The sequence below is a fragment of the Phalacrocorax aristotelis genome, chromosome 2, assembly GCF_949628215.1.
Source record: "Phalacrocorax aristotelis chromosome 2, bGulAri2.1, whole genome shotgun sequence".
NCBI lineage: Eukaryota > Metazoa > Chordata > Aves > Suliformes > Phalacrocoracidae > Phalacrocorax > Phalacrocorax aristotelis.
The window spans coordinates 75720720-75792808 of record NC_134277.1 but is presented as its reverse complement, the minus strand read 5'-3'; the positions used below and the strand labels follow the sequence as shown (position 1 = coordinate 75792808).

The 72089-nt window shown below is 41.4% G+C and overlaps 1 long non-coding RNA gene and 1 other non-coding gene across 2 annotated transcripts; both read left to right on the top strand.

Annotated features, from left to right (window-relative positions):
* The first annotated feature begins 9385 nt into the window (after positions 1 to 9385).
* Positions 9386 to 21195, top strand: LOC142053066 (uncharacterized). Its single transcript, XR_012659080.1, has 3 exons — positions 9386 to 9448; positions 10091 to 10185; positions 21066 to 21195. It is a non-coding gene; the product is annotated as an uncharacterized LOC142053066 (long non-coding RNA).
* A 36522-nt stretch (positions 21196 to 57717) lies between these two features.
* Positions 57718 to 57901, top strand: LOC142054085 (U2 spliceosomal RNA). Its single transcript, XR_012659431.1, has one exon. It is a non-coding gene; the product is annotated as a U2 spliceosomal RNA (small nuclear RNA).
* Positions 57902 to 72089: the final 14188 nt, after the last annotated feature.

Below are 72089 nucleotides of genomic sequence, written 5' to 3'. Positions count from 1 at the left end.
GAGAAGTCTTGAACAAGTGCTAAAAATTTACACTGAGTTGCATGTACACGATGCAGTTGCAGGAAGACGTAAATGTGATGAAATGACTGAGACAAAAAAATTGCTGCAGGACTTGCCCTTTAAATAAACAATTGGGCAATGCCAGATATTGAAACACTCTTAATTTCTTTAGAGATTATCATAGCTTTTAAAAAAAAGTGATTTAATACTGTTTGTTTTTCTTTTTTTTTTTTTTAAATCAGTGAAACAGTTCATCTTGTTATTCCCATCATGTAAAAGGATAAAGGAGCTTAGTTTTAACCTCAGTTTCTCTAGCAACACTGCTGGCTTTTCAAATTGCTGGAGATCTGAACATGACTAGAGACAGCTATCCAGAAGGAAGCAAAAGCATTCCAGGAAAGGTAGTGTGTATATGTTCCACTCCTATGGCAGAAGTCAGTTGCACTCAGCCTTAATCAGCAATGTCCTAATGTTATTCCCTATGATTAAGTGGTTTACTGTTTTGTTACTGTTTTGACCCCTCTGAGCTGACGTGACTACTGGGCTGAGATTAGCCAATTTATCATACTGTGCCAAAAATCAGCAGAAAAAGACACCTCTTCCCTAAAAGGCAGGTTTAGATAAAACATCAGAGCATTTCAAATGCTATTTTCTTTCAAATCTTCTCCTAACCTTTCCATGAAGGTACAGCATATGTTTTAGCTCTTGTCTAGAGTTTTTGAAAATCAAATACAGAATAAGGACATCTTTCAGTAAAATCTGAGACCTACATATAGAAGGGAAAAAAAGGTTGGTTGATGCTTAAGGAGCCAGTGTGGGATGTCAGAGCTTCAGGTTTGGTTCTCTGCTCTGCCACAGACCTCACCTGTGAGCTTCGTATGGGAATTTAATTATCCTGTGCCTCTGTGCTCCATCTGTAGATGGGATAACAGCTTTTCCTTGCCTTACAATCATCATTACCTGAATGTTTCAGGGGGTACTGACTAGCAAATCCCACTTGGCCCCCTGAAACTGCCACATTGCATGTAGATATCAAAACAGTGGAAAGATTTGAAGTCTGTGCTCACCTGTGTGACAAAACGGGATCCTTCTTTTAACGCAATTTCAGTTTGATAATTGGCCTCCTTTTTATTGCATGATTTACAATTTGCAGCAATAACAATGGGTATTCTCAGACCATTATTTCTGATGAGATTATAAATGGGGATATAATTTTAATCTTATAATGAAATGATGACAGATATACATAAACATATAGTAACACATTAAAAATTCCCACAGAATTGTAAGTCAGTCAAGTGTCATCTAGAAAAGGCCGGGAGACTGAGCTACCATGTTATTACAGGCAGACCTGGTAATGACACAGGCAATTAAGACTGACTAACTTTTTTCATTATATGACTTTTGTTGCAGTTGCTGATAACATTGCTAAAGTTTAAACCGCTTGGGCTCAGAATTTCCGTGCCAGCTATTTGGCTAAGGTAGATTGTTGATATTTTTGACGAACATTTCTGAAATGAAGTAAGGAGGAAAATGCGCTGCTTTTTCACTAAGTCCTGTGCTTTTGAGCAACGGCTTGAATCTTAACTTAGGAAGCTGGCCTGATCTGAGATGTGTGCCTTTTACTGACCTTGTGAAAATTAGCTCAGAATCACCCAACCTCCAAGCCCCTTAAAACTCTCACACCTCAGATTGTGCTTTCTTCATTGAGTGAGCTGTTGAAATTTGGCAGCTATGTTTCTTGGATTTCTTTTCCACCAGGCATTCTCCTTTCCATGATTTTGTAAGTTGTAATTTCTCTTTGTTGCCTTACAAACGGGAACCGGGAGGTTGAAGTTATGAAAGACAAGTGATGCACCAGGAGGAGGGAAGGATAGCGTTTTGCATACTTGGCACTGGTCCGTGGCACAGGTGATAGCTCTGAGGGCAGACACAGAAGAGCTGGTAGGAGAATAGGGGCAAAGACAACCTGCAGTTGGTCACTAAGGTTACAGAGGCTGAATATAAATGGAAAGAAAAGTTCTTAAAACTTGGACTCCACAGCTTCTGAACTCAGCATAGTCCTCTGTTATCCTTCAGTAGCTGTATAATGTGTCTGCAGAATGATGCCTTGACAAGACCATACTGAGGGCAGCATCCATCTATCAATTATCTATAATTCTTGCTTAAAGATATAAAAGTTTGTGCTGCAGATTGTAGAAACAGGACGTGTCCGTGTGGTACAAGTTCATAAATTCATATTTTTATATATAGAGGCACAGCCTGTATACATAGAATGTACTAAAAAGAACAAACCCACAACCCAACCAAACCCCCCAGAACCCCCAAACAAACCCTGCATTAAAAGGATGGAGAGTTGCAAACTTAAGAGTTGAGAAGTTTGGCATGTTTGAAGAAGGGCTATCATAGCAATGCTACAGCAGCACCATGATGTATGTGTGTTCAGAAGTCATCGCTAACCACAGGATTGCAGGCTGTCCTCTTCTAGTGGGTATCCATTACGTTAAGAACAGAGATGGACCATGAGATGAGATGTTTAGAGGTCCATGCAATTGAGTGCTGCCCTGGAGTAGTCCATGTGTCAGTAGGAGCTAGGCTTTAAACTTAGAAAATGGCAGAAAATCTGGAAGAAAAAAAATAGATCGTGAGCAGGGAATGCATAATCAGGAGGCAATTTTAAGATACACCAATGTCTGCTCTGGTCTGTATGATGGGGGTAGGACAGCTCTTCCTGTCTCAATGCTGTTTTGTGATAATAAATTCACCAGCATTTTTTCTTCCCTGCCCCAAGCACTTAGATGCCCTAATGATAAATATTACGGGGAAGCCTATGCATCCATTCATGAATGCTGGTTTTAGTATCGTTTTAAGAGGTTGTGCTGGCAATCCTGGGCATTGACTAAGGCCGAGGTCCTGGGGAAAATCACCTGTCATGCAGTCATTGAAGAATGCATACATACAAGGAAGGCTTATGTGATTTTGCACAAGAAACCGTAAGCCCGATGTTCATGATCTTGTTCATTTTTGCACACTCAGCTTTTCTTTAATGCATTTTATCATTCATAGTAGGAGAATTATCTGCAGTTTTCATCATAAAGCTGTGCAATTGAAAATAAGACCCTAAAAAGTCCCCTTCAAGTTTAGAATTAATAGAATATTATTAATGTAGCCTCAAATGTAGCTGTTCAGCCTGGCAAGTGATCCAGCTATGGCTGAACTCCAGTTACAATTGCACTTGATGGGCAGGACACACGACTTCTGGAGTGTCTTTGCTGATTCCAGATATTTCGTACAATGGCTTTGCGTTACATTATGCAATGTATTAGATGTATATTTTGTTATAAGGCACCTGCTGGTAGATTCCTATCAGTGTAAGAGGGATCAGAATACGGCCTTACAGAAGGTTTATGGAAGTTATTCAAAAGCCTATCTTTTTACTTGTTACTGTTAAGACCACAGTTTGCTCTGATGGCTTGTGCTATGTACTGTAGAAAACCAGTAGAAGGCAGTCCTTCACTCAAAGATTTTACAATACAAGCCACAGACAAGTGACAATAGGTGGACACAGATGTGATGAAAGGGAGAAATATAATCAGAAAGTAAGGCCATATGGGCTGTATGGTAGGTAGTGTGATGGCAGTTCGGTAGCATCACCGTTGCCAAGTGGGCAGAGGACAGCTATGGAGAAAGGTAATGACGTAGCTGTTGCCAACATTAGAGAGAGCCTCCTAGACAAGCACAGCAGTGTGAGAAAGCCCAAAATCACTGGTTTGAAAACTTACCAAGTAAATGGTGGAGTCTGGTCTCCTGGGCTAATGGCAGGCAGAGTCGCTCTGCATGATGATGGTGAGAAATTTGTGGTGAAGCCTTCATAGCCTACTAGTAGCTTGCTCCATGAAAAAGAAAGGGTCTGTGGGAGAAACGGCTTCTTTTGTTTCCTTTTGGAGTTAGCTGAGCTTGACTGCTGCAGGCTAAATCCTTCTGCTGGTGTGAAATACGTAATAGTGGTACTGCTTTTCAGGAGCGATGATATGACCGACCTTGAATACTGTTGGTTTTGAGGCCGTTTGCCAATGAATTGTACCCCAAGAGAAATAGGGAAGTGCTTGCAAAAAAGTGGCAAGTAGAAAAAAAAAAAAAGTGAAAAATGGAACAAATATTAGTCACAGGGAGGAATAAACATAGGAAGATAATAAGGGGAAAAGCAGAATGACAAAAAGTGTGCCAGACAGATATTCAGAGAGTACCGTGCATTGTGGAAGATTAGCTTCTGAAGGTAACAGAAGTAGACCACCTAATTTTATTTACTTTGTCTTTCTTTCATGTAGAAAAATGTTGATTTTTCTCTTCCCCTTTTAACTGAACCACCTCTGCAAAAAAATACAGGGTTGAGTTACAAAAATATGGTCTACTGTAGTCAAACAAGTTTTGCAGGCACAAACATTACTCAGAAGCTTGCAAAACCTGGAACTGTGAAGGATTCCTAGGTTCAAAATTAATACTTTTGCAGTATCTCTTTTGCCGTCTAAATACAGCTTCACGTCCTCTGCATAGTTTTACCATGATTATCCTGGAGACAGAAAAGTCTCTTTGGTCACTGTCTCAAGTGGTGACAAACTTATTTTTTTGAGCAATCACCTGCACTGTCTGCTCTGAAATAGTTGCAAGAAGTATAAATAGTTTTAAGGAGCATTGGCTTTAGCAGTCACCCCTGAGCGGCATGGGTTGCTTGGAATCTCAGACCTTTTTCAGTAGCCCCAACTATTCTTCTACTGTTCCTCTGTTTTGGGTGGTCTGAGTGAATCAGGCCCATGTCTAGGTTATTAGGCACCCAGCACTCATTGATATCAAGGGGATTTAATTTCCCATATACTTCTGAGGTCAGCAGCTTTTTTCTGCACTCAAGGACTGACAGGTAGCCCATGATTTGTAAATATATTAAACTGAGTTGTCCCTGCTCCTGTTCCTACAGAAATCATTGGCTAATCTCCATTGGTCCTTCAAGCACTCAGATGCTCACATAAAAAGGTTGTGTTTCATTTACTTTTGTGTCCTATGTACTGGGTAGAGCAAAGAATGCATGAGAGCCGCTGCAGGTGACTTCTTGTAACACCCACCTGCTTATGCAGTTACTTGTCAGAACTACCAGAGATGGCAAAACCCTGGAGTTTCAGTCCAGTGTGTGTGGGCTTGGGGGTCCGAAAGATGAAACTGAGGACATGTATGAGTTGTTCCAGTTTTTCAGAATTCGCCTCAAAAATTTCTCCTAAAATATGGCCAGACTTCCCTTCCTCCTTTCTTGGTGCTGGCTATCACTGACCTGTATTCAGTTGTGCAAGTATTCATTTGTCCCTTTAGTACATTCTTTCATCAACTCAACATACAATCTGACTTCTGGAGCACTGTAAAAATTACCTGTTAAAGTGGCTGTAGGAGGAGAGCTGAGGCAAATAGGTTTGTGCTCCTGTTTGAGGCTGAAATAGATGAAGGTAGAGGAGGGAGGGAGGTATAATTAAAATTAGGCCTGATTTTTATTGAAGTTTTAAATCTAATTTAATTAAGTGTAATGAGAGAGAATGGGAAGTGGGAAAGCATGTTTTTTTTAACTTATTGTGCTTTTAAATCGGTACAGGGAATTCTATATGTACAATCTTTAGTATAATTTAAAAAAATTATCAAATCAGATATGTCATGTTGTCATAACAGGTGTAACCAGGACATTATACTGAATAAGAATTCACTGGACTAGTCATAGGTAAGAAGAATGTCTACGAGCTGGGAGCACAGCTAAATAGAAAGATGGAAGGAGGCACCTCATGTGATGATGCAAGAGAGAAGGGGCAGGGGAATTACAAATTTGTCCATCCACAGTAATCTCTAATCGTACATGTAATGTGTCCTTGTTTTATTCCTGAGATATGTCATCAGTAAAAACAGGGTGAACGTGGTATCAGTCAACAGGGTTGAGAGAGTTCTTTCACTCGCCATACCCTGCGCCAACGCATCTTTGCACATGGCTTTTTTGGTTGGAATGTGGGGAACGAGACATTCTGGATCTAATTCACCCCAGCTATAAATCTGGTTGACATTAAGTGATTTACAGCATGGGTGTACTTGATTCTGTATAGCCACTGGAAGGAAATTATTATTTATTTTAGACTGTTATTTTTTAATTGCTACAGAATGCAACAACCTGATCCTGGCGAGGGGAGGGAAAGCAGGATTCTCTACCCACATAAGTCAAATGCCTGGTTTGGTTTTAGTGGGTACTAGCTTGCATTTAATTTTGTAGAGGAAGAAATTCCGTAGTAACCTAAGTTTGTTCATTGGTTTGCTCAGAGGAAAGGTTTCTTTCAAAAAGAAATGCTGTCTGCTTTCCTTCTCTATCATGGTCTGCTACAACTCCAAGCGGTTCTTTGATTTCAACTGTGTGTTCTTCTACCACTACATCAACAAAGGGAGGATGACTTCAGACTTTCAGCTACATATGTATTTTTTGATTAGTATGTCTGTGCAAGCAGCTATTAAAAGCAAGAAAGAATGTGTAAACGTAGAAAGATACTAATCCATTTTAACTAGGTCAACAAAAGAGCTGAGTCTCTCCTTAGCCACAGAACTACCTAGAAGTCCTATTTCATTTTAGAGGGAAAGAAGTGTAAGTTCCTCATGTTTGACTTCATGAGACATTAATATCCTGTATCTGAAGAATGGGTTTAACGATGTTAATTTCTACCCACTAAGGTGCTAGGAACTTGCACAATAGAAACTTCAAATGATTTTAGAATATTTCATACACACTATTTAGTGTTTAAGAGATTATTTGATTATTATTACCACAGTGTGCATTCTCCCTTTATTATTTGCATGTGCACGTAAAATACACATGTAGAATCTCATGCTGCCCAGAAGGGGAAAATAAATGGAATCGAACGGATGCGTGAGCTCTAAAAACAGGATGCGCAGTGGTGCCTTTTGCTTCCTTTGGCTCTAAGCTCTCCTAGTACTTGGTCAGTGCATAGCTCAAGTAATCAAGACTTTTGTCTCACTCCTTCAGAAATATCTGAAGTCGCTATCTTTTAATTTGTACCTAACCTGAAAATCCATTAATCCATCTAGTTAGTTCACTGGAGTAACACATTGATTGGCTATTCTCTTTACTGTGCAGCAGTGGTGACTGTTTGCAAAATCAGTGTTAAGCAGAGTAAGACCACTTTAGCTCAGTCAGGCTTCTACCTGGAAATGCAGTAACCCTTCTTAGTGCTGCATGCCTACTCTCCCCATTGACTCTAATGTAGGTTACAGGTAGGTAATGTGGGAGACTAGTATTAGGAAGCAAGGTTAGCAGTTTGGAGTGATGTGTAAAAACTAAATTTTATTTGGGTTTGAGAAAGTCAACAGGCTTTCTTACCTAGTCCATAGACCAACCTACTGTTTGTCATCTATTTCTTCTGAGGAAAATGCAAGTTGAACAATTTCAACTGGGATTATTGTTAGTGATCCCTATTAGACTTTGAATTCACTGGTTTTGTTTATAGGTCTGGGAAGGGGAGACAGAAGACTATTTCAAGGTACCTCGCAAAATCTTTGGAGTTCACTAAACCATATTCTCTCACTAAATCTTTGGAGGTGAGGTAAGGCGAACCTCAGAGACCAATGACTTGCATACACAATTATGGTAAAGTGTTTGCATCCAAAAATAAAGGGTGTCATCTGTGGTGACTAGCACAATATACCAATACACATGCAGAGTCAGTTTTGGAGATGAGCAACCAGAGCAGCTGCTGAAGGGCCCCAAAGCCTGGGGACATCCCATCAGGCTGAGTTAAGAAATTACAAGTCATCTAATGTGGGAATGAAAAGAAGGGTGGCTTAGCCTCTGCCTAGAGCCCCAACAGGTAAATGGCTCTGCATAAATGTCTGGATCAATTAAATTGCTTAACAATAACTGTTGTGGCATTTGTTAGACTAGAGTCAGTTGTTACAGTAATGAGCATCACATACAGTTTTAAGTCCTGACATTGTAAATTCCCTCTGGTAGCACCTTCAGGCTTGATGTTATATTGCTGAGCTTTTATGTGGCTGGCCCAAGGTAAGCAGACACCTCTGTTAAGTGCCTTGGCCCCATACAGGTATGTGGGAAGAGCAAGGTACATCAGGATCAAGTAGTCAGCTTTCTATTAGGAAATGCTGAGGATACTGTGGGATCTTTACCAGCACGTAGCCACCTGTTACACCCTTTATTCCAAAAAAAGAGCTTGTCTCTCTCCTCCTGAAACATGGCAGAACAGTAGGAGTGGGTAGCCATTTGAACAGGAGCCTAGTGATTAAAGCACTCCCCCGGGTTGTGGGAAATCTCGCTCAGTTACTGCTTTTGCCTGAGGGAACTCAAACTCACCTCCCAGAGAGTTTCCTAAGTAACGTGTCAATCTGCTCTCTGTAGCACAGATACTGATCCTGCTGTGGAGTTAAAGAATTGAAGAGAACTGAAGGTCAACTAGGCTGGAAACCAAGAATAAGACAGTGCTTCCAAGGAGCATAATGACTTCTGTCTCCAAGGGCCATTTCATTCAAAACGTCTTTTGCCATGCATAGAGTAGGAACCTGTCCGCAAGATTTCCTTCTCCATGTAAGAAGAGAGCGAGGCCTTTCACTTCTGGCCAGTGAAAACAAGTCCAGTGAGAGAAAAGGAGGACAGTGTGTACTGCAGAGGCTGAGGAGTTTGCATGGCAGAGGAATAATGTGCCTCTGAACTGTCTGGGGCTGGCTGTGATGTGGTGGTGGCAGGCGTGATCCCAACTTTCTTCCACGCTAGCATAGTGGTCTGGCAACTGAACTAAGAATGATATGGTGGCTGTACCTAGAAAGAAAACAGTAGCTTCTACTGCATGTTACATGGTGCCTGGTGTGTAGGGGTGCTCTACAGATTCTTAATGGATGAAGGCAATGGGGAGAGGAGCAGAAGATAGACCAACTTTTCGATTTTGCTTGATTTAGGTAGGAGATATTCAGCCCTGTTGAGGCTGAGGTGCTTCCTGGCACATGGAGAAGCAGAGCTTTAGGTGTCCTGACAACTGGAAATTCATATATGGAGGCACCTGTAGAATATAGGCATTAAGTAGCAGCTGAATCAATGGTTGTGGATCCACAGTCTTGGATTTTGGTGGAATTTAGTATTTTGGTCCTTTTCGGATCTATGTTCTTGTCCTGTATCTGATCATTATAGTTAACTCTAGGACTGTGTAAACAAAATGTTTATGCCATGAGTGACTTTGTACCATAATTTAGGCTGCATAAAGTTGTGTAAGCTAACATTTGCTCATGGCGCATTTCTACACACAGTTTGGAATCCTCAGAGCAGCAAGTGTTGACGGAAGTAAATGTGAACACATCATGAGTTACTAGATGGATGTGTCCTTGGACAGTCTTAGCAGGATGATGCTTCTTGTCTGTAAGTTACCAATTCATTTGGTTCAGTAACTTTCTGCTCAAAGTCCCCTGAAAATTGTACCGTGCTGGTGCTATGAATTTAGTATTCTGTTCTGGTCACCTGGCTCTGTTAAGGCATTACCACTTCTTTCAAATCACTGTCTGAAAGCATTCAAGGTGAAGGCAATGATATCTTAAAGGAGAATTGGCTAGCCACAGTATATAATATCGAAGAGTGTTACAGACAGAACCAAACAGCAAGGTCTAACTCCACACCTTTGGCACTGTCTGTATGTCATTATATGATAGTGTCATCAGGTATTATACTTCCTAGTAGAGTGGGATCTTAGGAAGCAGAGAGATTTAGATAATGTTCAAATATTGGTGCTATCTGGGAGAAATATTTTTTCATTTGCAGCAGCTAGAACTTAGTACTGATTTTATAAAGTGAAGCTCTTAAAGGACCTTTAAAGCACATCTGACTGAACAATCCTTTACAAGTAGGGCTGAGCAAAAATAAGAACTTTTTCTCCTTATGAAAATTTACATTTGTCTGAGCTGGGGCAAAATAACTAATGTTCACAAATTCTCAAGGAACAAAAAAATCCAGGAAATGACAGTTGAAAAATTTATTGTTGGTATAAAATTTTTTTTTTTTCTCCAGGTTCTGAAATGGCACAAGGAAGTTGCAGCACATTCACCTGTCTGGGATCCAGCTGACCAAATATCAGATCTTATGATGTAGATGCCCCCACCTGAGTATGTCCCTCTGGGCTCCATTTTAGTCAATGTACAGAAAGAAGCATTTCTAGAATGACATTCATGCTGAAGCAAACTTTTAAATGGGTCTGATAAATCACACTCTAGAATTCTAGTTGTCCAAAGTTATGAGATGAATCCTACTTCTGGTATTCACTCTTGTCCCATAGCCAGGGAGAAGTACCTCTCCTGTGGGGTAGGTGCTGTTACGGCTCCAATAGCTCAGTCAGAGGCAGGGACTATGGTCCCTGTTGGAAGTGCCATCTGACCAGAAGTCCAGATCAGTTGCAATTATACATGAGATAGGAGTGTTTTGCTAAGAGAAGATGACCAAATTCACCCTGTTCCTGCCCCCCTCCATCAACTCACCATAATGGTTATCGGACTATAGGCATTAATGAAGATCCTGTTCAAATTACTGCTCTTTGCATTACCTGCTGGGTGACACAATTTTTCTTGAAGTCTTGATGCCTGAACCTATTTTTTTTTTTAACAGGCTAATAATGCATAGCAAATGAAACCATTCTGGGAGAATTTTTCTGAGAAACTGTCATTTGTGCTAAAATTCATGAAACCTTTTTACAAATCCTTGGCAGTTGTCCAACTCTTAGTAAGGAAAGAAAGTAATGTGATCTCATAAATCATTGATGAGCTGAAGTCAGCATTCTGGACTTGATTTTATTCCCCACCTCAAACTATTTGACCCATATTACCTTGCATCCGCTTGTGGTAAAAGCTCAAACTCACTTCTTCCTAGTGGTTCTTACATTTCCAAACTAGCAAACAGCTGCCAGGAACATATGTGTGTATTTACATGAGTCTTTGATAACTGTAATCAACAAATATATTTGAAATACAGCATAACTTCATCAACAAATAGCCTGCTAGTACTGTTAGCAGCTTTTAACCCAAGAGTTGCTTTTGAAGGTTGGATTTTTTTTAATATAATGATATTGTGTGTGAACTTATAAGTAGCTAATGTGAATGGACAGTAACAAGCTTATGATTATGCCTTACATGCTTGGCATGGTAGCTTCCCATTCACTTGAATTAAGACCTTGGATTAGAAGTAAGTCTTTGAATGACCTGCACACTGATAATATACAGGGAATTACAGTGGTCCTTCTCGTCCAGGCTACATAGTCAGCAATATTCAGCCACAAAGCTCAAATTTAACACCCCCTGGCATTGTAGACAAATCGACAAAAATCATCCAACCTGGGTGGCTCAAGATTGCCGGGGCCATATGTAGAGCCTAGACCGCTCTTGATCCAGTGGCATTATTATTATTAATAATAAGGGACAAATGCATTTTTATAGGATGCTTGTATGTGAAAGCCTTTGGGCGTTTCACAACATGCAATCAAACACAACAGTTATTTTCCATTAAAAACTGCAACATACCCCAGTGAAATTGGAAACTGGCAAAACAGCAAAAAATACCTACTAAACGCCTAACAAAGCACAAAAGATAGAGCAACCACCCACAATTCATTAGATCTCTACACATGCCAACCCCTCCTGGCCATACCAACATCAGAGGGAGATTTTTCACAACATCAATGGGAGAAAGATCAAGCTCAAACTGAACTCCAGGAGAGGTTTCAGTGAGGGAATACGGACAGCAGTGTGCTCAACTGTGCTTCCACAGATTGAACTGAAAGATGTATTTCTCAGAGCCAGCTGTAAGTGGATTAATGATATTGCTGCCTTTTAGTGCTAGAGGAAGACGATGAGATGGAAGCCCTCCGTGTTGATGTTTAGACACAGGCTGAAGACTGAGTTTTGCATGTGAAATATCTTGTGGTGTAAAGGAATTCTGTACCACCTCTTTATGGTTTTCCTTCATGTTTTGCTCTTTGTATGTATTCTTGCAAACTCTTGTTATTTCAGCCAAAAGGTGATCAAAATAATCTTTGATTTTTAAAGGAGATTTTTTCAAGTCTACAGAGCTGATAAAAATGCTGGTTTTCCAAAAGGGTTGGCACGCTGGAGATATAACTACTTTTTTTGGCTGGATTGAAAAGGAGCTAAACCGCTTAAAAGCGGCACAACATTTTTTTTTTTTGAAATGTCTGCAATTCTTCCTCAGGCTTGTAAATCCTCATTTATGTAAACCACAGTCTTTTGTGGTGAAACTGCTCTAACAGTTTTTTCAGCATTCTAATACGCTGTTTCTCTCCCAGTTGTTTTGGGTAAGGATATGGTCTGAATTACCATGTTATCAAAAAACACCCCCACAAATAGCTTTCACTTCCAGCAATCTTTAACTGCATAGTTACTCCTATGTTAGCAGACAGTACCTTCACAGCATTGTGTACTGGATCAGATCAAAGCAAAAAAACGATCACTGCCACGAAATGAAAAGGAACAGATATCACAAAGCTTGCATTTGTTCAGTTTGGGAAGGGAGAATAAAGATTCCAAAGCAATTGGAAAATAAAAGCACAATCATTAAGAAGGTGGCCTTTGGTGTGGTCACCTCTGAGATTCAGTCTAACAGAACGTTGTTGTTGTCTCTACTTGTTCTGTAATGGCCCCACCCTATTCATTTGTATAGAAGAATGGATCAAAGAGAGCTTGAAGATAGACAAAGTTTATAAAAACAGAAAACTCATTTTCTCATACATTCTTCGGTGCCTGAGGCAGAGGTATTGATTGTAAGGTAACCGAAACAAGCTAAGCTATTCTTGCCGTCTATATGTTTGAACACTTGTAATTGTGCAATAGGCAGTGAAACAACCCAGAATGACGCACAAAGTGCAGTACAAATGGGAGACAAAAGGAGCTGAATTGTTTAAATAAGGCAAGGCTGAGATTCAGATGGGATTTAATGTTGTAGATGCTTCACAGAAAGGAAAAAAAAAATCATTAACTTGCTGAGTGTTTTTGTCTTAACTGTCAGTTCATATGGCAACTGTGTACTGTATAAATAAAAGTGTGTGGGTTTTTTTTTAATGTGAAGAGTTAGTGCACTTTGCACAGGCGTATTAACTTGTCTATTACAAAACTGGCTTGTGCTAGATCCAGGAGTAGGATGTTGAGGAGAAAATGAAAAGGATCTTTTGTAATAGAGTGCGTCTTTCTTGCCCTGCTTAGGGCCAGTGTGAGTCTCTTAAACATGACTCTGAGGGTTCAAAGGAGGACTTTGGTGATTTCAGGGACCCTGAAGAGATAGGTTCTCTGCAGTGGATAATTGTATTTGCCTTAAGAAGGTTCTTTGCAGAATCAGTTGCCCTTAAAATTTATAGGGCTGATCCATGATGTATGTATTGCCTAACCTTAACTGATTTTTACAGTTTTGCCTCTGTTTGCCTGTACACTGTCTTAACTGTAGTAGCACATATCTACTGCACATCTTGTGTCCACAGGACTGGTTTGTGGACAGCCTGTCAGACATGTTTGACGGTCCGCTAACCTCCTTTATGTGTCCAGGCATGCTCAGGTCTACATGTTTCAGCTGTGTCAGCACCTCTCTGTACTCATTTGCTGCTTGTATGGTCATGAAGCTGGTTTTGAAGAGGGCTTTGAGGTTGCCCTCTGCGGGGTGCAGTATATACAGGGTGGACAGATCTGCCCAGAGATGAAAGTGCTTCTCCAAGGATATCTTAGTCTATTTGAGGGAGTGGAATAAGTTTTGTTGGTGTGAGATGCCCTGATACTGGTGTAACTGTATCCTTGCTAGGACTGATCCTCATCCCTGGCTGGTGTACTTCTACTACTGCTGTTTTACTGGTACGGACCAACAGTAAAGCAAGTTGCATTGCTGTGGCAGTGTAGAGGAATCTCAGTGAGGGAATAAATGGTATTTACACCCAGCTGAAGGCTTCTGTTTAATCCCAATGCAGCAGGGAGCAGTCAGAACGTAAGCAGGAACTAGGCTCCCAACATGTACAAAGAAGGGTTCATTACCAAGCCTCTCCAGCCCCTCCCTTGGATTCATCTGGACATGTGCTTCTTCAGTAAGATAAATTGTGTTCACTTTCCAATTTGCTGACTTTGGGGTAAGGGGGAAAAACAGTCAAATCAGATATGTTCTTTTTTATTTTAATTAAGTCATCTGTATTTGAAGGTGGTGACAACTCAGCTTCAGGCTCCTCTTGTTCATCCCATACTCTGGGAAAAGTTCCAGTCTGATTTTAGCTTTGCTCATAACAGAAGGCTTGTATTGGTTTCCTAGCCCTATAATAAATTGTGAATTCTGTCATCAGCTCTAATGGTATAACGAAATTTCAACAGTTACACAATGTGCAATGTTCTCGTCTTCTAAGGTCCACAGCTGAATGGCCAGCTACTGCTGGGGAAGGTGAGAGCTCCATACAACGTGGAAACTTTCCTTTGGATGAGTGGATTTGCTGTTATTGAGGATTCCCATTGTGCCCCAAGGGGCTCTTCCCTGTTCTTTGTTTTCTCTAGCAATGTGAGATTTGCCACATCAATGCAGATCATTAAGATTTCAAGCCTGGTATCCTGCCTGTAGCTAAATTTAAGGCACTATGGTTCACAGATGGGTGAAGCCCCACTGGTTCAATCCTTCACACTTCTACCTCTGCTGTAGTTAACTTTGCCAATGCTCTGTCCTGTGCTTTCCCTTCTTCCCTGGTCACTGAATGGGCAGGGAATGCTGGTTCACATGTTGCTGGGTCTGAGGGGAAGAATATGCAATATAATTGTTCATGGCTCTGGACATGATGAACAGCCCTTCCGAAGTGCTTTCTCTGGGGTTGCTTTACACCCATAATAAGCTTAAATTCTCTCTGCAGGTCCCATCCATAGAATGATTCCTCCCTTTCTTAAATCCATCAATAACATAGATCTTCACATCCATGATTGTAGTGAGTATCCTGACAGGCTCTGGGGTAAATTCCCTATTGTATTTTACTGTCTTGTGTGTCCTAGCCATGTCACCGAATTAATCTCATCCTTAAGCTATTTAATGTAACAGGCTGATCAGATTTTCTTCTTGGTGCTTTTACTAGGGATTAACAGCATTAGGCGCTGTTTTCTCTTACAGTTTTGTCACCTTATGGCACTGTGAAAGGCAATGTAAACCTGACTAATGAAAATTGTTCCTGCCTAGATGGATGCAGATATATATTCCATTTGTGCGGAGCATCTCAGGAGATACAGAGAAGATAGTCACAGCCTTTACGCTCCAATGGTACTCAGATGCTGGAGTAGCAGTAACTTTACCAGCTGTTCAAGGGACATAATCCTTTGCTGGGAGTCAAGCCACAAAATTAGATAGCCATAATGAAAATATAAAGGCCTGTCTCTCCTCTTACCCATATTCTGCAGCTAAGAAAGTCAACACAAAGATAGTTTTGATTTCTTAAATTTGTTTCTGCATTTCATTGCTGGCATTTAATAAATCCCTTTGGATTTGTGGAAATCTTCTAGCCAACACTGCATTACAGCTTATTAGGACAACCAGCAGGTAATACAGACAGATAAAGCATCCAAACTCTAGTGAACTGGATGCTTGAAAACAGGCTAGGCTTATTTGGGCCTTCAGAGCTTCTACCTGAGGCTATGGGCACCAGGGACAGGATTAAGTCAAACTTTGCCATTGTAACAACATGCCAGGTGTAGGAAGTATTTATTGCCACAAAGATTCATGAGTGTAACGCAAATGCTCTTAATCTGACAAACTGAAGGAGAACCTCTTATTCTAATGGAGGTGGCTCTATGCTTTGATGGTCTTGGCATGTAGCCATTCTGTGCCCTTCTCTGATGATGTATATGCTGTATGTAGTACAGTAGTACCTAGAAACACCGAATAGTGCTCTGGATTGCATTGTGCTGGATAATACTGTATAGACCAAAAAAAAAACCCCCACAAAAAAACCCAAACCAAAACTGAGAAGGTAATAAATGAAAACCTTAAAGTGTCTTTCTACTGCTGATTGATAGATTGCTAGAATTCTGGTTTGTCACTTTCCATTTTTACACTTTCCACAGGAGAAATTCTAGCAAGATGTTCACAGGTTCCTTTTAAAGAAACTTGATCTGTGGAGTTTCTGATGGGTGGTGCAGCTTCTGTTGGATCCTGTCAAATTTGTGGGTGCAAAGCACCTTCCCCAGTTAAATCCTTGCTGACTAGGTCTTCTCCATTTCTTCCTTGCCATCTGGAATGTGCTGTGCATGATGCTCAGTCAGAAAAAAAATGCATTTTTTTCTATAACACTTGGCAGGGAGCTGGCAACAAGATACCTTTGTTGCCAGAATCCATGTTCTCTGTGGGGGTGGCTCAGATGGCACTGAATTAACTCAGAGACTTAAAAATGAAAAGTATTTATGATAATTGTTGTTGATGGTGAGTAACTAACCCTACCTCTAGGGCAACTAATCAAATTAGCTTTAAGAACAGGAAAATGGGATTCTCTGAATGGCCCTTTGACTTTGTTTTTATGAAGACGTGCTTTTGTCCATTCCACAATAATTCCTCTTCAGCTTACACAATGTCTGGTTTCTAGGAATCAAGACTTTATGACAAATGGCATATCATTATTCCTTCCTACAGAATTTTAATGACTGTCAATAGCTCGTTGGAAAAGAGAGACTCCTACTCGTGCCTTATTCCTGTTAGAATGCTCTATTCCCTCCTATTAAAGTGAAGGACTAAACTTAATGATCAACCCCTTACCCAGCCTGAGACCAGTCAGTACATGTAGCTCCAAATCAGATGCAGCATGTGCTATTGCTTGTGCAGGTTAACAGATGAGCACATGGAAGGGAACTGAGGGGTTCTGTGATTACAAAGGAAAGTGGTTGTAATTGAGGGATGTAGGGCATACATCTGGAGGGAACTTGGTTTCATCAGTGGTGGTGTTCATAGAACAGCTCATTGACCTTATGCCTATTAGTTCCCTAATTCTCCACCCCGTTTTGTGAGGACTCAAACAACAATAGGGAGAATGTCAACCTAGTGAATCACTGTTGACTGTGTCCTCCACATTTTCCTTATTTGGGCAGCCATTTTTGCTCAGGTATGATGAACATCCACAAAGTGGCTAAGTACTAAGCCCTCAGACGCTCAGACAAGTGTCTCAAAAGATACTTAGGAGGCTTACTCCAAGGTTCATGAACTAGATTTTTAAGTAAGTCTAAAGAATTTAGATGTGGGATTTGGGACCAAATTCCCTTAGGCTTCTTTACTCTCTAAAGGCAAGATATTCAAACAATCTTGACCAAATTAGGATAATTAAAGTCCTTCATCTTACCCCTGCAGCATATCTATTGTACTTGTCTAATGAGTGTACTATTCAACTGCGTCAGGGATCTTTGTTAATTTAGTGGGAATAAAGAATTAATCATCAGTATCTCTGCTAAGAAGTCTGTGTTTACCATCAACTTGCCCAGCAGATGTGGAGATGTTAACCTGATGTGAAATGGTAGACATCATCTTGCACTTGGCTGGTTCATTAACCCATGTCTTATAGGCCTTTGGGACTTCATTTGGTACAGGGTTAGAGATTTCAAGATGTGCTGGTATTTGTTTACTGAATGTGGTTGGGATAACATAATCAAAGAGAGAGAAGCATAATTCATGCTTCAGTTTGTAAGTAAACTTGTAGCTTTGAGGTGCCCTTTAGGTACAACTGTTCTCTCAAGTACCATGAAGCTTCATCTCTCATTGATGTATTTGGGACAAAATCCTGTGTCAGGTGATGCTGTGTTGCTAGAGAGCTCTCCCAGCTGAAGAACCGGGTCAGCTGCCATTCCTCTTTACTTCTGGATTTGCTTAGCAGTCGTAAGAGCCGTAAAGCCTGCAGTTCACTGGAGTATCATTTTTGTCTCTTTTTACAGCGAGAGTTGCAGAAGTCAGAGGACTGCTTGTTTTCATCATTTGCCATTTTTATTCCCATATCCAGTCCACAGAGCAGGAATCCACAGTCAAGTGCCAAATCAGACAAAGCAGTTCCTGGTAGTGTGTGTGCGTGTGTTATACTACACACTTTTAAAAAAAAAAAAAGCACTAATCACAAACCAAAACTGAAAAAACCCCCCAGTTCTATGCTCCGTGTTTGTCTTTGGGGGAATGTATGAATGAATTACATTGTTGACTTTCTACTCAGATCTTTGTATTATATTTGAAAGGCTTTTTGAAACAGTTACTTGTATTTTGTTTCATCGTTTGTGTCATTCCCCTGTTGTTCGTCTAGTACCAGCATCTCATCCGGATCCAACAAGAGGCTAATAAATGAATCCTGTGGCAAAAGCTCCAAGATGGGTGAAAGCCAAGGAAGTCTTAGAACTATTAGCAGTGTTTAACAGTGCTTTCAACACTGTTTTCAATTGAGAAAGTCAACTGAGAAGATTTAGATGGTGGTTTGTGAGAAATGTTGATAGTTGGTATTTTGCAGCTGAATATATTGATTTTTGTTTGAGCAGAAAAGACACAGACCACCTGATGTAACTGCTCATCTATGAATATTTGTCCAGGAGAGTATTATATAAACTATAGAGATGTTACATGGATTGCCCCTGGCCCACCCCCACACCCCCCACCCCCCCCACCCCCCAAAAAAAAAAAAAGTTGTTTATTTATTAGTGGCACAGTTACTCATAGGTATTGGAGCAGTATTTTGGAACAACATCATCTAGAGTTAGATAATCCATCAGATTAATTAAAAGGTTGAGGGTGTAAAACCTCTCTTCTGCTTCAAAATGCTATTTTCCAAGGCATTGGCAGCTGTGCTCTGTGTTTTATTTAGGCTTTAGACCATCCCCTTCATGTTGCTTTATGTGAAATAAAAGACTCAGATATTGCCAGCCTTGGGTGGCCAGTCATAGCTGTCACAGGTCTTACACTTACCTTCCTCACGATTAATCTGCTAATGTCAGTGGGGTTACAGTGATGTGAGATGAATGGGTACAAGAGCTGATGCAGGCCTCAGGTGTACAGAGCACAGATCTGGTAACAAAGAACATCATTTCAGTTTCAGGAATGACCCCTCTCTCCCTATTTCTTTCTTGCTACGGTCCCATTGACCATTCCTTCATGAAAGATCATTAGGTTTGTAAACCAGTTTGTGTCTAGTGTAAGCCCACTGGGTGCAGTGCAGTTTCACCAGGAGAGACTTGGGGCTTTTTACTGTATTCAGTCACATGGGCCATGTAAAGACAGCCTTGCCACACAGAGTATTTGCACAACGGTTTCCTGGAGTCAGAGGGTGAAACACATCTTGCCTGTTGTGCTTTAGTCATTTCACCCAATGAGGCAGAGCCCTGCTTGTTCGATCACATTAGTTGGATTAGATCAGCAGTGACAGTCTTCCACCTGTATCACCGTGAGTTTGTCTTCATGTTGTACCTGTTGACCATCATCCAAGGCAAGGCACTAGTCTGGATGGACCTTTGCTTGGCCGAGATGAACTATTATATTTTTTGAGTACCTGGTATACTTTTAAGAAGAACATTTGGGGATGTGCCAGGAAAAATAATTTGGAGGGCTTTGAAAGAGATTGTGAAGAAAATTCCTGAAGTGCAGCAGTTTCTCCTGTGTCACCCAAGGGTCCTTTTACTGCCTGTTGTTATCCTGGGTTGGACTAGGTTGCTGAAGCACTGCTCTGTCCCCTGCTTTTGTCCTTACTGCGTGGGATGCTGGAGCTGTTTCCATGGAAGTGGAGGGACTCATCCACTTCCCTCCTTGTGGTATATGTCAGAGAAACTTAGTTTGGAAGTTCACCAGGGGTTTTGCCTGTTTGCAGTTGAGGTCACATGGGAGCAAACAAATTGCTGGTTATCAGTTGCTGAAATCAGGGCTGATCCCCAACATAAACAAGGTTGAAGGCTCTTCAACCTCCCAAGAAGTGGAGGACTACTATTATTTTTTAACAGACTATTCATCCATAGTTTGAAAGCTGTCACTGATAGATAACATTTTTTTTTCATTGCACCTATCCCAAGCTCAGGGCAATCATACCCTGGGGACTTTCTTTTCCATTCTTTTATCTTCCTGAGTATTTTAAATAAATATCTTCATTCTACATAATCTTGTAAAAGGAATTTCATCTTCCTGGTTCCTCCTCAAGTCAAATTCTGCCTTTGTCCTTTTGTAATCAGGTGCAGAAACAATATCTATACAGAGGCTGTTGGGGAGCTATTCAGTTTGAGGGACAATTGGGGAAAAATAGTGCCCAGAAAAGAAATAAATGGGCCATGAGTCTAGAACAGATACAACTCTCTTAATATGCTTCAGTTGTTTGAGTTATGTAAAAGTGTGTGAGAGAAATACAATGCAAACTGCTGACAAACGATGAGGTGTTTATTTATCCAAGATTTGATCTATATATTTACTTGCTTAATTCCTGTAGAAGATATATTTTGATGATAAATTCAGCCAAAACTTCCCCAGCTGTCTCCCTTGGTCAGTATCTGGTGGATTGCTGGTGGGGACCAAAACTTCCCTTCAGCAGTGGGTAAAGTCAGTGGAATGTCACAGTCCCCAAGGGGTTGTGGTTTTTTCATTTGGTTCCGCTGTGCACACCGCCCCCACCACCCTCCACCCTGTCCTGGGTTGCAAGTAATGAAAATAGTATAGGTTGCTACATTTCAGTGTTTTCAGCTGATCAGGTCCTGGGGTCCTATTTGTCTGAATAGCCCTCTTGCTAATGTGTGTAGCTGGTTTTGTCATAGCAAACTCTTATTCCATATATAAACTGTGCATTCTCTCTAACAGAGTATCATTTTTACTTGTATAATGTATGCAGTCACACAATTTATACTGGGCTTTATGCTTTGCTTCCTAGCATTCTCATCTATTTCTTCCCAAGTGAGGCTGTAAGTTTGTTTGCTTTTTGGTTAGTTAGGCTTAAAACTATGAAACTCTCAAGAATCTCTATTTATACAGGCCTATCTTTGTTTTTTGCTTTCAGTTTCAGGAAAAAACCCACAGCTTTTAATTACTCATCACAAACTGCAAAAAGCATAGAAATACCCCTGCTATACTGAGATGAGCACCTGCTCTTCATTCCTCTACTTCCGTAAGTGTTCCAAGGTTGCCAGGTGAGTAATTTAATATATCATTCAATATTATGGGATTTAAATGGATTGCTTGTTATGATATTTGGCCAACCTTTAAACAGAGGGGGATCCCATTAAAAAATCTCTGGCAGAACAGGTGTACATATGAGTCTGAGCTGCAGTCTAGAGCTCTGAATGACGTTGGTAATGAATATTAAGAACATCATTTGAAAAAATACATTTAATTGCACTCATAATCAGTGGGGGAAGAATCAGCCCTATGTACTATTTTTGAATTAAAGACATGTGCCGGGAAAGATTCATACCACAGCCGTGAAAGAAAACATGCACACAAGAATAAGTAGGGGGAAAGAATAGCAAGTAGTCATCTTAATACAGGCTGTATTAGGTTGCCTAATGTACAAGAGGGACACACTAATATTGCACTGCTGGTTTTTAAGGTCTTAAACCTTGACTTTGCCAGCTGAAAATAATTTTTTTTTTTTAACATAAAGGATTACAGCAAAACATTGGTTTGTATTTTGAGGTAGGACAGAGAAATAAAAATGTTATAATACAATATTAGAATGATGCCCCCATGCAGCTAAGCCAGGTAACCCCATATCCTGGCCTCTGTTGCTGGGGCCAGCATTCATTCTCGTTTCCCAGTAGTGCTAGACTGGTGCCCCACATCTCCTCCCTTTCCCCACCACTGCCTGGATCCTCATTCTGGCCTCTCACCGGCTGGCTGTGAGCTCTCCTCAACACGTGCATTTGGTGTAGCATATTCCTTTTACCAGCTGACCTGATTCTGGTCAGACTTTTTTCTTTACTGGCTTCCAGTTCCAGTTTCTTTGCCCAAATGGCCCCAGTCTCCCTTTCTTTCGCTCATTTGCTATTTCTTTCCCTCCCGTCTAGTGGTTTGTGGTTGGTTTTTTTTTTTTTGGGGGGTCTTTTATTTTTTTATCTTTCCTGTTTGTTCTTGTCCAAAAGCTGCTTCTTCTATATTGCCTGGGAGTGAGAAAGTACGCAACTACTAACATAGGTGATGGAGGATGCTGAGGCTGTTGCAATGCCTAACCTAGTCCAGAGTAACAAGAAGCCTCAGCTGAGGAGAAAAAATAAAATCTATTTTTCCTATGTACCTAGGCTGAAGGGTTTTCAGTTTTTCTCTGGGGAAGGAGCATGAACAGTCTGAACAGAATAGGGCTTTACTGAGTTGGAAGATGCTTGATGAAATTACACCAGGGATGTAATTTTTCAGTGTGTTCAGCTAGCAGTTTTTCTAAAAATGCCGGAAAGATTGAAGGCAAAATTAATTATGTAGAGCCCTGTAAATCTCTTACTCAACACCTCCATAGCCTATATATGGCTCTCTTTTTAGGATTCAGCGTGGGCTTATTGTAGATCTTAATGGCTGAGTTACCCAATCATGACGAGCTATGGTGTACATCATCTGAGCATGATAAAGCACTCCTAATGTGTCTACAATGCAAGGTATTTTAATTCCAACATGAGTGTTGCGGGAAGACACAGTATTCTTCCACACCAACATATGGACAGACTTAGGTGGGTGGTAGTGCCATTGATGGAATAAAACTCACAAGTGGTGACTTTCTCACTGGGTCCTAAATAGAATATCTGATAAACCTAACATATTTGGCTGGCTTTATAAAAGTGCCAGTTCTTGTTTATATTAGAAAATGTTAAATACGTTTTTGTGCCCTGAGTAAAATACATAACTCTTTGCTTCTTTTTAGAGTTTCTCAGTGAAGAAAGTGTTTTTTTTCCCCTTGCAAGCTAAGAAGTGCAAAATTACAGCATGAGTCAATTCTTCAGGATAAGTACTCAAGCACCTGCTTAATTTTTGCATTGTAGAGCAGCTCCTTGGATTTCAGTGGTGTGAAATCAGACTTCTGACTCCAGACCTATTCAGCTGCCCTACCTCATTTTGGCCCCTTCATATTTGTAAGGATCCTACTTCTATCAGGTGCTTTCTAATTCCCCCTTCTCAGGAAAAGCACAAATCTGTAGCACATAGATCTACCTTCTTTCAGTATCTCTGGGCCACATCTCTGATGGCATTCCTTTTGTCTTTTCTTTTCCTACCTTATTGTTTTCTTTCTGGGTCTCAGGCATTGGAGACGACAGAGTAATAGCAGAAAAATCATTACAGAAGCACAGAATACCTGGGATTGGGACCTTGTTGCCTCAGGTGTATATAAGCCTAGAATAAAACCTGTTGCTGTTCAGCAGGGCTGGTCTAGCTTATGAAAGGTTTCTTCTGTGCTCACCAGTGTGATATCTGTGTGTTGGCAATCTGAAGAAACAGATACAAGACATGGAGGAAGCTTGGGAGCAAAGAACTGACGTAGTTTCCCAAATCATCTAGTTGTGACAAACCAGTTGGGTTGTTTAGACTGAGGCTTGAGGAAGCGAGAATGGAAAGGACGCTGGGAAGAGCAATAGCCACAGATCATTGTCTCTCCGGGTGCAATTGTTGGCACCATCCTTGGCTCTAGGAATGGCATTTCCGTCTCTTCTCTCTTTATGCGTCAGTTTGCCCTCTTTCACAATTATCATCTGCCCAGCACTAAATTTAATGATTGTTCTGGGGAAGGAGGTGTATATGTTCTTTGGCGTCTGAGCCCCTCAGGTTAGCTCAGGCCTCTGTCCATTGCTTCTGGTGCTCCTTTGCCCTGTGGTAGCACTTCTTGAGCAACGTGTAAATACCTATACATTTGTAAAGGTCCTATTTCTCTGTTTCACTGTTTATAGCATACTTTTGCCAGGTGCAAAGGGAATGGTAGTTCTCACCCATCACGGCGTGGGTTGCTGGAGGGAGGACCTGTGACCCAGGTCACACAGAATGAAATGTGTGCTGCTTTGTATGAGGGAACCCTGCTGGGCAGTGCGAGGTTGAGATTACCACAGGTGTATCCCTCAGTAAGTTTAATCCTGCATTCATGAGTTCAGCACTGTTTACATGCGAGGCAAATATGTTCCCTCAGGAGGTGGGGGAAAAAATAATCTGCTTACTGATAAAGAAATACAAAACAGTGTTGGCACAGTGATTTCTGAATCTATTGGGAGTCCTATCATGGACTGTTATAATAAGATAACTGGAAGATAGTAACTTTGCACTTGATGGAAAAACATATTGTAGAGCTTAATGAAATTTCGTCATGCACTTTTAATTGATTTCAGCAAGGGAGATCTTTTCAAAGCAAATATAGCTATTAATCTAATTAGTGCTTCAGCTAATATACTGAAATTATATTTGTATATCAATATATCAGACAAATATTTGTACGAGATAAGCATTTCAATGACTACTCAGCTGAAATTAACAAATTCACTTCTTCGATTATAAGGGCCTTATTTCCTACAGCTGTACTTTGCAGTTCACTTGCCAGTGTGAATGCTTAAATTAGGCTGCTAAGTCCACAGTTAATCTGAAATAATTGGCTTCCCCCCTCCCCCTGCAAGTGATCTGGGCAGTAGGACAACTGAGCAATACTGCTTGTTGACTCTGCAGTCTGGTTTTCATGAGGGCCATGCTAATGGATCTAAGTCACTGGGTCCATGCAGAGCGTGGCGAGAGCCTTTTGGAATGGGGCGTTGGTTGGCTTTGTACTGTTACCCTTTCTGGATAAGGTGAAACTGAGTGATGGGTGCGCAGCATGACCAGTTCTGGTACCTTGTTCTTCTGCCTGTCCAGCACGTGAAGCAAATTTCTTTTTCTCTGAAGCAATCAAGATGGTTTGCGTGGTGGATATCATTCCTGGATGGGGCCAGGACAAGGCTTAGGCTGACACCTGGGTGCTCAGAAGTGTCCCAGGGTTTGCTGCTTTGGCTCTAATATCTGTTTTCACCAATCTCAAATGCTACTGGACAGCTTTCAGTGGACATGAGTACAGGGAAAAATAATCATGCACGGTCAGTCATAGGTCCTCACTTGGCTCTTGTGTTGACCTCTGTGCATACTCAGAGCTCCACTGAGACCAGAATGAGTTTGATTCTGTGCCCATTCAAATCTGTGGCAAAGCTCTCAGTGGAGTGCAGGAGTGCAGGATCAGGCATATAGTCCTGGATTGAAGGGAGGACCTATGTTCTGCAACTGTCTGCCTTGAATGACCTTGAGTGCAGTCCAGACCTTTGGTGTCTGGTGCTTTAGAGCTCTGTATAGTAATTAAGGACAGTTAGACACTTCAGAATGGGATCCGCAACAGCCAGCAGGCTCAAGAAGTGTCAGGTACCAGCTAAAAGAAATAGTGAAAGCCAGAATATGTCTGAAATCTTACCGCTCTCTTGGGCTAGGGCACCAAACACAATACTCTAATAAAACATGACTCCATGCACCCACCTGATATCCTGAAAAGGTAGGTCCAGAGACCTGAAGTCTCTCCTGTTGATAGGTTTCCACAGCTTTGGTCCCAAAGTGCTTAAGATGACTCATTCCTCTTTTAAAACTTGACTGAAATTGCTGTATTCTCACACTGTGTACACCACCTTTGTGGTTGGAGCTCATCCAAGATCTGGCAGATCCAAGTCCAGTCCCCACTTTTCTTGAAATGTTCTTACCATTGTCTCCCATCTCCAAGGGAAGTGTGGGAATGTTCGCCGCCGCTCCTGCAAAAACTATTCCACTAGTCAGGCAATAATTCAGAGGAGCCATAGAGGGCATGTAGTGAAGTTTGTCTTTGTAGGCACATGGTTAGGGAACTCAGCCAAGGAGGAGGAATCCAGGATTTTGATCGCTGTTTCTAGAATTGTTCACGTATTTTTTTGCTTGATGCAAAGCTCAGGGGAGAAAGGGCCAGATCTCTGGCCTCCCCTTCTCAGGTAAGTAAATTCCTTCCAAGTCCCACCTTTAATACCCAAATCCTGTGAGTTCTCTAACAGTTTTGGAAATCAAAGATTTTTCACAAGGCTGTGGATCTTTTTTGTACCTCTGCCAGGTGTACCTCCTGGAAATGAGTGGATTCCATTTTTGGACAGAAAGATTACCTATATTTTTCTATCCAAATTCAACCCTTCATTTTGAATCTTCCTTTGAGTTCTGTGCGAAGTCATTCTACCTCAGAGGGAATTAACTGTTATGTTGAACTTCAGTGTAGTTATGGCAGTTCTCATGGGTCCTCCGTTATGACTCATAGTATCATGTTCGTTCTTCTGTGTCTAGTAAGTAGTTGGCAAATTCTCCCTAGCTATGGCATCAAAAACCTAAAATGCTGTCCTTAAGCTGGGCAAAATTTAAGAACCACAGCTGCTTGTGACTGAGGTTACTGCCATCACAGAATACACTGGATGGGACTGTGTAGAAAGGGGTACCTGATGAAAATGTTGGATAGAAATTGGGATGAAAGAAGGTGAATAGAAGAGGTGAAAAGGAGAATGTGGAGTGAACATATCTGGACAGGAGCCTAAAAGGAACAATCCATGCCGGGACTCTTATTCCTTTTGCTTTGTGCCAGCTTATTTCTTATTTCGGCTGAGAAAGGCTAGAGACACAATTTTTAGGAGTGATGAAAATACAGGAACTTCTCCGGGTAGTGAGAGTCTTGCAGTGGAGTTACAGGTAGCAGTTGCTTGAATTATCGGTCTGAAAACTCTTCTCTGGTGTATGTTATAGAAAAGAGAGATTGCATCAAAGAAAATGTACATTAGCCAACTGATTTCGCAATGAGTTCTAATACTTCAATCTAATGATTGCTAAAAATGAAAAGCAGTACGTGTCAAATTACATTTTCCTGTAGGTTTCTCTCTTGCCCTCATTTCACTTGCACAGCAAAAGGAAATATCAGTATAAGCTTCTGTTGGCAGTCAGTTTCTAGTGGATGTACTGTAGTAGAGATGCAGTTGTGACGTTGTAGATGCTTTGGAGGCTCTTCATTTTGTTTCTTAAGAAAATATTTTACTGCAGTCAGAGAAAAGGGATGGAAATATTCTTCTAGTCTTATATTTTGCTGGTTTCATAAAAGCCTACGTTTTGACTTGAGGATACAGACCTTTAAATGGAGTAAACTACTGTCATTATTAAAAACACCTTCCTGGAAAGAATTCAGAGATGTTCAAGACTGGGTTTTTTTTTTTTTTTCCCTGGCACAGTATCCTAATTAACTCCCAACCATTTCTTGAGTAATGTTTTTAAAGTCACTAGCATGGCTGGGTATTTGGTAATAAAAATTACACCCCATGTCTGCAATAGGACCACTAATTTAAAATAGCCATTTGATTCAAACTGACCTGTTTGCCAGCCTAGCTAATGAAGTGTCACTTTAATATTTAAAGTACTGTTCTTTCAAGGTAATTGCTATTTACTGGTAATTCTTCTTCATTTGATGGTTTACTAGGTAGCTATAGGAATTTAAATTGGGCAACTGAAAAACTGTAATTGTCTAACTAGCATAATACTTTTCTATAAATATGCCCGGGCACCTGTTTAAGGAAGTTTTTGTGTTTCTGTTTTTTCCACTAGTGAAAGAATGGGAAAAGCTGGTTTGGGAAAGAGATTTTTACCTATTAATAAGACATTAGGAAAGATCCAGCAGAAGGGGGCTGACATCCTAAGGAATGCAGGGACTTGTTTTGGCTAATTCTGCACCCACCCTTGTGGGCGTCAACATTCCACTCAAATGTGGCAGGGCTTGGCCTCTTCTCGTGGCCAAGGGGGAGAACAGTCAGGAAAGAATTGATCTGAAAAGGAACCACAGAAAAGGATTAAAACCAACATTCTTGTAGAAAAGAAAAATTGTAGTGGAAAAAAAAGCAGCTGGTAAAATAAATACATCACTTGCTTCTTCATTTTCTATTCTAGTCTATGGCTTGTTGGTGAATATCTTCTTTTGTCCTCAATGCATTGTAACGCTTTATTTTGCCCACAAAATATATCTATTTAAATTAACCTTCTTCCTAAAGAGATGTGGAGTTTTATGATGTCCTCCACAATCCGATAAATGCATTAGAAAATGGCCAGGAAACACCCCCCTCTCAGAAATTCCTGCTTACTGTTGTTGATACTTGCCTTTTAAGAAAAGAGCTTTCTGAGTGGGCATTGCAGGTTACAGTCATATTAACCTTTTCTTCCCACTTGTGACTGGTTCTTTCTGTAGCAGTTTGAGTCCCCAGTTCTGTGTCCTTTAAATGATTTTTAGGATTGCGTCTGTGACGCTTGTGTTTTTTTGTTAGCCTTTACCAGTAATAGCTGTTGAAAAATGTTTAGATTACATGGCCATAAAAGCAAGAGCTTTTTTATCTGTCTTCATATTTTTCCAGTGTAATGTGAGTCCTTCAATTATTAGTGAATTTACAGTTTTCATATCTGTAGGTTGGGAGCTAAGAACCAAAGCAGGCTGTGTTTCACTAGCTTATGCAGGACTTTTTCATATATGAAAAAGTAGGAATTTCCATTTCCCAAGATTAGGAGCTGATTTCTTTATACCATCTTAATTTCAAAAGGAAAAAAAAATAGTTGAAAGCAGATCCTGCCACGGAAACTTGACCCCTGATAGCTGAAGTTGAGCCAATTTATAGTTGACCAAAAATGAAGTATTTAGGGTTGCCCAACATTTACCATTCTATCTTTTGGTAGCTCTACCAGTACTTTTTCTCTGCTAGATTTTAAAGTTAAGAAAGATGGCAATAGTACTCCCTCCTCCAAAGATACAGCTTGTTAGGTTTGATTTCTGGCTTGTCCATGCTTGGGCAATGAGGATCACTGAAATGTCTGTCTGCACCTGAATTCCAGTCCAGTGCTGTATCCAGTGGGTGGTGTGAATATGCTATGTCATTTGCTCCTAGGTGCATCACCCAGTGGAGATTTGCCAGATGACTTCATCATCCCACTCAGTCTTGCTACTGTATTTTATATTTTTGCAGCGAGGAGACAGCACAATATCCTGGCAATCTGTGTATGCATTAATGAAGTGTCTGCCCACACTTCTTAACATAGGGTTACTAACGATGATTGCTAACATAATGTGCTATTTAAATGGCCTGTACAGTCTAATGTAGCTATATACATGCATAAACCACAAATTATTTTGTCACGGTTGCTACACTTTGTGCAAACATTTAATGAAAAGCACTGTTGCAATACAGAGAATACTGACTTATTTTGATTTTTTCGTGGCTGAAAAACTTAATTCTTCATAGCTGTGTTAGTACCATTTTGGTCCACAAGTTTGAGTTAAAACTGACATGTTTTGATCCATGACAGATCCATATAAAGCCCAGACACAGTACCCTTTTGTGGTCAAACTTCAGAGAGGATTGAACCTGAATTCAGATTTGCTGCTTAGGCACATTATTAATTTAGATCCAGGACTTGAAAACAGATTCAGAAGTGGATGTTCTTGCTGAAAAGTGCGGTTCTCAGAAGTACAGATGAAACTCCCCTAGACAGAGTGGTAGTCACGGCCTCTGGGCCGGTGCATGTCTGCACGAGTATGTGTGTTTGTGTACATGTTCATGCATGCATGTGAACACACATTGCTTGTGTGTGATGGGTCTTATGTCAATTAACAGCAAAAGCTGTTTATATTTTGTAATTTTTCTGCTGTAGAAACTTTTCTAATAGAAAACTCAATGTGAAGGAGTAAAAGAGATTTTCTTTGCGTTCTTAAACTGGTTTTCCCTCTCTTCCGCATTCTTCTACATCAGAAGAACCCTCTTTCAGAATAAGAGGGGAACACAGATGTAAAGTGAACTGCTAGGAAAGAAGCTCATGACATCCAAAACTATTGTGGTGTTTGCCTTTTTCCTGTCATGGCGCAAGCTCACAAATACCATTCTGAGCTCTTGTGGCTCTCTTTCTTTGTTGACTGAGTTCCTCTTATGTGCAGAGTAAATGGGAAACCTCATGAAGGCTTAAATACGTATATTCAAATTGAAACTGAGCTGGCTTCCCATTGGCTTCCCAAGCGGGCCGTCGGGGTTCCCATTATCTCATCTTGTTTCAGTCAAAACACTTGCATGAAGCAATCCAGTTGTATCAAAGTAAACAACATTGCATACAAATTTATAAATTCTCTGCCTTGCCCACAACAGTTCTATGCTTGAATAAGGATCTTCCCTGCCTTGAATGGACGCTGTGTTCTGGAGTACTGAGTAGGTGCCATTGCTCTCATGTAGGTAGTTTTATCCGCTGTGGAACATGGGGGGAAGGTGCTGAGAGATGTCACTTCTGTCCATCCTTTGTTGACATATCTGCATTCAGAGAAAGAATAGTTGAAGGATATTCACTAGGGTGACAAATCTTTCCATGGTGGCTACTGGGAGATGGTTCCCATGAGCATATTCTTATGCTAAATAGTGCAAGTGACAGGGTTGCTCTCTCTCGGAAGGGAGGGAGTTCAGGAAGGAAATTTATCCTTCCTTTTCTCTCGTAGACACTTGGGGTTTTGTCCCATTTCCTAATGGCTTCCCTTTGCATAGTCTCATGTCTCAGAGGTCTGTGTAATCTTGTCTCATAACACTGAAGACTGGCGCAGCTACATTCCTGCAACGTTTAGTTTCTTGTCAGTGAAAAGCTGCCATGTGGAAGGCTTAGTCAATGGGAGGTTGCATTGAGGGGTTTGCAGATCATGGAGGCTGGTGTCAATAGCTTTCCTGATAGTAACTCCTAAGGGAAGTCTGCTCTGGGACTCATCTGATGGGGTGTCAATACATGCTGGGGGGAGAGAGGACATGCTTAGTTCTTGCTGTGTGTTTGGTGTTCAACATTCTCCTGTGAAGCACCTGTTGCCTTCTGCTAACTACCCTCTGGTCCTGGGCTTCTCTACTCTCTTGCAGAGGGAAGGGAAGATGCTATACATCTATAAGCTACTGCTTAGTTGTATTTTCCTGTCACCTAAGCACCTGGTCCTTTTTTGACAGGATTTCCATGCTTTGATTTCTCACCATTCCTCACACTTATAGGAGGTAATTTTGTGTCCCAGAGGTTCAGCAGATCTTTGCCTCCCACCATCTCCTTCTGCTCCTGCTCACAAAATGATACTTTAAATGTCAGCTCTGGTTCCTCATACTCGTTATCAAATTAACTCAACTTGAACGATTTTAATGATATTTATTTTTTTGCTTGTACACATAGCATCATCTCCCAGACCTGTGACCCAGGCAAGTTTCCATTGCAGTGTTTGCTCACAGCAGGAGCATGTGAAAGGAGTGCGTTTCGAGAATGACTAAACATCAAAGTGGTTATATGTGAGCTGTCCTGAGAAGTGTAATGCTTATCCTGGAAGATGGCAGAAGTGTTTATGGTATGTTAATGGCCAGAGGTCTCAGTTCACATGTAGGTTCCTCTCCACCACAGCTAATAGAAACACAGATGGGAAACGTTTCTTTTGCAGACCCAGATTTGTTGGTGTCTCTCTGCTTAATTACAGTAAAGAGAAGTCAGGAGTATCTGTGACCATCATTCCTGCCTGGTTACACTCTATCATCTCTCAGAGGAGTGTGTTTCTGCAACTCTAGAGTGAAAAGGCTTCCCCCGCCCCCCGCCATGGGCTTGCCTAGGAAGATACCCATCTTTAATATGAAGCTTTGAAGCATTATTATGGTAATGTCAGGTAACTGCTCTTCAACGTAGATTGACAGCTAGCTATTAAATAAGGGTAGGGAAGAATGTGGCATCTGTGTAGTGAATGATGCATGTGGTTATTTTAAAATGTTTTTTTATAAGCAGAGACACGGCAATTGCAGGTTTTCTTTGCCTTTTTGATTTAACAGCATTTCAGAGTCTTTTGCCAAACCACAAGTAAAAGCAACATTTAGATCAAACTGCAGTCTCAAAATATTTTCCCCACCCTGATTCAAGCACAAAGGATTTAATTTCTAATCAATTGCAAAATGGGCTACTGGAAGATAGTATCTTTTGTGTATGCCCATTTGAGCCTCTAAAACAAGGTAAAATGTATTTGTTTCTAAAGTCACTCAATTTCTGACCGGTTTTCACTAAGGTTTAAATTGGCAGGTAACTGACAGCTGTAATGGATTCATCTTCAATAACAAGCTGAGCTCTGAATTGCTACTAGTTGGCACTGGCAGGGATACCAAGATGAGCTCACAGAGCTCAGTACACGGGCTCTGTTTCACAGTCAAAATGACATGTTCTGCCAACCCAAACAAAATTGCCAGCAGGAAAAATAACATTTTCCTCCACGCCATGGGTTTTGGGACTAGCATCTTTTTCCCATGCCTGGTTAATATATTTATATTTCTTTTTTTCATGTAGCAAAGGGTATGGCAAGGAGCAGGACTGGACTATGGAAGTAGGGGCCACCTACAGACAGAACCTTGAAAAATAGTCAGAGTTATCTCATGTCTGTAGTTGGTAGCGTAGCAGCCATTTCCTATGCCTCTCTCCTTTGGTTCCAGAAGACTCCTGTGAAGAGCCAGCTACTGCTCACGTATCACTTGCATAGCCTAGCTCTTCACTCTGTGTAAGTCCTCTAAACAGAGGAATGCAAGCTGTGTTTTTGTTATTTGGCTAAGTAAATGGTGAACTCTTGAACCTTTTTCTCTTACAATTTTAACTGAACTTGACCTAAATATAAAGGTTGCAAGCTGAATTAACTTCTTCCTCCCTGTTGTTGTGGTCGAGAAAGGGAAGGCAGAAATATCAGACTGGCTGCTTGTTCTTGCAGCTTGTCCAGCCTGACAGGCTGGTGGGAATGCCCGTCGGTCTCCCACCCAGCTTGCTGGCTCCTTGGGGCAAAATATGAAGTGGGTCTAACGTGGTGTAACATGCATTCCAGGCAGCGAGCAGTTGCTTACTAAAGTACTCCTGAAAGTTGTTTGTTGAGTTTTCCTTGTTTGCAGCAACTTTAACAAAGCTTATAAAGTCTCCTTTCAACTCAGTGAGACGTACCATTTCAAGTTCCACCACACAGAGGTAGGTGGGTATAAAAGCAACTTTAAGAGAGTCTCCGCTGATTTTTAGAGTGAGATTAGTTAGAGCATGGGAGTGTCATTGAGTATCACTGCATATGTTCACTGCTGAGTCTGGTCCAGGAGAATGGCTCCTGAGAAATCTCAGCCCTGTTGCAGTCAAGACTTCTTTCCACATGTTTCTTTGATTTTTTTTTTTTTTTTTTTTTTTTGCATTGCCCATTGATGCGGTACATTCAAACACTTACAGATCCACAGTAGAAGAATGCTGAGAGGTTTCGAAAACACAAAGGATCAGGGAATTGGCTTTACTTTTTTTCTCAGGAAGAGAAGATAAATATGACCATGATTAAAAAGTCATTATGAAGAGGGAAGTGATCAATCTTTAGCAGTGTTCACTGAGAAAAGGAGAGATTGACTTTGTCGGCAAGAAAATTAATTGACATTGGCTGTTAGGAGAAATAGTTGTCTTCTGAGAGATGCTTAAGCATTGCAACAGGCTACTTGCACAGGCAGTTGGCACTCTCCTTCATGACAGAATTTAAGGAGCAAGTTAGATAAACCTTTGCTTGGAACAATCTATGGATACTTGTTTCTGTTTCCTGAAACTTTTTCAGGTTCCTTTTGGTCTGGCATTCCTGTGGGCTTCATCTTTAACCCTGTAACTTCTAAAAAGGAATCCCCAAAGTATGCCAATACAAAATTGCCCGAATAAATACCATTAACACAACAGGGCATTTAAAAGACCTCCCATGAATCCTCAGCCTCCTATGATGAAAATGTGTACCCACAATGCTTAGAATGCCTGTAAAGTTTATTGGAAAATAAAGCAGTGGTGGTATCTAATCTGGTAACCCTAGCAGAGAATCTCTTCCTCTACTTCAGATTGCAGGCATACCATGAAGTGCTGAGATTGGCATAAGCAGCGCACATTTTTATTTGAGAGGAACATAAATCCTAAGTATCTTGTTTGTGTATAATTATTCTTGCCCTGAGGTTGCAGCATCTTGTGCACACAGCTGCATTGTGAACATTTTTCCAAGTTTATTTAGCACTGAGTGCAAGTACTTTACATGTTAGAGCTGGGAACGCTCCTGTTTCAGCTGACTCCACTCCTTTGGGGTATTGTAGAGCTCTTAGGTGACTAAGCGAGAGGCAGTTGCACAAGCCTCGAGAGACAGGGAGCTTATTTAATCACATTAGAGAAGGAGGGAGTAGGCGCCCAGGAGCAGACAGAACTAATCTGTGAAGAGTGAGAGTGAGCAAGTATGTCTTATGGAAAGGATTTGGAGGTCAACGGATTGGCAGAGTCAGTGTACCTTTAACAGAGGATTTCTGCATGCTTTCTTGATTCATGTATGCCCATATTTAAGAACCTCACTAAGGGCCTCAACTCCTATAAACACACAGCAGCTAGTAGCTTATGACATGAAACTGTGTTCCAACAGGAGAGTTTATTCCTTGTTTGTTTTTTTTCTCCTTGCCCACCTCAATTTTTAAGAGATTAGCACATGTATTGGTGGCAGTGGCCTGAGATTTGATTAACCAGTACCTTGGTGGTTTCCTGTCCTCTTGAAATTGCTTTCTCTGCTCTTGCTAAATGGTGCAGAGAGCAAAGTGAGCCTGCTGCATGGCAGAGAGGCCACCTGGAAGTAGAGATCCCAGCAGTAGCACTGAGGCTTCTTGAGACTATCTAGCCTCAGTTTTACTGAGGATACAATGGACAGGTTGAAGGACTGGGCTGTCACTTTATAGGATTAACCAGTAGCATCTGTCCTTGGTGGAAACAAACACATGATAAAGATATTCTGACTAAATGCTGGTAACAGAACATGTCTGAAATGCCTGTGCATATATTGTAAAAGCATCTGGGCACTCACATGTTATGGCCCTTGCAGTTTACATTTTTTTTTTATGTTTTCTGGAGTAATATTTTTGTAGTAACCAATAAACTAATGTTATTCTTCAGTCAGCCCTCTTATACTGTATTTACTAATGGAAGTACATCATATAACAAGTCCAGATGTACTCATAGTCTGGGTCACTGTGTAGTTTTGTATGTTTGCTGCAGGTAAAGATAACCAGTATAGGATGCAGGAAAGAGAAAACAAAGAAGACATATCTATAATAAGTATACATCCTTAGCAATGCTTCTGGTTATGGTTTGTGATCATCTTTGTTTTCAGAGTCAGAGGTGAGACATGACCTATAAATGAAGTCCAGCTTTCAGTCTCTTTTCAGTGTAGAGCTTTGAGGGACCATTTTGTTTTTGGTGTATGTGTATATGTGCGTATGTATCACTTCTTGACCTCCAATCTACAGGCAGTCCAGAAGTATTGTAATTGATTGAGATATGTGGGGAAAAAATTTGATTGTTTTATGATTTTATGAGGTGACTGATCTCTTGAATGATGTCAGTATACCATGAGGCCAGCCACATGAGCAAGATATTATGTTTTAATATGGCTTAGGAAATAGAGGGAATGGTTGGACCTGTGTTGGAAATTATGTTGTTAGAGCAGGTATGAAACTGAGTCACATGGGAAATTCAAAGAGATGGAATTCAGAATCAGAGTTGTGGCTTATTTCAAACCAACACCATTTCCTTGTAGAACAGAAACAGGGATGGCTACAGCGATAACAGTAGTGTAACATACAGCTTTTTAAAAGTCCCAATAAAGTTTTCTCCAGGTGACAATATTGGAAAATCCACTCCTGTCACTTTTCTTTGGGGTGTCAGAAGGACCAAGCGGGTAGCTGTGTAAAGCAATTGTCATAAACTTTCAAATTAGATGAATCTCCATTTCAGGTTTTATTGCAGCCTTGCAATTTGGGCTAGGTTCTCTGAACTTTGCTAACCTTGGCAGATCTACAGGGAGAGCCTGCAAAATCCTTGAGTTCAAAGCAGGCAAAATATATGACACCTTCTGAAAGTTTGGCTTTGAGTGTTGAGTTTATTTGAACTTATGTTAACCAAAGCCAATAAAAAATGGTTTGCATGAGCTCCCGCAAGGTGAAATTCCAGCAAGTAGAGTGAATGAGAACAGACAACCTGTTTGCCAAACAGAGTTATTTTTATTTGTGTTAAAGGGAGAAAGTTGATAGAGTTTGAGTACTTTTATGTTTGATTTAAGGTAGGAATAAGGAAGATTATAGCTTAAGGATATTATGTAAGAAATATTATCCCTCTGTGAAGATATCCTGAGCAACCTGGACTGTATCTTTTTAGGTCATAACGTAAAAGAACTCATTCTAGGCAGTTTGTATTTCATGATGCTAATACCTGTGAATACTGAGGAAGAGAATAAAGCACAAAAAGGTAATCAAAATATGAATAGTTAATTAGCCATATTTAAATATATGAAATAGAAATAAAATCTGCCCAAAATAAGTTACATATTGCAGTGGCAGAATCAATCTATGGACATTGTGCTTAAACGAGGGGCTAAGGTTTTACTAGGCAAGAAATTAATTAGAATAGCCAAGAGCTAGGGGTAGAAAGAGATCCTACAGATATAGAATTAAGGTTCCAGGGTGGGTGCATGGGGGAGAGAAGAATGCTTCTTTTTTTATTACTTTTTTTTTTTTTTGTACTAAAAACCTTGACAAGATACAATAGATGACTACTGAAGTGCAACGGAGATGGCAAAACAACTGTGGAGATAACTAAGAAGGTTGCTGGTTACTTGTTATCCCTGAGTAGGTACTCCACAGAAAGTATTCAGGTATTACATATTATTGAATGGAGGTCCTAGAAGAATAAATCATAGGACTTCAGTTTCACCGGGAAATGGTGGAAGGAGTTTAAGTGAATATTTAAGGATATGACAAAGCAAATGGGGCAGGGGGCTATCTATGTATTTGTAGATCTGGGAACAGTTAGTGAAGGAGAGGGTGGGAAGAAGGGGAATAGCAAAAAATTGAGTGGAGTGCAGGTACTGGAGCATACTTAACCTGTGAAAGACAGAAGTAAAGGTAAACAGTGTGATGTTACCATAAGCCTTTAATGAGATAAATAAGGAGAGATAATATGAGTTAAATAATGAACATAATAGAGCCAAAGACATTCCAGGGAAGTATGATTGCTGAGGCAGTGTCGTATATCTTCCAATGACCTCTGGAACTGGATTTGGTAGATACAGATCTTGCCTGTTAGAGATCTTCATTATGGGAGGCTTTGACTTCCCGGATTATACAGGGGAACAAATAGCTAAATTCAGACATTTCTGAATGCAACAACCAACAGAGTTCCTCACCAGTCACTGAAAACAGCAAGAGGCAATACTGGTTTAGATCTGATGCTGTTAAGTTATAGAATGAAGTAGAAAATAACCTGTTTGAGTGATTTCAGTTTCAATTAAAGTGAAGGATAAACAAGTGCTGATCTATAGCTAAGCTTCTTAGTTCCAGATGGACGGTGTTTGATTGAGGGAGCTAGCTAAAGCCTGAAGAGCTCAAGATGACTGGATTGTGAAGTGAGGCTGGCCCTTCTTTGAGTCAAAGGTGCAAAAACTTCTCTGGAACAGGCATATCTTGTGAAGTGAAAAATATGGAAGAAAAGTTATCAGATATGACTGAATAAGGAGTATCAAAAAGAATAGGTTGGCAAAGCAAGCCACATGTGAGAGGTCAGAAAATGTATGGGTAAAATCAGAAGTGGCAGGAGTCAAGCTGAGTTTGACTCTGCAAAGGAAATTGAAACAAATAGCAAAAGGTCCTTCAGCCACATAAATAAAAGGAAAAAAAAAAGTAGTTGGCTATGGCCCAATAATTTATCAGGTACTTTGCTTCTGTTTCAGTTAGGATGCTGATTCTGCATATGCAGGCATAGCAGGTTTTTAGTGGCAATGAAGACATGGAAATCAAAATGGCTTCTGCCAAAGTGGGAGAAAAAAGTCAAGGAGTTCAGTATTGGAGGAAGGCTGGATCATTGACATCTCAGTGTCTGGAAGGAACTGATACACATAATTGCATGCTGAAAAACAATGTTTTTGGATTTAACAGAGGAAGGAAGACACCGTTCAACTGGAGAATGTTGACAAAGGGGCAAGGACAGCCCTGTTAGGGTGCATGCTTATGGTAGCAACTATTCTACTATTCTAAAAGAAAGAATATAGGGCGTATGGTAACAGAAGGAGGAAAGAAAAAACAAGCCTAGAACTAGCATGATCTAGGTAAACCTAATCATTACCTCTGATAAAAGCACTGGTATTTCTAGTTATGGAAATGCAGTCCTTCTTGCTTAGCTTCTAGTATGGTGTAGCATGTGAAACAGAGATGCTGGCTAATGGCAGAAAAATTGTGACTAATAGATAAGCTAAAGGGCATATTTAAGTGAAAAGAGAACTTTCAGACAGGAGGGAAGTTGTTATTGAAAGCCCTTAATGATTGCTCTTGGGACCACTCTTCTGTGCCAATTTTATTAGAGACTATTGCCCAGAAGGTGGAAATGTGCTAGTGAAACTGGCTACAACAGAGTTGGGAGGTAATGTCAGAATGGCTAAATATCTGAAGAATGTATCAGGGCATGAAATGAGGAAGACAGAGGAATAAACGTGAGATCGGTAATAGTAAAAATAAATGCAAGGTTCGTGCTAAAAGAATTTCTGCTGTACATAGTGGGGTTCACCAGTCATGAGTAGCTGAAGAGGAGGAAAATGCTGATGTGATATATATGCTATAACTGAATGTCACCAGCACTGTATGTATGTCAGTGAAACAGCCATCCAGGTCCTGGGGTGTAGCAAGCAGGCTGTTTTCAATACATACACATATAAATGCTATTGTGCTCAGTTATACAGTCTGACTCCTAGGGTGGGATACCAGCTGAGGGATTTCTTTAATGACAGGTATTTCTGATTTGTGTTCAAATATGAATACAGCCATTTGCATGCATTACTCACCATGTTCCTCCTTCTTTGATGCTGAGCCTGGGATTTAGAAAGGCACAGAGCTGTCCAATGTTTCTTAATCCAAAATTTGGTTTGGACTGTCATTGGCAGGTTGTATTTTTAAGAAGCCTGCTTTGAAATGTCAAAATCCTAATTGAAATCCTCTTACCTGCTACAGGATTTGTCAAACCAATTCACTCAGGGTGTCTTGGCATGAGAAGATCTACCACTTGCCCATGGAGAGGAGTCCCTTGGGCTCCAGCTAGAGGCAGATAAGGACTGACCAGCTTTAACGTTCTATGCTCTATCTTTTGTCTCCATCCCAGCTATCCATTCCTCTTCTCTGCTCTCCCCTCTTCTTCACACAGAATTGTGTAGGTTGGAAATGACCTTTAAGATTGAGTCCAACTGTAAACCTAACACTGCCAGTTCACCACTAAATGATGTCCCTGGGCACCACATCCAAGCGTCTTTTAAATACCTTCAGGGATGGTGACTCAACCACTTCCCTGGGAACCCTGTTCCAATCCCTGACAACCCTTTCAGTGAAGTGATATTTCCTAATATCCAGTCTAAACCTCCTCTGGTACAGCTTGAGGCCATTTCCTGTCATCCTATCACTTGTTACTTGGGAGAAGAGACTGACGCCCACCTCACTACAGCCTCCTTTCAGACAGTTGTAGAGAGCGATAAGGTCTCCCCATCAGCCTCCTTTTCCCCAGACTAAGCAACCTCAGTTCCACCAGCCACTCCTCATAAGACTTGTGCTCTAGACCCTTCACCAGCTTCGTTCCTGCTCTTTGCACATACTCCAGCACCTCATCGTCTGTCTTGTAGTAAGGGGCCCAAAACTGAACACAATATTCAAGGGGTGGCCTCACCAGCATCAAGACAGGGGGTCTTCCTTAGTCCTGCTGGCCACACTATTTCTGATACAAGCCAGGATGCTGTTGGCCTTCTTTTTCAAAGGACCTGATTTTTCTAAGCCCATGCTTGACTGGGCCTGATTGCTTGGTTTTCCTGTACATGCCTCATGATGACACTCAGGATGATCTGCTCCAATAACCTTCCCTGGCACTGAGGTCAGACTGAGAGGCCTGTAGTTCCCCTGATCCTCCTTCTGGCCCTTCTTGTGGATGGGCTTTATGTTTGCTAATCTCCAGTCAACTGGAACCTCCCCAGTTAGCCAGGACTGCTGATAAACGATGGAAAGTGGCTTGGTTAGCATTTCTGCCAGTTCCTTCAGTACTCACAGGTGGATCTCATCTGGCCCCGTAGACTTGTGTGTGTCTAGGTGGTGTAGCAGGTTGCTAATCATTTCTCCTTAGGTTATGGGGGTTCCATTCTGCTCCTTGTCTTCCAGCCCAGAGGGCTGGGTACCCAGAGAACAACAGGTCTTACTATTAAAGACTGAAGCAAAGAAGGCATTAAGTACCTCAGCCTTTTCCTCATCCTTTGTCACTATGTTTCCTCCCATGTCTAATAAAGGCTGGAGATTCTCATTAGTCCTCCTTTTCCTGCTAATGTAATTATAGAAGTATCTTTTATTGTCTCTTATGGCAGTAGCCAGATTAAGCTCTAGCTGGGCTTTGGTCCTTCTAATTTTCTCCCTGCTTAACCTTGCTACACCTTTGTAGTCCTGAGTTGCCTGCCCCTTCTTCCAAAGGTCATAAACTCACCTTTTTTTTTTTTTTTCTGAGTTCTAGCCAAAGCGCTCTGTTCAGCCAGGCCCATCTTCCTCCCCACCAGCTTGTACTTGGCACATGGGGATGGTCCGCGCTTGCAACTTTAAGGCTTCCTCCTTGAAGAATGTCCAGCCTTCCTGGACTCCTTTGCCCTTCAAGGCTGCCTCCCAGGGGACTCTCTCAATCAGTCTTCAAAACAGGCCAGAGCCTGCCCTCTGGAAGTCCAAGGTGGCAGTTCTTCTGACCTCCCTCCTTACTTCTCCAAGAACTGAAATCTCTGTCATTTCATGATCACTATGCCCAAAACGGCCTCCAACCACCACATCACCCACCAGTCCTCTGTTTGTGAACAACAGGTCCAGCAGGGCACCTTCCCTAGTTGGCTCACTCACCAGCTGTGTCAAGAAATTATCTTCCATACACTCCAGAAATCTCCTAGACTGTTTCCTCTCTGCTGTGTTGTATTTCCAGCATACATCCGGTAGATTGAAGTCCCCCATAAGGACAAGGACTAGTGATTGTAAGGCTTCCCCAGAAGTCTTCATAGGACATGTTTTGTTTTCCTTTCCAGTAGTAGTTGTCAAGGTAATATGCAAGACTGATGACATCTAGAGTTTATTGTTTCAGTATTTTATCACATCTTGAGACACTGGAATAGAAACTGCCTCTGCCTCTACCTCTTTGGTGGGCAGTATAGTCTGTCCCCTTGGGCTAAGATAGTGCTTTATACCTGGAAGTTAACACCACTAGTTGTAAAAACAGATTCTACCATGTACTGGGAGTTAGCTTCTATTTGCACCCTTTTTTCCCTTGGACGGGGATGATGTGCAGCGTGGTAAATCTGGCCAAGGCTCTGCAAACTTCTACCTCGCTGCTGGTTTTGATTTTTCCTTTAAATAAGCAGTTGATTATGTCCACCACAAACATTCTGTGTTTGTGCAAGAGTGATTTCTTCACTAGGAAGATTAAAGTGATCAAGCCTGGCTTGTGATGCTGTATACCTTAATGCCATATAGGCCTGTCATGAGAGGAGAACTCAGTTAATTTTTTTATTCTCTTGTGCTTTGAGGGCAGAGGGACATTTTCTGCTTTGTCTGAGACAGCACCTGGAAATATCTGTCACTTTTCTATGTTTAGGAGCAGGCCTGTTTGTTCCCAGTCTGATCTGCTGCTATTGCGTGCAGAGTAGGTATAGTTGAGAGGAATGCAAAGGATTTCAGTTGTTTGAGAAGAGGTGGGTGGGGGCCGTCAGAGTCCATGAATTCATTAAAATTCCATGTTGTGTTGCAGGGTAAATGCGTGGGCCTTAATATGCAGGGCTCCAACAGGTAAATACTCGAATCTTGGATACAAGACGAAGCAAGTTTTTACCTGCCCTTCATCCAAAAAGCTCATCAAGTACTCTACACCCACCCAAAAGGCGGTATTCACCGCTACCTGAATATAATGCAAACTGATAGACATGAACACGCGTTAGGGGCAGCAATTCACCTTTAGATGGGTATCTGCCCCAAGTGTGCGCATATGTTTACACTTAAGAAAACTTGTTCTCTGTTTTGAAGAAATCAGACACTCTTTATGTTGTTGCTTTCTTTGAACACATGTTGCTTTGCTGACAAGTATCCATTTGCGCTGTGGATTGTATAAACAACTCTCAGTACCTCGAGCTGCCTTCCCAAACCCTGAAAGTCACAAAGCATCCACCAGGCAATTAGTCTCATGGATCAGAAGCGCAGAGAATAGGGGCCAAAGACTGCCTGCAGGCACCCTGCCTTTGTGCACTCTTGTTGAACCCTGTGAGGTAATTTGGCCCTTTTCAGGTATAGTCTCCTCCATGCGCCGCAATCCTCTCATACCAAAGCTGGTAACTTTGCCCAGAGCAATTTCACCGTAGACCTGACTCCATGGTCACCAAGCCCCACAGCAGTGCTCCTCACGGCAGGCGGGGGACCGAGGGAGCTGTGGCGCTCTCAGTCCGGTCTCACCGTACAGATGCAGTACGTAACTTGGGACTGAATTTGCTGCTCTTGCCTGCAGATATGTGAATGTGCAAAGGTGGCTTGTGAACCCATGGTGGTACAAAAAGGGGACTAGATACCTTCAGGAGCTGTACCTGCGGTGGCTCTCACCTGCACTTCTGCAGCTGCGGTTGTCAGCAACTTGTGGAGTATCTGGAGGCTTGTCCTTCAGTCAGCGTTCCTCTTCTCTAGTTACTTGCTCCTTTCACTGGACAACTCAGCTGGGGGATGTGAAACCACACAGCTTTAGATCTTTCATTTATTTCTCTTTTCAAAAATAAAATAAAAGGTTAAAAAAGAGCTGTGGTCACAGAAAAAAAATAATTTCTCTACTGTAACAAGGGAACGAAAACATGTGCATGAAGAGAAAACACTGAAAGTAGAGAACTGTGTTATTCTTAGGAGAGAATGTTGGGATTAAGGTTTAAAAAAATCTTTTTCTTTTTAAGGCATCCAGTTTCTATGGGTTTCAGTTACTTCAGGGTTCAGACATTTAAAAGACATTTTTTTGATCTAACTTTTTTGCAGGACCTGAGTATTTTTAAAGACTTCCTGCACATACATGCCAGTTATTTGATCTGATCATTGTTTTAATAAAACTATTATTTAACTAACCACGAGTTAATTTTTTTGGCCCTCTGGGAGCCAGCCACAAATAGTAGCAAGTTATTGTTTAACCTGGCTAAAGCTGAGCTCCTTGTCGTCCTTGCTAACTCCCACCATTGACAAAACCACTTAGACTTGGATTTCTTCTTTTTCTTAATGGAGTTAAACTTATTTAAAAAAAAAAAAAAAACAAAAAAACTTGTAAGATCCTTAAAAGTTGTCTTCATGTAACCATTTTCTACTCCCTTTTAATTTTCCTTTTTTTTGTCTCCAAAGATGTGAATAGATGCTCTGTAAGGTAGAAAGGATTGTCTGAGATCTGTTGTGTACAGCAACTGGCACAGAGAAGCACTAACCGTAACTGGAGTGCGCCTGGCCTCTTACTTCAGTAAGAGTGTATTAGAAAACTCACTGAAATTGATTCCTTCTGGTAACCTGCAAAATGGGATAACTTCCAAGGAATTTTCCAAGAAGGGAAAATAATTAATCAAAATAAAATGGTGCTTTATTTAAACTATTCTGGAAAATTTCAGCATTTTGGTTCAGGATAGGGTAATTTCATTTCAAACTCTCTTTGCCATCATGTTTCCATGAATGTGTCCATCTGCAATGTACCAGGACCTGGCAGCAGAATGCAGGAGCAGCAGGTGAGATGGCAGCCGGAGCCTCACTGGTGTACCTACACTAGCCATGCTGCTGCTGGCAGGGGCGGTCCAGTGGTCAGCAGCTGTCAGCTTTTCTGTTTTGAAATCAGTAAGAGTAGCTGCTGCTCGGCACAGACATTCACAGTGACATGAAGTGTTTCAAAACTTCCTTCTGTGTTTGTAATGAAATTTTGAAATAAAAAAGATGCCCATGCAAATAGGCCAGTGAGAGAAGAGGAGTGTTTGCTGGGAATGATCACATGAGACTATTAGGTTCCATGGTGATGTGTTAGTAAAATATGTATGACGTATGCAAGAGGCTCTGTTTCTAACAAACATGTCCCCTTGCACACAAGCACTAGCTCCAATGTTTACTGCGCACTGAGTCAGAGTGATAGTAGGCTGTAACTTGATTGCGTTGGGATATCAGAGCTGTTGCTCCAGTGTAATGGAGGCCTATGCTGGCTTTGATACTTAGTCTAAATGGGAAATAAACCAATCCCTTCCAAAAAGATGAGACAGCTGTTGTGCAGTCTGCGAGTGTGGAGTGTAACACAGGAAGCTGTGGCTTTGTTTTAAGGAGGCCAAGGTGCATAGAATAATCAAGACCTCTTGGGAAACAGCCTTGCACTTGAATGCAAGCAAATGCAAATGGGTGCACCTGGGAACAAGAAGTGCTGGGCCATGCCTGTGAAAGGGGTCTGGTGGCATGAGAAGGGGTGACAGGTATCCTGGAGGACAGTGACTCTGCAGAAGATTTCAGATCAGCGGGCAGCTAGCTTCAGAGGCCTTCCTAGGCTGGTATCGTGGCCAAAAGGGTCAAGGCCGTTGAATTTAAAAAAACAGGCAGGAGCAGTAAACAGAAGCCCAAGGCTTATTTTTACCTGGGTGAGGAGCACTTTACTGATGAAGACTACATGGAATGTGATGTTTTCTCTGCAACTCAGAATCTGAAAGAAAGTTGAAAAACAGGATGGGGGCAGAGACGACCAAGGAAAGACCTGTTGGGATCGGGAAGTGGGAAATACCTGGGAAAGATTTTTTTATATTCCTCTGTTGTTGAGGTCATCTGATGACCAAAAATTTTCAGGACAGCGCTGAACTCTTTGTTTCCAGAGATGGCCAAATCAAGACCATGAGACCAGCTGTCTTCCCAGAGATGTGCTGTAGTTGAACACAGCACTTAAGCTTAGCTTAGTAACAACAGAACAAAACTTCTCAATCTTTCCTACATAATCCTATTTGTAATAAATATTTTTGGCTCAAAAATATATCAGATCTATAGGTGGAGCGAGTAAAATTATTTGTCTTAGCTGTGTCAGGCTGTGTCTTTTGCAAAAGTAGCCTGGAAGTACTTTCAAATTACTACATGCTAAGGCATTTTCCGGCCTTGTAGATGTCCCAGTCAGACACTGGAGAAAAGGCTTTTCTGTTACCATTGGTCAAAGCTAGGCAGACCTTCCTGATTCTGTGCAGTAGGTGAAGCCAATCAAGGAAATGCTAAAAAGAGCAACTTGTCCCAATACCACTGGGCTTTAAATAAACCATAAACACTCCCTGGAATGGTTTATGAGTAGGCAAATAAAACAAAAACAATTTAAAGGTGATAAACCTCTGTTGACATGAATACCATTTAGGTAAACCACCTTGGACATATTTCAAACATAAGCAAGCACCTATTTAACTTTATCCCAGATGAATGAAACAGTTCACACATGAGGCTTTGCAAATACAAAAGGTCTTATTTGCCTGCAGACTCTGCTGCCTGACGGCTGTCCTTGACAAGAATCCTGTGCTTTTTAGAATTGGTTCAGGAAGCTTTGCCTCCACGGAGGTGGTTGTTGAGCCTCAGCTGTGAGGCTTTCAGAGCATTGCTGCCTCTGCACCCTATTGTCTGGAGCCAGTACAGGTTATGTGCTGGAGGGACGTCTGCTGCTGGACCCACTCTCATCGACATCCCTGAAAGCTGTAATTGGATCGAGAGGTGTAAGTAAGAGGTTTTTGCCAAGAAGATAGTCTATGTGAGAAGAAAGGAGCCAACTCCATTGTACCTCTGTTAGAGGGTCTTCCAAGGGCTGTTTGGGGGACCTAAAGCCTTTCCAGGTTTAGTATCACTTTTAAGTGTTGCTTCATTGTTACAGAAGAAGCACAGGGGAACAAAGTAGGGATGAAGATGTCCTTTCTCGGCCTTTCAGCTCAAAGGAGAAGTCCCATCATTATGCCAATGTCTGTAAGTTTTCTCTCTTAATAGGGTAGAGCTGCCATAGCATTTTCCCACTCTCAAGGAGCAATGGTATTTTCCTTTGCAGCAGTTTTCAATGCATTGCTCTAATCTTTAAGTGAGGATGCTTTTCTGGTGACTGCATAGCTCTAATTCACAGCAAGGAACTTCTTACACACTGGGAAGCATGGATGTGTTTTAGCAGTGTTTCTCTTGCAGTTAGCATCATGGTTGGGGGTAGATGTCAGCTCGAAATTAAAGCCCAGTTTCTGTTGATTCCCTGGATGAAAATCTAAATTAACTTTAATGCTGCTGGGGAATCAGTCTACATCTCATACCCAGGTAACAGATTTGTCTCAGGATGCTTTCCTCTTAAAAATATGCTTGTACTAAAAGGAAAGGGTAATGAATACATAGACAGTAGCCCATAATCGTTGTTCTCTGTACCCGTTGCTCTGATCTTACTCTTATGATACCCAGATAAACAACCAAGAATTCACCATCCCTTTAGGTGCCTAGAAAAATTAAAAATAACAAAAGCGTGCTCTCCCTGATATACAGAAATTCTTAGACTATTTATTCCTCAGGGATACAAATGACTGATCGGTGAGGTTCAAGAGTAAAAAGGTAAGAACATTTTTAGACAATGAAGAAATTAATTTGTGTAGTTCACAGAAAGCTGGGTTGTTTTCCTCTTTTTGTTCCTGCTCGTCTCTGCTCATCAGTTTATCATTTGTCATGTTCTGAAGGGATAAAAAACCAGCCCCTGGGAGGAGATACAAGTTTCAAAAGAAAGCTAGAAATTGAAGCAAATGCAAAATCTGCAAATGTACCAACCATAAAGAATAAACTGTGCTGATGCACTGCAACAGGTTTGGCTATGGGGATATTTGGAGGCCTTTAGAAATAGACATAGAGAAATATATCCAGGAAATGACCCCACCTTGGGGTATTGAAGTGGCCCATATGATTTCTGGGTGTCCCCTGAAGGTCTATTCCTCTCTAGCTAATATCAGAGTAGTCCACTGATCTTTTCAGTACCAGAAAATCTTGATCTAAGGTAGTGGTGTGACCCTTTTTCTTTTAATCTTTACATCTCCTGGCGTTATGGTAAAGCATTTTGTCCTTGCATACTTCATTTTCTCGTGTCTACAATGGGCGTATTTACAGCACTTCCCCAAACAGCTTAGACTAATGTCCTAGAATAGTGCCAGTATCCCACCTTTGCAGGGGTTAGAGTCCTGTTCACAGGCTGTGACTGCTCCTAACCAAAACAGGGTCAGGGAGGGAACTCTGGGCTGCCGATTGCCCATGCTGCTCCCCTCTTCACCTCCTCCTGGGCTTTGTTCGGGCTCACACCACCCAACTAGGACAGTCCCTGGCTAGAGTCCTAACTTCATTGCCTCTGGTTATCTCCCTCTCTCCGAACTCATCTTGGGCTTGATTCACAAATATGTTGATACAGTTCAGCTCCAGTGCAGGCCTGCTGAAATCACTGATTTGGAGTAACGCAGTAAAGAACAATATTTCTAACAGGTTTGCTTATCAAGCTGGCCAATGCTTATCAGCAACAAATATTTTTCAGCATTTTTTTATCTGTGAATGGCTAGCCATAAGTAATTCTGATGGTACTATCTGCTGAATTTCTCTTGCTGTCTATCTAGTGTCAGTGGCATATTTAGTCTAAGAGTTTCTTGCGAGAGCTGGTGTACCCTATGCACAATACTAAACTAAATGGGGAGAGTGGAAATGAGTTGGCTACAAAACTGTGCCTAACACCAGCTTGCAGTGAAAGTAGTGCAGCCAGAGCTGTATAGCTGGTCATCTAAATCCCATGGCTTTGTTCATTTGCCCTGGTTGGCTATTAAAGTGTTGGAGGATTTGAGGATTTGTGTTAAAACACATTTTTTCTCTCATTTTCCCCTTTGATGTGTTATATTTTGAAACCTACAGGAGACAATAAGACAGTAGGAAAAATATTTTTAGCATGACACATTTAGATGTGTTTAAACACAATACAACATATATTCTTTTGTGGACAAATATGTCACATATGTAGTGCATACTGAAGGTATTTAAAATACATATGCAATCTAACATAGTAATTATAAATTGTATATAAACAGACACACACACTTACTTATTTGCCTACCTGTCTGTATATGAGCATCTGTGCACATATATAGGTGAAGAAAAAAATACTTATTAATATCAGCGTGCATGTGAAGAGAAGATATGAAGGGAGTCATGCCAAAATGTGTTCCCTATTTGTTCATTTTTATTTTGCGCTGTTGGGAAAACAGTAGCTACAATGCACATATTGGGTTGTATATAATATCATCCAAATCTGCTGGTGTAATATTGGGTCTGGGTTCATAGATAGGTTTCTTGCTTAGTTCTACTACTATAAAGAGGCATGACTGGGTAATCCAGTGTAATTCCTGTCTGGATTTCAAATACCAAAGTATATGAGTGCTTATATAGTTTGTGTGCATATTAGTGACCTAAAATTTTGGTCTTGCTTGTTACAAGGGAAGAAGGTGGGATCTGCAGATATGAAAAGGCTGTGGGTCAGAAGACAGGAAGACAGTGAGCTGGCTGTGTCTCTTTTAACTTAAACCAGGCTGCTGTGAACAGAAGAAGCTGTATATGCAGATCAAGGTTACCAAGGGACATAGACACCTCTGGTTTAAGTTATTTTCTTTATTAAACTGGCAATAGAAGAAGTAAGTGGTGTAAAATTCTCTAGATCAACTCAAAAGCACTGAAAGATCATCCGTGCCCTGGAAAATTAAATTGGCTTTATGGTCAGACAATGCCCAGCAGTGTAATCCAGAGACAGAAGAGGATTTGGGTTGTAAAGTACTCAAATTAAAGGAGTGCTTGTAATCTGGGAGTTTGATTCTTCCTACCACAAATGGTGTTTGGTTCTGGGATTTTTGTTTGGACCTGCCTGTGCCTCTTACAAAACCAAAACAAGCAAGCTGTCATTTTTACAAAAGCCCAGATGTGTTTTCATTTTTTGCAAAGACAGACAAATATCAGTACTAATGTACTAACATAGCTATTAAAATGTGTCACAATTTTTTCTATTCCTTTCCCCACCACGTTTTTATGTTTGCCTGCTTTTTTGTGCTGTTCAGCTTGTTTGCTTGTAAAATCTTCCTTGGGGCCACGTTCATGCAGACAGACTAAAACATTTTTTGACTCTGAAGGAATCCCCTGAGGTAAAATTTACTCAGATAATATCTTGGTTACTACCTAACCTGTTTGGGTTATTTTTGAACACTATAAAGCGGTAGCACCAACAAAGAGAAACTCTGCATGGTACATACCAGTAGCAGCTCACTTCAGGTAACTTAGGAACTCTGTTTTTGCACAAAACACCTACATTTTGTGGCTCTCTGTGGATGTCAGAAATGAGAAACTGAAATGTTTGTGGTCATCCCCCCAAGTCCACATCCAACATTTTAGCTCCTTTGCATGAAAGCAAAAATATATTTAGATTTACCTGATCACAGACATAAACAGGTAAAGGATGCCAAGTATACATAACAGCACAGAAGTAGTACAGAGGCTGCAAGATGAATGAACTGGACAAGCAGTGCTGAGTAATCACTTTATAACCAGGCACAGGGCCCAAACCAAAAGCCAGGCTCTGAACACGCTAGGGTTTTCTGATTCAGATCAAAACCTCATGGCTCTTTGTTTCTATAAAGTGTTGAAACAAGTCCCCAGTTCTTCAATTTGGAAATAAATTCAGATTTGGATTCCAAACCTGTAGCTTAGCTTCATCTCTAATAATGCTGCTGTTCCACAGATTTGGATTTCCAGCCACTCCTCCAGATGCATGCTGTAAGAGGGATGCTGTTCCAGTGGAGGCTGCCAACCTGGCAGCACTGCTCCTTCTGCCATGTGTTGCATGGGGACTGAGAATAGCAGCTCTGCTCACCAGCTCCACCAGCACTCTGTGTCGGGGGAAAGAGGGGAAAGCAATAAAGGGGGGTTTATTTGCCTGATAGAGAAAATATCTTTTTTACTCTCTGCTGCTGCAAACTTAGAAGAGATCATAAATCAAAATTTATCTGCTTTAAGATTGCAAGATAGGCCCTAAAATGGTGGGAAAGTTTTTAAAGGGAAAGCAGGTTAAAAGAAAAGCTATTGGGCATGAGAAAAAGACCATGAAGAACAAGCCTGGACGCATTAGTCAGTATGAATTGATTTATAGCTACGCAACTCTAAAAATAAATAAATCTCTATAGACCTATTTTCCCTAAGAGCAATTTCTATTGTGCAGGAGATTTTGGGTTGTGTTAGGAATACTGTAAAGCATGGTCTTGTCAGCCTCCTCTACGGTGCTGAGGTATTTACCCATCAGCTCACAGAGGAAGAAACGAAGGCCTGGAGAGCTCAAATGACTTGACAAGGTTCACCTGCTGAGCTCTGCTGGGGAGGGTGCAGGAGGAAGAGCGTACTTCTCCTCACACCGCTTTTATGTGCCTGCACAGCAGTGCTCTTTTTTTGCAGGCAACACATGTGCCTTTTAAAATGTAAAGTGTGTTCTGTTGTGTAAGGATGGTGCGAGCAAAGTTTTCAAGGAGAGCTACTGCCTTAGTTCTATGTTTGAACTGTGCTAGCAGCGTTCAGGAGAAAATGCCTTGTTCCTGCAGCAATAGAGGTAAGTAACAACTGGATGCTTTAATAGATGCATATAATGACAGGAGCAGGCCTAGCTTAGTGAGGAATTCAGCTGTGAAGAAGTTAGGATTTCACATTTTGGTGAGTTTTAATAAAAATAGGGGATTGATCCTGCTCTTGGTTTAAATAGGTTTTAACTTCCATTGATTTAAAGGAGGGAGAGGCAGCACAATACATATAGGAATTTAGAGTCAGCTTCAATTTCCTTTCTTACAATAAGGTCTTTCTTTAAAATTGTCAGCAATTCACGCAGTAAGAAGCTGTTCCTCCAATAAGTTGCTGGTAAAGATAGGATAAACTATAGTTTTGTGTATAAGGAGAAACCTCCAAGGATGAAGTTTACAAAGAGAAATTCAGATAAAGTTCTATCCCAGAGCATTTTTTAAGGCTGATTATAGATCAAAGTCTGTAGGCAGAAATCCTTCCTGGACCAGTGTTGGTGCCATGTTTAAAGACATGGCTGTATCCGTCTTCTGTAAATAATTTTTTTCTTCTGATATATAAGTTCTTCTACATAACTTCTGAGCTTGCCTTTTCCCCTTCCCCTGCTTCAATTCCAAAGTGTCTTTTAATTTTTTTTCTTGGGAGCCTAGATTGGAAGGACCAGAACCTACTTTTAGGACTGGTGTGATCTTAGGATGATTTCAGAGATTCAGAGAATTCTCAGAGTGCAAACTATTCCTATTTCCTAATCTATATGTGAATTTATGGAATTAAAGTTAGGTGTCCATTGTAAAAAATGAGGGTCAGCACTAGCCAGAAAGTCAGCGATGTCCATTTTTCAGACAGACACAAGCACTCAAAAGTTTCACAGATCATCTTGTTGAAGGCCTACAGTGATCCAAAGCAAAAAAGCTTGTTGTTGGTTTTTTTTTTTAATGTATGTCAGTTGATAATCTGCTTGGTGTAAATACCAAACTATTGCAATTTGCTGAACAATTAAGCTCTGATTCTATAAATCATAGAAATACATATGTGTTTTAAGTGTCATTGACCTTAGTAGTACATGCCTTGCTTATCTCTTTTATTCAATCAAGACCTTATGGTTGCTTTTTGTACTGAAACTGTGAATGCTGTGATACACTGACAATCTGTGCATGTTCATGACTTGTTTACTAATGAAAATGGGCTGTTTTGTTTAAAGCAGAATTAAAGTCTATCACTTTGGTTTATGCTTTCAGAAGCATTCTGATATGAGTGAAGTGTGCATTACAGACATTGATGTACTCCATATTTTTCTGTTCTTTTATTATATATAGCTAACTAGATAAATCCAGGGTAAACTTCTCCCTCTTGAGGAACTGGGGCAGTTCCTCGGATTAATGCTCCTTACTCTAGCTGGGTGTGCCTTTAGTTTTTAATTAATGCTGTTAAATAAACAAAACAACCAACAAACAAATTCTGAAGGGAAATAAACCACAAGAACGGTGTTGAAATACTCATAAGAGCTAAACCCCAAGTCCCAGGAGATGCAATGTTATGGCCACGACTCTGCCCTTGACTTGTCCTTTTGCTCTAAGAGGAGGCGTGTGTTCCTGAGTGGAGGGGGAAAGGTGATATAAGGCTCAGTGTAGGAAGGAAGAGCTGCTCGGTGCTGGTTCAGGTGCAGAATGTGACTGCCCTCCCAAAATCTCAGGGTGGTCATTGGTCTCTCTTTCTCAGTTTCTCATTTGGCAAAAGGAAATACCAATATAAAATTTCTGTAGGAAATACTTAAGAGCATCGATGCTCTTCACTTCTGTAGTTTGGGAGGAACAGAAAGGTCCCCTTAACCTTCTCCCCTTGCCCCTCTGCTGGGCCAGGTTGGGAGGTGGTGCAGTTAATAGGTGCCATGTTGAAAACAGCCAAGAAGTGTCTCTTCCAGCTCCCATTTCTCTCTAGGTGGATCCCAGGCAGAGCCAAAACTGGACCTCCAGCTCCTGACGGTCCCCCATGTTGAGAAAGAAGTTCCCAAGGCTGAATTTGTGGTGTCTTAGTCCCAGAGCAGGAATAAATCCTGTTGATAATCTGGGTTTTTGTTGCTATTAGGCACTGAAACAGTGCGTCAGAACCAACGGGACTGAGCAGTGCTGAGGCTTGATGGCAAAATCCTGGAATAAAAGGGCAGGGTAAAGTTTCCAACTTAATAGCATTTAATTAGTTTAACTTAGAGACTTTAAAATGTCGATAGGATGGATTTTCCTTTGTTTAGCTGCTTTGGTGTGGCTTAGCAGATTTTAACTATCTAAAACTGACTCTTGGTTGGGGGGACCTTAGGTGGTACAGCACATATCCTTTAGTGGAATAATGAAGTGTTTACATTATGCAGTCCTATTGTGAGATCAATCAGGCTACAAGGCTGGATGTATAAACAGAATCTGCAGGTGGTCCCTGCGTCTCCTTGCCCAGAAGACATGCTTTAATCCTCAGGAAGTAGGCAGAGTAGAGGTTTCAGGAGGCAGCCAGCCCAAGCAAAATAAAAGAACAAAACCAGCCCGAACAATGCAATGCATGTCAAGCTCATAGCGCAATCACTACAAATAGCAGCTGACAGGAGACTTTATGACAATTCACCCATCAGCTAAAATTGCCAAACTCGGAATCCTGGGATTAATGAACATCTTACTCAGGCAGTACAAGCATGAAATGTGAGGCAGGAAGGGTGGAGAACGCATCTCACGTGGTCTCCACATGGTTTGCTCCCTTTCAAGCTAATTTGTTACTGGGCAAGTTCTCTTATGGAAAATCTCTCTTGCTCTGTGTCTTTGCATCTGCTCTGTTTTGCTCATCTGTTATAGCCTATAAGTGTTTCTGCTCCCTGAGGCTGCAAGCAAAATGCTAATTATTGAGCTACTTGGATTGCAAGGTGGGAGGCAAATAGGAGAACTGAGCATTCACACGTTAGTTCCTTTGGTGTGAGGACTGTGCTGGTAACTCAGGCACATAAGCACTCAAGGGGTGTGAGCAAAAAACTGTAGCTCAAGCTGGTTTGAACAGAGGTATAAATGAATGGCCTCTGAAAAGGTTTTAGCAGTGTTCTTCCAGGGCTCTGTGGAATGGAGAAGAGTTTTTGCTGGAGTAAGGACAGAAGGGTATGACTCATTAAAAAGAGGTAGAAGAAGATTTTGTGACTATGGAATAACAAAAGAAGTAAATGTCAGTTCAGAGGAAAAATAATAATACTAAAAAAAACCCTAAACCCACATAGCTCAGTTGGCTTGGATGTAGTTTGCTACAGGGTTATTTTAATTAGACCCATGAAGCAGGAAAATGGCAACTGAGATGTTCTGCAGCAAGAAAAAAATTTTTTCAAGCTGAAACATGGTACGTAGTGGAATTGAATTGTCCACATGGGTGCATTCTCATCCTCTTTTTTAAGAGAGCACCTAAACCAGTTGAGTCAGAAGCTAGTGAAGGGTAAAGCTCAAGATGTCTGGAGCTCTCCTGTCTCTTTAGATTCTTATCTGAAGGGTATTTAAGCCTTTGGAAAAGTCTTGCAATCTCATGAGATCTTGTTTGTTCCCCCCCTACCCAAGGGTTCACACGCTTCCTGATTATGAAACAGTCAGTCATACCTCGGGAATGGGTGGGTGGTGGGAGACGGGGACAGCTTCTAATTATTTATTTATTTATAGCACCTTTGTGTTTCACCCTGTCCAAAAGCAGGAGGCAGGTATTTACAGAGTTTGGAAAAAGGGAAGAATATAAGTCTGTTCCTTTGCTGCTAAAGTATTTCAGGTGAAGACACATGTGAAGATGTGGGCCGTCTTTGTGTTTGCCAAACAAGTCCATCTCAACTATGTGCGGGTGACCTTTTTTCATAGGCACAAAGATGTTGCCCATACACCTAGCAAGATCAAACTTGCCTGATTCCTGAGGCAGGATTTTTGTTCACAGAATTAGAAATACCAAACTCTACATCAAGACTTATTTCCACTTTCAGCTACCCTTAGATCTCTGTGCCTGGCTCCTGTTCTGATATGTCTTTCTCCTTGCCCCAGTTTTATTGTATGCAGGCCAAGAAGTATGATTGGAAAGTAATGTCAGTGCAAACTCTGTCCCCTCTTCCAGGGCAGTCTCGCATTTCTTCTCCTATCTATCACATAATATTTGTTCTTTTCAAGCCACTTTAAAGGTAATACAGTGATGGTTTCCAGTGATCTCATTCATTTCTGGATCATACATATTTGGATTTGCTTCAAAGCCTGGGGATATTTAGATGTCTAGAATGGTGTCTTTCTTGAAAAGCACTTACTAGGAGTTCCTCTTTACACAGAGCCTAGGGAAGCCTTGCACGGGCTAATCTGCAAATTACAGACAGAATTTTGGTTTTTGCTGTGAAAAGTCTTGTCCTTGCTATTTATTTAATTATAGGAGCATTTATAGGAGCCAAGCAACCTGATCTCAAAAACTCTATAGGACAAAATTCAAAGACAGTGTCTGTATTACTTGTGGCCTTCTGCTCTGATGCTACAGGAGTGTGTGAAAGCTCTGCTTTTTGAGCCATTCTGGGGAGACAGTAAAACTAAAAATTTCTAAACTTAAATTCATGCCCATTCCTTGTGAGGTCTTGGCTTTAGCACATCACAGGAGGTAACAGGTAGTTGATGTGAAGAAACAAGAATAATTGAAGTGCAGAAGAGGGTAGGGAGCTACCGATAGTTGTTACTGATTCTCTTTGGCTTCTCTTCTGCCGATCGTGCACACTGTATGTCAGCACGCCCTATGTAAAACTTGTATCACTGTCATAGTCTACGCTGAGCTCTGTGTGAGAGAGTTTCATGTTAGCTCTAAGCCGTTCTGACCAAAAAGGGAACTGTGTCAGATGAACAGGGTCTCTCAAAACAGTGGCTTTATGGGGCTCTCTAAAAATGATCAGGCTCAACAACTGTCTAATCATATCTAGAAGACTGTCCCTGTCACTCATGTTCCTCTCAAGAGAATTTATATACAGTTCTTGCATAGTTTATGCTTGGCTTTTTGTTCCTGGTTGTCCCAGAGTAGCTCAGTTGTTCTGATACAGGTCTTTGATATGTTTGAAATTTATCCACCAATGGTGACATGAGAATATATTTTCCTGAACTAGTGATGTGAGCATCATGTACATGCAGACACTTGCAAAAATGACAGCAGATTGTTAGCTGACACCCTAACTTACCATCTACCCTAGCCATTTGTCATGGAGTAAGCTCTGAAGGAAGAGGAAGCAGTAAATTTAGGGATTTTCTAGAATGAGTTGCATAGAGCCATTGTGCATATCAGTACGTGGAAGAAAGTGACAAGGGGGTGTCAGGAGAATAATCCTGATTAGAAGAATATGAAAAGCTTTTCCCAGAGCAGACAGTGTGATGTTCATTTGTTAGGGACTTTTCAAGTTAGGAGTCAGGACAAGAAAGTTGTGGAAGATGGAGAGTGCTAGGTGAGCAGAGGAATGGCACGGGCAGAGCTGGGCAAGTGACCTCGGCAACTGTTTTGACCTATCTGGAGCATAGACTGAGACAGGAGCAAAGGTAGGCTAGGTCACACAAAAGATGAAGTTCTAACCAAAATGTCAGTTGATGAAGGTTTGTCTTGGGAGGCTGTAGTGGTATAGACAAAAGAAAATGAGGTGTGCTGTGGCCATGATCAGGCTTGGAAGCACAAAAAATTCAGCATGGGGATCTGAATAATAGAAATAAGGCTGTCAGAAAGTTAAATTGGACACATGGAGCAGTGCTGGCACTGGTTTGCTTTGTGCAAGATCTCAGAAATGAGGATTTAGCCTTAGAACACTAGAACGAGAAACAATGTACAATGTAGTACCACTTTTCTGAACTGCTGACTTAAGTTTGATGTTTAACTAGCTTCTCTTCAATGTAGTTTGGAAATATTTTACTTTGTTTACCTGTTTTGTATTTCTTATCCATGGAAGTCTAAAGATGCTTGGTTTGTCTCAGATTAGCTCACCTGCAAACAGAGACATCGCTCATCCCTTCCTCTTCTGCACACCCCCCCTTTAATCTTAATTAAGACACAGCAGATAAGCATTATTTCACATTGGCTTTCACAGCAAACAACCATTATACCAAAGCCATGCTAGTGTGAAGAGGGTATATTTGTTTTAGCAGTATTTCAGTGCTTATGTATTTCTGTCATTTAACTTAAAAAGATTGGGATATCTCAGATCACGAGGAAGAAGTCAAGGAATAGTTAACCCAAAAGACTACATGCAGCTCTGGGTTTCCAAAGTGTCTAAACTGCAGATTTCCAAAATCCAGGGAGGGTATATGTTGCTGTGTGTTTGCCTTGTTCTTACATGCTTTCACAAATAACTGCCACTGGCTATGAGACGCAGTGCTCTGATATCCTATGCTATCAGATAGAAGATAGCAGCTGAATGTCATACAGTTTTTCTTCCATCTGTCTACAACTAATCCAAACACACCTGACCAAGAAAGCACATTAAGTAACAACACGTGTTTTTGCAGAGCTGTCTATCAGTGCACTGAGGAAATAACTAAATTCTTCCAAACTCCTGAAGAAAAGGTTAGAGGAATAGTAGCAGATGTGGGTAACTTCACTTAGCAGTTAGCCCCCTTCTCCTCCCAGATATAATCTGTGCAACAAAATGCTTCTCTCTAAGGCAAGCTCATTTAGCAAGGCTCACAGGTGCCATGCCCAAGCAGATGAGGGAAAGAAGCCAGTGTTCCCTGGAGGTGTGATCCATGTGCGGAAGTGCGTACCTAGTGTAGCAGGCTGATCCTGCAGCCTGGAAGCACCACCATGTGATGAGCCCTTATAGGAGAGGCAGAATGTGACTTTGAGATCTCTTGGAAAACTGAAACTAGAAGCAGTGATTGCAGGACATGGGCACTTACTGAAAGAGTTAAATAAGACTTATTATGAGGTGCTATGACTCAAGCACACAGAGTTGGTGTAGCCCTCCAAAATATTGTTTCTCGGCCTTTTGGCTAAGGTCATGTGTAGTGTCTGTTCTTATCAGTTTATTATCTCATATGTCCTCAATGAGAGGACTTTATATTAAATTAATTTTGGGGCCCAGGAGTTTTTGGGGTGTTTTTAACTTTTAATGGTTGGACTCGATCATCTCAAAGGTCTTTCCAACCCAAACAATTCCATGATTCTGTTCAAACCTGACCTGTAATTCATAGGTACTAAGTAACCATCAATATACTCAGGCTGAACAAGAAACTTTAGCCTTGGCCCATGTGTGAGAAACAGCTACCAGACCCCTAAGAGCTATATAGGTATATAGTCTACTAACTAAGACAGATATGGAAGGATTTTTCAGAGGGAGGGATTACTCTTCCATTGCACATGCTCTGAGTTGAATCCCAGTGAAGATGGAGTTACACTTTCCTTGTGGAATGTCAGCATGTGAAGGGGTGGCATGGGTAGTCTGGTGAAGCCTTTGACTTCCCCTCTGCAATACAAAAGGAACTGAGTGGCTATGAAATACAGTGCCCAATCCAGTCCCACACTATGACAGGTTCTTGCTGCATCACTTAGAGAAGTCCTTGAGGGACACTTAGGTCTCCTTTCTAGTTTATCACAGAGAAACCTGTTTGGGCTAAAGCTCTCCCTGGGACAGATAAGTGGAGGCTGGTTAGTTACTGATAATAGGTCACTGTCACATGCATCAACAATTCATTAGGAAAATGGTAAGGATTTTCCACCACATCCTACAGGTGTGGAAACATAGGCATGTGGACCTGAAATGGCTAACATAAGAACACAAAACATGAACAGCAGAGCTCTGTTTCTCCTCTAGAGCAGCTGACAAGACCCAAGCAAGCAGAAAACTCCACAACTTTCAGTATGCAGAGAGCCAGAAACACCTATTGCTATTTGACCCATAGTCAGTTTACTATTTTCTGCTTCTCAGTCAGACTGTTTATTTGTTTCAGCTGCTTTTCAGGATGACAAATTGTCTAAGAATGTGCTGCTGTTTATCAGGAAGGCAGGTTGTCTTATAGCATGCCCAACTACCTGAGGAGGAGTACTGAAAAGTGAACAGCATCACTGAGCTTAAATCTTACCTGTGGCCTGACAAGCAAAAAGAATTTGAACAGCGAATAGCATATGACCTTGTATTTGTAGGTGTCACCTGTTGTATGACTGCATTGAAAGGGACCACCATGAGATTAGCGTTCAGATTGCAGGGCTGGGTCAAGGAATCATCCTATCTATCAAGGTCCGTAATTCTCAGACTCTTCCTCACACTGATAACTTTAACTCTTGTAGTGATTTTGTTAGCTAAATGATGATGACTACTCAGGCAATAAGGTTTATGGTCCTCAAGAAATAAACATAAAGAAACATTATGAGTGTATTTTAGAGATGGGTGACTCAGGCTCTGTAAATACAGAAAGATCTCTTTACATGTAAGTAGAGGTTATGAATTTGGATACAGAAACTAACTCTCCCAACAAAACTCTCTTGCTGAAGAATCAGGAAGAGGATATATAAATGAAGATGATTAGGCAACCACTTAGGCTAATGCCTTCTGACTTCTCTCCTTGTCAGTCACACTAAGTTAAGTCCCTTTTTGCTTTGAGTCCAAGCAGGTTTAGGAGAGGGTGCTGTGACTTTATTAGGAGTGGAGATCTGTGATCAGTACAGTAGATGTCACAGTCACCACAACATAAAAGCACTCTTGCATCTGCTATGAAGTGGGAATAGCCTCCCAGTGGCTTCTGTTCTTGTTGCTTCTGATTACAGCAGCTGTGAAATCATTCACTGTTTTACATGAAAAGGATTCTGCAGTGCAGAAGGCTATAATGGCTTCAGGCTATATTGTATTAATAATTTCTTCCATCATTTTCCCTGTAAACAGAGCTGCCAACTCTTAGCCTTAAACATGAGATGCGCCCAGTTTGTCTCCACCTTCTGCAGCCCTTCGATAGCAGCCACAGAGCACATACTAACAGCTCAGTGCCCTGCTTTTGCTTTACTTTTAGGTTGTGTCTGATGTGAGGTCAGAAAGCAGGAAGGATGACCCTTGGAGAAGGGTCCTTTGCCCAGGCAGCAGCATAGCACTGAACGCTTTCCACCTGCATAGGACACCCTGGTCTAGGAGGGAGTCCTGCGCATGACCCTTGGCATGGGGTTTCCATCAGCTGACCCGGAATAATATTGATGGCCAGAAAGGATGAGAGGTCTGGGTGAAGTTATCTGTGGAAACTTGGACACAGCTAGTGTTACTTCTGGCTTTGTGGCTTTTAAAGGCAGGGTGTACACAGGGAGGCAGAGTGGCCAGGAAATTAAGGTAATCTCCCCCTTTCCAACAGAATGGTGGCTTGCTCAAAGATTTCCTCTTAATTAAAAAAAAAAAAAAAGAAAAAGGAGGCTTTTTCCTATAAGCCGCCTTTTAAATGCCAGAGAACACAAATGATTAAATATGACTTGGATCATAGATGAGGCAAAAGCTAACGTATTTCCAAGGTAGTTTCACTTGCCAGTTGGTGGTCATTACAGCCAGGTGAGTGTCAATGGGGACAGTTCTGTCCCTCTTAAATGCTTCACATCCATACAGATAAGGTCTTGTATCGCACCAGGGAGTGACATTCTGGCCAGATGTGTGCTAGCACAAGAACAGTTGTTTTCAGAAATATTTGGAACCTTTAGCTTTTAAAATAAGTTTTGGATAATTGCTGGTTCAGACGTTGGAGTCTTATTTCCGTTACTTGCAGATGGCAAAACTTTCTTAGAAGATCACCAGAGGCTGAGGGAAAAGAATCACAGGTTCACCTGAGTCTAACCAGTCTACAGGGAGATAAGGTGTACGATTTTTCAGTAGACAAAGGAGCCAAATGAAGTGATGTGGCCACATTCAGCTCGGGCTACGTTTGATTCTTGAGCATTGGGGTAACCATTTACAGGAGTGTTGATTTAAGGTAGTTTTGACATGAGCTTGTAACATGTAATTTGTCTTCCAGTTGCTTAAACCTGCTCTACCTTGATACTTGCTTAAAGCAATGTGAAAATGCAGGTTTGATGGTCATTATCATGGTTTGCAATAACCCTTGAACTGTTGAGAAGAGAGTACATAGAAAACAGGCACTTTTCTTCTTGGAACTACATCTTTTTCTGATGTAATTATATTAGGTCCTGTTTGCAGCCTGTTTGTATTCTGACTCATTCTGGCAATAAGAAACCTTTTAAAAATAATAAATACATAATAAATTAAACACCAACAATTATTTTAATACAAAGTTAATGATGTAACTAAAATAATTAGATTCTCCTGATGTCTCAGCCCCATTTGTTCCATTAGCAATGTATTTTAGCATATACCAAAGAATGCTTTCTCTGTGTATTACCCTGTATGAGTGGAGAGAAACAAGAAACTCGCAAATCTGTCGGGTTTCTTTTTTTTTTTTATATGCAGGAACATGTGTGCAGAAGCCCTTTTATAGTTAGGCAGATGTTGTGGACTTTGTCAAACTTCGTTCATGTGTTCTGCCTGTGTTCAGGTTAGCGTTCAGGGCTGCTGCCATTACAGTACAAAGCAGTTTTTCTCGGGTACATATCTTTCCAGTAGATCAATCCCTTAAGTATGAGTTAAAGAGGATGCTTCAAGATAAGAGTAATGGAATCACTATGAATTTATCTCTGACTTCAGTTGAATACAGAAGTGAAGGCCTGGTTTAAAAACAAACTAAAACAAAAACTAGCTATTCATATTAAAAACAAACACTCACCCTGTCCCTCAAACCCCAACAAAATACTCACAGATGCATTGTTGTGATTGAAAGAACACTTATTAAATGTCCTTTAGGTCTTAGTCTTGGTGTTTAGAAACAAGGCACTAGACTGTGTAAACTCACAGAGATTACCACAGTTTTTCATACAAAGTTCTCAAATTCCTAACACTGAATTAGGACTTAAAAAAAAAAAAAAAAAAAAAACCCCAAAAGAAAAAAACCCCACCCCGAACAAAACAACAGAAAATCTATCCTTTCCTCTGCCCCCAGTGCAATGTCTACTAACTACAGGAAATAAAATCACCCTTTTTTCTTGTAGGGGAAACTGCGTGTGGAGTTTTGTAGATCGATCCTTGCTGTCCTGGCTGCTAGCCAGGGTGGGGAACATGCTTGCTGCTGCACAGAACCCCAAGCTTACAGCTACCTTAAGAAGTTATAGTAAATGTTTCTGTGTAACCTCTCCCAGTCTGAAGAGGACTGCTGTTGAGAGAAATCTTCCCTACGTGACATGAGTTCAGAGGTGAATGCTCCTTTGCACACATAAGAATGATCTGCTTACCTACTTCTGATCTACATAAATGTGAAGATGGACATATTACTTTCTTCTCTAAAACTGATTACAGGTTGTCGTATATTGCCTCAGAATGTCTAAGTCTCTGACACAGATTATGCAAGTGTAAATTAATGCAACTCCAGTAACAGAACTGCACTGATTTATACCTGCAGTGCTATGGCCTTAAACCATTTGATTTTTTACTTTTTATTTTCAGGTGGTTAAGCCTCTAGCCTACTCTCCAGACAGATTTGCATAAAATTACCCTTAAAATATTAGATTATAAGGACTTGAGAAATCAGTTTTATGCTAGAAGTGTGTGAAATTTCCATTACAATGGAGAAAATGTAAATATTTAATAGCTACTTTCATTACACAGATAGGTGTGGTTCTTAGAGTGCTGTTCCCCATGGGGGGAGGAAAAAGCTGCATAAGTTTTTTTTAACTACAGAACTATGAACATGTGCAGTGAAATCAGTTGAGAGACTTGAAATCCATTTTTCCTTTTATCTTTAAACAAAGCAATTAAATTAAACATGTGTACATTAATATAAAGTTAAAGTTACAATTACAATCATGGAGTCTTTGAAATCAGTGGCAGAATTCCCATTCTGTAATGATGAAAGCCAACACTCAGGATAAAAAAGTAGCAACAGGCGACTTGGCAAAAAGCTGTTTTCCTGCTGGGACTCTAAGGAGAAGCAGGCTGAAAGTGCTATCACACTCTAGCAATGCTAGATAAAAGGCACACTTATACTTGTAGTAGTATGATGACTGATTTTCTGTTGGAAGTGTTTGGGTGAGTCAAACTAGACCAGTTTTCTTATATATTATTTGTTGCAAATTAACATCTACTCTGTGGTACCATCTTAGGTCTGACCAGGTCAGGAACTCAGTGTGCTAATCATAAACATGAAGCAAATGACTTTCCCTGTTTGAAAGACTCATTAGAATTTTTCAACAAATTCTTTCTTTGTGCTAGATTCATAGAATCATAGAATGGTTTGGGTTGGAAGTGACCTTTCGAGGTCACCTAGTCCAACCCCCCTGCAGTGAGCAGGGACATCTTCAACTAGATCAGGCTGCTCAGAGCCCCGCCCAGCCTGACCTTGAATGTTTCTAGGGATGGGGCATCTACCACCTCTCTGGGCAACCTGTGCCAGTGTTTCACCACCCTCAGTGTAAAAAAAATAAAGTTTCCTTATATCCAGTCTAAATCCACCCTCCTTTAATTTAAACCCATTACCCCTTGTCCTGTCACAACAGGCCTTGCTAAAGAGGTTGCCCGATCCTTCCTATAGTCCCCCTTTAAGTACTGGAAGGCCACAACAAGGTCTCCCCACAGCCTCCTCTTCTCCAGGATGAACAACCCCAACTCTCTCAGCCTGTTCTTGTAGCAGAGGTGCTCCAGCCCTCGTATCATTCTTGTGACCCTCCTCTGGAGCCACTCCAACAGGTCCATGTCCTTCTGGTGCTGAGGGCTCCAGAGCTGGATGCAGCACTGCAGGTGGGGTCTCACCAGAGCAGAGCAGAGGGGCAGTTGATGGTAGTTTTGCCCAAAGTTACAGAATCACCTCCGTCGACCTGCTGGCCACGCTGCTTTTGATGGAGCTCAGGGTATGGTTGGCCTTCTGGGCTGCAAGCACACATTGTTGGCTCATGTCCAGCTTTTTGTCCACTAGTACCCCCAAGTCGTCCTCTGCAGAGCTGCTCTCAATCCCTTCATCCCCCAGCCTGTATTAGTACTGGGGGTTGCCCTCACCCAGGTGCAGGACCTTGCGCTTGGCGTTGTTGAGCCTCATGAGGTTCTCACAGGCCCATGTCTCCAGCTTGTCCAGGTCTCTTTAGATGACATCCTGTCCTGGCGTGTCAACTGCACCACACAGCTTGGTGTCATCCGCAAACTTGTTCAGGGTGTACTCAATCCCACTGTCTATGTCATTGATGAAGATATTAAACAGTGCTGGTCCCAGTACAGACCCCTGAGGGACACCACTCATCACCAGTCTCCATTTGGACATGGAGCTGTTGACCACTACCCTCTGGATGCAACCTCCCATCCAGTTCCTTATCCACCAAACAGTCCACCCATCAAATCCATATCTACCCAATTTAGAGAGAAGGATGCTGTAGGGGACTGTGTAAAAGGCCTTACAGAAGTCCAGACAGATGACATCTGTAGCTCTTCCATCCACTGACATAGTCACTCTATCATAGAAGGCCACCAGGTTGGTCAGGCAGGACTTGCCCTTGGTGAAGCCATGCTGGCTGCCTCGAATCACCTCCCTGTCCTCCATGTGCCTCTGCATAGCTTCTAGGAGGATACGTTCCATGATCTTCCCTGGCACAGAGGTGAGGCTGACAGGTCGGTAGTTCCCCAGGCCCTCCTTTCTACCTTTTATAAAGATGGGCACAACGTTTCCCTTCTTCCAATCCCCAGGGACTTCACCTGACTGCCATGACTTTTAAAATATCCTAGAGAGTGGCTTGGCAACTATATCAGCCAGTTCCCTCAGGACTCTGGGATGCATCTCATCAGGTCCCATAGACTTGTGTATGTCCAGGTTCCTCAGACGGTCACAAACCTGATCTTCCCTTACAGTGGGAGGAGCTTTATCCCCCTGGTCTCCATCCTGTGGACCATTGACTCAGGAGGGTTGAGGAGAGGTTACCAGTGAAGACTGAGGCAAAAAAGTGTTCCACTGTTCCAGCTTTCCAGTGAGTGTTTACTGGCAGCAATGTTTAAGAAAACCGTGAGTGTTTTGTGCAGATGATGAATACAGAACCATGAGCATTCCCACCAGGAGCCAACTTCTAGGAGTTAATTTGTCAGGGCAGAGAAGCATAATATTCCAGGTGACCTGTATATGTAGCCTGAATTACAAATACTAGCTAGTCACAACAAATTGTTCACATGCTCTGTCTGAACAGGGCAGGGAATACCTGTGAGTAAGCCACAGCCTGCGTTTGGGCAGACCAGTATAAGGGGTAAAACCTACCCTAAATTCTCCCTCCTTTGTCAAATGCTTATTCATTCATCACAGATCAAAAAGGGGGAATGGCTAGGCTTCAGGTGCCCGTGGGTGCTTGTTGCTGGCTTTGTAGTATTAATAGAGACAAAGACACTGGGCAATAAATGCTAAAAGTCTTAAAGACCACAACTTGCCTTCTGTTTCCCTGCATGGGGAAGATAGTGGGATTCTTGGGGGTACTGGGTGGAACTTAACCCAAAGATTCTGGTAATTGTAACAGAGCAACCCTTGAGGAAGGGTTTGTGTTTTCTGAAGTCCGGAGTTAGGAAGGTAAAGGTTATGGTGAAGTTTCAGGGTCACAGAGCATGCTGTGTTTGATGTGCTGTCTAGGAGAGTGGGATTCTTAGCGGTGACAGAGAGAGATACGGCTCTGCAGAGTGCAGTCCCTGAGCTTCCACCTGCTTACTTGGAATTTGTGCTCTTAGAAAGAAGTGCAGCATCATATGTAGCTTCTAGGAGAGCATGGTCCTTTAGGCAACTATAGATTAGATGCATTTATATATGCTTGTATTCTTGTTTCCTCCCTCAATCTTACTATAACTTCTTTGCGGTGTCTAGATTGCAGACCCAGTCTCTGGACTGAGTCTTGATCAGAATTTATAGTTTTGGACTCCTGGCTGCCATGCCTAATGCCGTTACCCTAGTTTTCCAGCATTCTTTTTCTTTTTCGGAAAGACATGTGCTGTACCATAGCTAGAACAGCCACTTGCATGAGCTGTATTTCGTGGAGTGCATCTCTGAAGTAGCCCATGGATGATTAGGTATCCATGTACCACAGACTGAAGTTCATTCTTTTGCGTATGCCATAGATGACCGAATAAAATAGTGTCAGACTGTGCAAGCCCAGGAGCTTGTGTTGCAGAGCTTGGAAAGCTATGGAACACAGAAAAGTTCATGCTGTACAGAACCCCTTTGTATTTCTTCAGATCTTTCAGGCAGGTTACAAACACTTCCTAGATGAATCTAGAAATAATCTTTCAGAGTGCATAAAGATTTTAAGTTTTTACAATGCCTCTACTCTACAATCTCTAGAGTACAATCTCTACTGCCAAAAACCAGATGATGGCTTTTACTGGAGCAGCCAATGATAATATTTTTCATTCTATGAATGGTCAAATATTGTGCACGGAAACAGTTCATGTTATTTGGCTGAAAAGAAGTCATTCCTCCAGACGGTCTTGTGATGTGTACTTTCAAACACTGATGCAACATCCCACTGAGGCACGTGATAGATGCTTAAGCAAAGACATTTCAGGCAGTGAATCTGGGGATTTAGATGGCTATCCCTCATTGTCAATTATGTGATTTTCTCTTAATCTCTTGCATGGTACTCGAGTACAAACATGGGAACTTTGTACATTGAGGAGTAAATCCATGTGCACATTCACATACATGTGTGTATTATCCTTTGTCTTTTGCAGAATGTCAGTCTAGATCACAAGTTTATTCAAGCAATGATGGGCCAGCTTCTCTGGAAACCTTCATAAAGCATAATTGAAATAAGTATTGGATACATTAGCAAAGTCAAATACTCTCTAACCAAACTGTGAAATTGGAGGCACAGCTGCTTTTTTTTCAGGACTGAGCAATTGAGTTTGTTGAATGGTTTGAAATCTTCTGGGTATTCAGACTCTCATTCTGTCCTACTCTAAGTGCCAACAGTCTTCCATCAGATTTGAGTTAACGAGAATTGTATGTCATTATCCACAGCTGTGTAATTTGTAAGGATTAAATCGATAGGAAGGAGCAGTTATTAGCTGTCGTTTGAGTTAGTTTCCTATCTACCCTGTGTTTCTGCCTACCCAGGAATTTCACACATGAAACTAGCAGTGGAAATACTGCTGCCCTGCAACACTGAGTGGTTATACTTTCTGGCAAAATGCAAGATCTGCTCTGCTTCTGACAATGCTGCAGAAAGTCAAATGTCACCATAGAGTGCCTAATGCAGCATCCATGAAGGACTGTACCACTGTTTGATGTGTTCAACATGGCACAAAAATGGAGGAGTTTTGCATTTAAAGGTAATATTTGCACACTTGTGAAAGAAGCATGGGGATCTGCATCTGCTCACTGAAAACCTTGGAGATTGTATGCATGCTCGTGACTCATCCTGCTTGATATTAGACACTGCGTTTGTTTAAATTGCACAACACACTGATCCCACCATGTACCGACTGTTTTCTCATGTTATCCGTCTGGATCTGTTGCCGTGCCTCTTCATGCATGCTTATTGAATGGTGAAGCCAAGTGACACTGTGATTGCTAATTCCATCCTCTAGTTTGGCAAGCCACTCCTATATTCTAGCTGTGCAAAAAATAAATAAACGGTCCTAACTTCAGTCCATACTTTGTCAGCATATTAAAGTTGTGCGTAAGCAGTTTGCGCTAATAATTTGATTTGGAGAAAACACATTTAATTTCCTTGCTGATCAGCCATCTGAATATTCTGCTTATCTGCTATATTAAAAAATTTTCTCACAGGCAGTAATCATCGGTCTTAACGCTCAGCTGAATTCTCAGCACCAGGAGTGTTAGGGGTTAGGAGGTTCGGCTGAGTGCTCAACAGAGATCTATTGCCAAACTGCATGGCAAGCATGTGTCTAAAATTCAGGACAAGCCAAACCAAATTAAACCTCTGTTTCTAAAATGCCATTGACATTTCGATGCCTGGAATCCATTGCCAAGCTATGTGGCCAGGTTTTAAGTGAGCAGGCCAAAAACTATTCCTAGGTGCAATAGAAACAGCAAGCATGTACGTCCACTGGAACTTGCATGCTTGCGTTCAGCACTGACAAATTCCAGGTCACGTTGGCTCCAGTTGCGAAGGACCTATTTCAGTACTCAAGTAGGCCAGTGGCTGTTTTTCTTTCTCTCTACTTTGGAATAGAACCAAGCCTTGTGGAGAGCATTTTTCCCTCCCTCTGAGTTTATGCTAGAAGTGTTACAATAATCCACATGCAATAAGGAAACACTGTGGCCTGGGAAACTACCCATGAAACAGTCTTTGCAGTATTGAAACCTGATGGTGTTAGCACGGAGAATCCAGAAACTATTGCTGGACTTCTTTTTCTTAGGCATTTGATGTCCACTACGAGCTAATAAGAATTTTAACCCTCAAGAGCATTGCATTTTCTCCTGTGCTTATGAGACTATGTTTAGCATGTTTTTAACAGACATCATGCTGTCAGTGTTAGCATTACTAAGCATAACAGGCAAGTGAGTCTTGTGTACTGTAATCCTTGATTTATCCAAATTGTACTCAGATTTTTCTGGGTCACTTGTAAGAGTGTTTTCTTTTTATTGTGTATGTCGTCAGATGAGCATACAAAGCAGGAGATTAATCCTCACTGCATCAAAGAACAGGCATACTTCAGTCTACTGCAAATGTTTGGGATCTAAGGCCAGCTTGAAGAGAAAGCAGTGTCTTCCATAAGCAATGTAGGTTTTGCCAAAATTAGTCCTCTGCATTGAATTGCTCCTGACAGCGAATACAGCAATCTTTTTTTTCTTTTTTTTTTTCATACAAAATGTCTGCTTTAGATAACTCAGTCCAAGAGTGAAATTGTTTTCATACCCAGAGAAAATTGCTTGATGTCTGGTCATTAGCATAGTTCAAAGCTGGAGCTGTTCTATAGATATTTAGCATTTGGAGCAGCGGGTGGAACCAGTTGGGGATGAGAACACAATGTACTTCCAAAAAAGAAGTATTTCTCATAAAAGGAGGATAAGTTAATTGCTGGGAATTTCTTTCTCAAATCCAAGCATCTTTAAATCTCAGTATTAAAATGTTCATTAAAATATTCATATTGGAGAAATTTCTGACTCAAATGTCAGTTATTTGTGTTCTGATGAGCAATTCTTGGTTGACTAAAAGGCATCTGCAGGCTGCTATAATTTCTTTTAAAGCTACTTGCTTGATAGGGCAAGCTGATTCATATTTTCCTTGCTAGGGTTATTCTTAATTTTCTTTGCTGTTATATAACTGCAATACTGCTAATGCATTTATGTAACATGAATTGCATTTTGCAGTGGAACAGATATTTGTGCAATGTGTAACTGTAACAATATCCAGCTTCTTTTCAGATTGGTTATTTGAACAGTAAAATAGAATCCCTCTTTGTGGCTTCACGTGGGTGAACCTGAGGTGGATTATGAGGCTGATGGTGAAGATGATGGTGGCAACATTCAGGGTTATTATTAATTGGGTGGAAATAATCTGGCAATTGGAAAATTGAATCCACGTGACAGGACCCTGGGTTGTTACGATGGCCCTCTCAAGAGGTGCCCTGAAGTAGAAGGTCTCGGGGAAGCTACATCAGCCCCTGCAGCTGCACAGGCTGGAGCCCCATTTTGTGGACCTGCCTTGCAGGCTGCAGGGCTGTTGTTGGCTCTGTGCTCCAACACAGCGGTGATACGCACCCAGTCTTTCCCTGTCCATCAGGGACGCAGGCTCAGCTACCATGCAAAGTGCTCAGCAGTTAGGGCACAGTGAGCTTCCTGAAGAACCCTTGATATCTCCCATGGATGTGAAAACAGCTGGGCACAGGTATGGTGGGGCTAAAGCAAGGGTGTCAGTGCACTGGGCAGGGCAACCTTTGGTTGGCTGTTGAGCTGGTTTTCTTCATCCAGTAGCGAATGAAGTTCAGTTTCTCGCCTGAAACCACTGTAAAAGAGCAGTCTCTTCCATGTGGATACTGTATGACCAAGCATTATAAGGACTGATGTGTGACAGAAGTGCTCCAGATATCACCAACGTGTGGTGTTGAATACAAATGCTTTATCTCGATATAGCTATTGCCTTTGAGTGATGTCTGCGGATGTATTTGGGTTATCTTCAAAAGGAGTGTTAGGGTTTCACCTGATCATGGACTTATTTAGGTTGGAAAAGACCCTTAAGATCATTAGTGTCCAACTGTTAACCTAGCACTGCCAAGTCCACCACTAAACCATGTCCCTAAGCACCGCATCTGCACATCTTTTAAATACCTCCAGGGATGGTGACTCAGCCACTTCCCTGGGCAGCCTGTTCCAGTGCATGATAACCCTTTCAGTGAAGAAAATTTTCCTAATATCCAACCTAGGGTATTAAACCTAGTTTAATCCAAGTCCAAACCTCCCCTGGCACAACTGGAAGCTGTTTCCTCTCATCCTATCGCTAGGATCACTTGCTACTTGGGAGAAGAGACCGACACCCACCTTGCTACAACCTCCTTTCAGGTAGTTGTAGAGAGCAGTAAGGTCTCCCCTCAGAGTGCGTGAGGGCACAGTAACTTGCGTGGGATATATTAGTGCTTTGAGATGAGAGGAAGCTGGTCACAGTGAAGAAAGTGCCACAGACCTGCAGGAGCAGTAGCTTTTTGATTTCTCTAAGGCCACTCTTGGATTACTGAATTGTCATTTTAGTTCTTTCCTGTGACTGATCCTTCACCTGTCTGTAGACTGTGTAGGACGTTGGTTGGGGCCAAAGGGAAACCTTTTAAAAAGCACTGACATCTGAGTAGTGCATGGTGAAATTTTTGCCATAGAAAGTGCCAAGAAAGTCTCCAGTGTCTGGGGCTCTTATCAAGACTTCATTTCTTCTGGAAACTTCTTCGTCTTTTGAAAGCGCCCTCTTCTGCCAACAGCCTGCACCTCAGGCTGTCAGGCTTTCTTCTGGCACTTGTATAACGTCTGATTCAATTGCTGCAATTGGCAGTATCTAGGAAAGAAGCAGCTGAACTGGAAAGAGCTACACATCTTCCAAAATAAGGTGTAATTTACTCATCTCATGGGATTCATAATGTTTGGTGGCTAATAGCTCAAATATCTTCCACTCCGTAAACACTTTAATACTGAGGTTAACAGGGAAGTATATTCATGTGAGTATGTTTTGGAATATTTCTCAGTTTGAAGTCTTTGGTCTCTGTTAGTAATTTTCTGTGTGTTTGTCCCTTCATCGCTGCAGCTTCTAAGGAACAGTTTAGACAAATATCTGCTAGCAGTGGTTTGGACATTGCTGATCATGCTTGGATGACCTTTTGGGGTCTGTTTCATCCCTGTGCTCTGATACTGTGGCTTCCCAGGCTTACTCTTAAGAGCTTCTAAAAATGTTTGAAGGTTAATGGTTAGCAATAAAATTGCTACTTCCACAAGGCATTAAAGCAGCTGCAATCCAATAGGATTGAAAACTGCCAGCAACTTAGTGTATATTGAATTTAGAGAAAGTAAATTCTTTCTTGTAAACCTTACTGCTATGTAATTGTCTAACAATTTTTTAAGAATGTCCCCTGAGAACACGGATGGTTCCCCCCTGCCTTTCTGGGAGCTAAACTGAAACACAACACTAGTTATATAAGGCAACAAATAGATTTGTTATTTATGAATTTTATGTAAATCCTAGAATCATAGAATGTCCTGAATTGGAAGGGACCCGCAAGGATCATCAAGTCCAACTCCTAGTCTTGCATAGTATAAGTCTTGCTTGCGTAGTATAAGTCTTGCGGAAGCTGTCATTGTCTGCAGTAGGAGCCACAGAAATAAAATGCAGAAATGCCTGATCATACTCAGGTGTTCAGGTGAATGCAGTCGGGGGCAATTAACTGAAAGGCAGTAGAACTGCAGAGCAGAGGGTTTGTAGGTGGACGCCCAAAGTATTTTTTCCCTGCTAAGAGACTTGCTCTGTGTTGTTATTATTGCTATGTTACGTGACTTCTTTATTCTTATCTGTGGTCCCCCCCCACTCCCCGATGTTTAATCAGAGCTTTTCAGGTAAGGGCACATTACCGCATCCATGAAAAATGTTTTGCTGCCATGTGATTTGGTAGTCAGTCATTACCTTACTATCAGATAAAGCCTATCTGATTTGAGCGTTTTATTCACTGCTGAATAAACATTTCTGATAGTTTTATTTTTTTAATGGGAATAACTGGAAGAGTAAAGCTCAATTATTGCCCTTTGGAGGCATGCCAGTTTAAAAGGCGCCATCTTATTTCCTTTCAGTTTTCCAGCAGGCTGCAGTTCGAACTTTTTCCC